Here is a 54924-nt window from a genome sequence, read left to right as displayed (position 1 = left end):
TGCCGAGGCATACGAAAATGCGAGAATTTACAAGGAAAAGACAAAAAGATATCATGATCAGCACATTGCAATGAAAGAATTTTCTCCTGGTCAAAAGGTACTTTTGTTTAACTCTCGTCTCAAACTTTTTCCAGGAAAGTTACGTTCAAAATGGTATGGTCCATTTCAAGTTGTTCGAGTATATCCCCATGGAGCTGTTGACATTAAAAACTTGGAGACGGGAAATGAGTTCAAGGTTAATGGTCATCGCCTAAAACCTTATTTGGAAGCTAATTATGACAGAATTGTGTCAAACATTACTCTCCAAGATCCAGGTACTTGAGTGTTGGGAATACTCCGTCTTGCCCAGACGATAAATACAGCACTTATGGGAGGCAACCCATATTTCTTTTTCATCTATTTTTTTTTTTCTTTATGTTATTTTATTTTATTTTTATTTTTATAATTATTTTTTTATATATATTATCTGATTTTAAAAAAAAAACAAAAAAAAAACAAAAGAAAAAAAAAAGAAAAATAAGTCATCCTCGAGTGTGATAATGAGCCGCAAAGCGTGACAGTAAAGTGAGTACTGATGTGACAAGCACCACGAATTTCTTAATATATGTACGTTTTTCTTTATTATCTCGATCAGTTTTCATCTTCATCTCACTCATTTTCTGGCAAGAGTGTGTTTTCTCACTAACAGAGATGAAAAACCATGCCGAGACGACCACGCACCATCGAATCACAATTGCAGTCCAGGCTTGCGTTGTTCAATAAAGCTGAAATCATTCCGGAGTGTCAAATTGACAAAACGATACAACGAGAAGCCATCAACAGATGGGCAATGAACTACTTGAGGGAGCATTCTTTGTTGTTTCTCGTAGATCCAGATCCAGAAAATAACTTACTGGTGTATCCTCAGATCATTCGCTCTTTCTATCACACTCTCATCGAGTTACCACGAAGTGAGTGGACTAGGGATCAACTGGTTTATCAGGTTATCATTGTTGGTGTGAAAGTTCAATTCACAACAGCAGATCTGTGTTGCTGCTTAGGGTATCCACCAACAGATGATGAGCCCACTGGATCTCGACAACCAATCTATGCATCAAAGCAAAAAATGATTGATGATATGTGCGGTGGAAAGAGGAATAAACATAATAACGCTGGACGCCGCGCCTACTTGCCATCAAAGATGTGGTTGTTGGATGATGCTATTAGGAAAAATCTTTGTCCTATAGGCCATGAGCAAGAACGACGGGGAAAATTCTTGTCTGTTTTATACTATATGTATAAAGGGTGTTGGTTTGATATTGGAAATATCTATCTGGCCATGATCTGCAAAGCCAAATATTTTGTTGAGAAGAAGCCAAAAAAGGTGGGGAAGTTATTTTTCCCACGGCTTATCACAAGGTTGCTTTTGTTCAAAAGCATTCGACCTCCTCGGCCTCAAGCATCTTTGGGTTATCAAGTCACCATGCTGGAAAAATGGACATGGCGTCAGAGCATCAGCCATTTGAAAACAACTTCTGCTAGACAAAAGCATACCCAAGAAGATCCTTCCACATCACCACCTGGAGATTCCTCATCAGGAGTTGTAGTGTCTCCCCCATCAGATCACATGAGTGCAGCGATAGCCCGGCTAGAGATGGGGCTACAAACACTAGAGGATGGACAACACAGACTGGAGCACATGATGGCCGCACTCATGGATATGATACGAAAGTGAAAACATAGCCATCCAACGGTCAGAATTGTTTTTGTGTCAGGTTGTATTACTCTGAACCATAGCTTTGCATATGTACTTTTCAAATTTTCCTATTTTTATTTTTTATTTGCTTTATTTTTATTTTTATTTTTCTTTTCCCATTGAGGACAATGCAAGATTTTAAGAGGGGGAGGAACTGGTTTGATATTAAAAAAAAAAAAAATAGCTAGAGGAGGCAAGTGCTGTGCTACCTTAGGTGCAAGCTTGAAACACTTGTAGTTGATCTCTTAGAGGTCTCTTAGAGGGATGCCAACTCAACCAGCTAAGTAATTAGTAGTTTGTCCAGGAAACAACCACCGATAAGGTATTTGGGAGTCTTAAGCATGGACTGGACGAAATGTCCATAATTGTAAAGCCCCAAAGTGGAGATACAAAGGACTGTTGACCTTGGCTTGGGTTCTATTGAGCCGACCAGAAACTCTTAGAAAATGACAACCTATTGTAAGGCCTTGTTAGCCTTTTGCCCTTGCTACGGGGTACATCTCTTTAGTTAGGTTGATAGTAACCTACCATCCAGTCTCAAGGATCCTGGTATTGAGACAAATTCCGTTTGTTTAAGGTGCTTTGGGAATATTGAGTCTTAGAACCGTTTGTTTGTTAAATATCTATTCTGTTTAATGATTGCTGAAAAAAAAAAAATAAATAAATAAATTTTGATTTGGAAGTCATGTTCTTATCATATTTCTAAATTGGTTTGAATATCTCTGAAGTGTGGATAACAATTTGAGTTGAATACCCATAATCACTTGTGGATTTTTTTTTTCTGACTTTAAGTTTTGTCTCACCTATTCTATTTAATAATTGGATCAATTGCACAGAATTACATATTTGTGAGGTATGATATTTAAGATTAATTATGAATACTGTGATTTTCTTGAGTTGAATTAGAATTTTTTGAATATTAATATCTTGGGATACATGTATATATTCATATTTATGTTAAAAAAAAAAGTACATTATGAATAAATGGGAGTGTTTGTAAGTTTTTCTGCTGAGTAACCGGGCCTCTTGCCTCAGTAAGCAATGAGTGTTCGCGTAAAAAGGTAGAAAAATCAAGACATCAACCCATGTGACAAGCAAAGTTTTGTAGCCTTTTTGACTCGAGTTATTAAACCCGTTGGGGTGTCTTTACACCTAATGCCCTGAGCCAACTGGATTGGGAGTCATTGGTTGAACGCTTGTTACAAGGGTCATTTAGAAAGCTTAATAAAACTGAGCATTGCACAAGTCACATAAAAAAATAAATAAAAAAAAAAAAAGTCCACAAATAAAATCCCTTGATATTAATTATTCATTGAATCTGATGATTCTTGTGATATTACAGTGTTTGTGTTAATATTAAATTAAAGCCACGTATTTATGTTAAATTCGCTACGCACTACACATCACCTAAGATAGAATGGGTGATATGAGATTTAGTCAGAATAATTTGTTCTAGTGATAGTGGCTGGTGAATTCTTGAATACATTCATACTAATGAGATAATTGGATTATTTACATATATGACATGAATTTTCCGATCGCTTGCATTACTAGAGACTAGCAATAAGCTGGTTGGGGGTTGTGATAAACGTACAAAAATCTATATATAAGTAGTGTTAAATAGATATATGTTTATATAAATAGTTATATATATAGATATATATGTGTGTGTATATATATATGCCCAAGTCCAACGTAATAGTAATATATATATATGTGTGTGTGTGTTTATATAAAATATATATACATATTACGTTTAAGTCAAAAAGTGAATAGTGTTATATATATATATATATATATGTATAATTGTCTAACATCTGTATTGATTTTCATGTAGGCAGCACAACTTTTATCCGAAAGTCTTCAAAACACAGCGCTAAAGAAATCATGTGAAGACTTTCCTCAGTATTTTCAATCTCACCAGTATATTTTCACTACTATAAAGGAGGAAGAGGGATCACGGATAAAAAGACATCACAAAAAAAAACCAGAGAAGAAATCAGAGACAAAACCAGAGAAGAAATCAAGGAGGAAGAGGAGAAAGAAATCAAGGAGTGAGTTCTTGAGTTTTATTTTCTCTTTTACAACAATTTGCTCACATATTCTTTCTAGAATTTTGTGAGATCAATTGTTGGTTGTATAAACCTAGTATGAGGAACTAATCCTCTTACTAGGGTGATGATGGATCCACTCTATTGTATGTAAATAAATTTGGTTTGATTATTAGTTTATTTATGCTAAGTCAAGTGTTAATTAACTATTCTTTATTGATAATTAAATCTTGATGCTTAGCTACCATCTAGGTTCGATTACCATGATGCAAATTGAGACAAATGCCCATGTCCAATTTGAGACAAGCTTCTTGCAATTAATACCGGAGTTACCTAGACATAAATGCCATATGCTAGGATCTTTGTGATCGCTACATAAGTTATCATAAATCCTAATGCATTCTTGATTGTCCTAGCCAATCCAAATGCCCATGGATGGTTGCAATTGAGAATAGACGTGGTAAGTCAGATGCCCATGACTATTACATAAATTAGGGGACTTGATCTTTGACATGCATGAATAAAATGATAATTGTCGGCTAAATAATTTAAATACAATAGAGTTGGTGAAATCGGATCCCTAGTGTTTGTTTATTTGTATTAATCCTTGTTTACTTTGTTTCCATTGATAATTACAAGAGTTTGAATTGCAGATATTTAATATTCAGTCCCTGTGGGTACGACACTCGTATTTGCCACTTCTATACTACATTTGATTCGTGCACTTGCGAGTATAATTTGGGTTTATAATCGCTATACTTTTAGCGGGTACTAAACCCCACATCAGTAATGATCTCCATTCTAACAGAAGAAACACAAATGGTTGAGAGAATGGGGTTTCAAAAGACAAATCTCACAAAATAAGCTCCTCCTGTATATCTCTTTGGCGTTTTTTATGTTTTTGAAATTTCACAGTCTACACTATATTATGCTCAAGGCAATGGTCAAGCAGAGTCTACTAACAAAGTGTTGAAGAACATTATAGAGAGTGATAGAGATTAGGGCAAGGGCTTGGCATGCAGCTCTTTCAAAAGCTCTTTGGGCCTACGAGACATCAAAAAGGATAGAAACAGGAGCTACACCATTTATGCTGACTTATGGGCAGGATGCAGTTCTTCATATGGAGATGTGGAGAGACCAAACTCTTGCCACCACCTGGGCAACTTTACTTACTCAAAGAGCTAAGCATAGAGGGTTTGAAGCCGGTGAAAACCAATAGGTGTTGAGTTCCGTGGGAATGTTGCTGTGCTATTTCCATCTCTAGAGAGGTTGGTAGCCAATGATATATCAGAGTGGATAGAATGACCCATGGAAATATGGGTGGTGAAGGATTCCCTAATCTTCAGGAGCTTAGCCTGTATAAATGTCCTAATTGACTCGGAGTTTGCCAAGTGGATTGAAGAACTACAAATTGAAGGTTATCCTTCTCTCAAGTACTTCGAAACAAACTTCAAGTTGCCTACCTCATTAAGGAGGTTGACAATCAAGGGTTGATGGTGCAAGATGACAACACAAACCAATCTCGGTCTCATCTCGAGCATTTGAAGATTGAGGGATGTCAGTGGCTTACCTCCCTTCCAACCGGCAAATTTCCTGTTGCTCTTAAAACCCTTGAAATTGGGGGCTGTATTCATATGCAATTGGAATCAGCAATTTCAGAGAATAACACGGCACTTGAAAGAAATGAAATTGTAAGAAATTGAAGGTTCACTAACCTATAAATTAACAAGAAATCTCGTTCAACAACATTTCAAATTCGAAAATGCTTTCTACCCCTAATAAATTCGTCCATGACCGTCCATAATCACGTGGCTATTATATTACATTATTTGTGATTAATATAGTTTTTTATTACATTGTTTCTAACTAACTCAGTCTCTTATTGCACTTTTCTGTACATAATTACATTGTTAAAGTGTTGTAGATTTTTATGCCTGAATTCTAAAATAATGTAATAAAACATTGTAATTAAGAATGCCAAGGTTAAACCTATCAACAATGAGTATTTATGGAAAGAGTTTTACATGTTGAATCCGAATATGTAATTTTTTGAAATCTAACATGTATTTTGAGGGACAAAATATTTTTAAGTTTCGTTTAAGAAAAGAAAATGTAAAAAAATTATGATGTCATCTTGCTTACATAGATTATGGATCCTTATGTATGGTTTCCTTATGGAGATGTAGCGTTACCGTATTTCTAATACTATTAGGAGACTTCCTTATGTATGGTCTCATTATGGATACGTAGCGCTACCGTATTTCTAATACTATTAGGAGACTTTGGGATTACGGGCATATTAGGGGTGTTGGGGACCTGCTGTGATAAAATTACAGTAGGTCCCACTGTAATGCTACTTTGGGGTAACAAAAAAAAATTTAATTTTTAAAAATTATAAATATGTAGTATTCATCATAATGAATCCAATGATATATCTTTTGTTTAAAACAAAAATCAAATTCATCTCGATCAAACACACCGAATATTTTGAGTTTATATCCGACGATCTAGAATTGATATGTCTTTTTAATGTTGAATTTGATTTTTGTTTCGAATAAAAAATATACCGTTGGATTCGTAACGATAAATACTATCTATTTATAATTTTTAAAAATTAAAACAGACAATAATAAAATATAAAATTAAATTTTAAAAAAAAAAACTAAAATAAGCCAAAAAGACCACATAAAAGAGATTTCGGATAATGTCAACATAAGAGCATTGCCCTCCATTAACCGTTTGCAAAGTCTCAGGGAACTGATCCTATCATCCTATGGCGTTGTCCTAATGTGGTGTCCTTAATAGAAGACGGTGGTAATTCTTCGAAACCTTACTCAACTGACTATGCAGTACAAACGACAATCTCAGGCAGCCAATAGCAGAATTGTATTTGGGCATTCTATCCTCTCTTCAAAGACTTGCTTTTACAATCTAGATGTCGTGCGACTGAAGATGCGGTATCATTTCCGAAGTTTCGTCGAAAAAAAATGAACAAATAGTCAAACCAATATTGGATGCAATACCGGAGTTTCATCGTAGTGGGAGGATCTTGTGACCGCCTGACAAGTTCATGTACTTTGGAGACACATTTATGGTAGTCTCTGAGGAACTTGAGTCAGATCCTACTAGTTATGAAGAATCAGCTTTCAATGTTGATGTGGATCATTAGGGCATGGACGCTTACAAAGGGATATTTTGACGGGGCATGGAGGAATGGGTTGATACGACGATATTTTGATGGATTTTTTTTTGTTGTAATGTGGTATAGAGAGAGGAGCGGATCGACTTTTGTTTACTTACATGTTGGTCTCTTGTCTTGATTGGACCCCACTTAACACTACAATCAACAACAAATCTCTCATTCTCTATACTATATTACTATTTCTCTCTACCATTGTAACATGTCACATATCGCTTCCCGCCCATACTATTTTCATATCAGCATATCACAATTCCCAATGATTTCTATTATCCCAACAACATATCACAATTGTGAAGACAAAATGATACTTTTTATCCCTCAATTATAGGTCAGGTTTCATTTTCGTCCCTTAGTTTTTTTTCTCCCCTTTTCGTCCCCCAACTATGGGAAAGTAACCAGTTTGTCTATCGAATAAATTCGACGACGGAAAAATCTAACGTGACATCCTATTATTCGTCAGATCAGATTTCTCCAACGTGCCATATAGCTGTCACGTAAGCATTTTCCAACTTCAATCTCACTTAAAAGACAAAAATGATACTTTCCAATAGTTGAGGAACGAAGATGAGAAAAAAAAAAAGCTTAGAAACAAAAATGAAACTCGCCCCATGATTAAGGGACGAAAAGTTCCTTTTTGTCCAATTGCGAATGATCTTTGAGAATCTATCAAGAAATACCAAAGTAGATTCCCCTTGAAATAAATAAATAATAGGTGAAACAAACCATTGCCAGTTCAAGAAATACAACATTATCGCATGTAAAAAAAAAAAAAAAAAAAAAAACTGCAATTTGTTCCTGGCAAAAGAAAAGAAAAAAGAAAAATATGATCAATGTCTTGTTGGGGCAATTCAAACTTTCAAAGTATTAAGAGGAATATACAGTTACACTATGAGTCTCTATTTGCTAAACCATCAACCAAACCATTACGACTCTAATAACTTATTCCACTCGACACAAGCCACTGGCTCAGAGTTGCATCATGCTCAAAAAACTGTAACATAGCTGCCATTGACGTTCCGTTTCCTTGTACCGCGAGATTGGCTCCTCGACTTGATGACAAAATTGTGAATTTGTGCACAAGCTGTGATATTTCTTTCGTGAATCATTCACACCGCTGCTTATTATTAAGTAAAGAAGTATTGATTCTAGTCAGAACTTGCCGTCGTAACATAATAATGGCAGGATGACCAAAATAAGGTAAAGAATCATTCATGTACATATTGAACTTACTTGATGACTGGATTTTGTCGAAAAGTTTCTTCACCATGATTCTCTGTTGGGCTGCACTTAAAAACTCGGAGTTCATTATGGCTTTAGCAACAATGACAATTGATGATGGAGAGTCAGCATTCACCTAGAAGTCAAGGAAATCAGAAGGAAAAAGATTGTTACTTGTCATATTTCATGTCGACCAGATGTCCAAGGTTTTGAAGTTGGCACATTGCCCAAAGCAGAGGATGCAGCTGTGCTAAATAAAACTGATATAATGTACTGAAGAGAAGCCTCAGAAAATCATACCCAAACCCGGCCATTTAAGCCAACTGCTATCTCAAAGGACAGCTTCTTTCCAAGATCCTCAAGAACCGGACATGTTGGTGAGCTCAACAGCCTAAAAATAAATTGAAGAGTCTATCATTAAAGCAAAGCAAAGCCTAGATGACAACACCACTGCACTATATAGAAACTATGAAATCATGATTGATCCATGTTTAGGAGATGATATCTCACATTCTTGAAAGACCAGTTGAAGACTCAAACATGTAGCCATCTTTGAGGAGACCGAATTCTGCCGCTTTTCCACTGGCTATAAATCGCAAATCAAAATAGAAAGTCATAACAAAAACCAGGGCTAAAAAATAAACCCTGACAAATAATACAAAATATAAAACAAGTAATAATGATATACAAATACAAGCAATGTTCATCAACCAACCATCAGTGCATGACAGCTCCGGATTCATGCTAGGATTTGCCTTCACAACCCTAACATAGAGCAAAGCGCCTACCTGCACAAGAAGCATTTGCCAAAGGATGGCAGATAAATACCATAAGTGCCAACCAAAGTGTAGTTGTAGTAATGACAATAATTATGATCACAAAAATATAACGATTTCAATTTTGTGTTCATACTTCAGTGCTTGACCCACCTTTTTTGTTCCCCCTTTTCCAGAAGGACGTAATTGAGAAATATAGAACAAAAAAATAAAGTACAGAAAGATGATACAGCACTTCCAGAGGAAGGTCTTAAAACAGAATCATAATTTCGAGCTGCTTAGCACTTTAGCTTTAGCCTGCCATCTAAGGCTTTAATTCTGCAGGACATGCATAAAAAAATATGACCATAAATACTTCACTCTAATGCTATAATTTAGATTGGCGGGACCAACAGCTACTCTCATCTCCAAGAGAATTATTGATGAGTTTATCTTCACCCAAGATGGTTATTTCATTTTCTGATCTACAAAGTAGACCTCAAATCCTTTGTAAATTAAGAGTTTTGCTGATAAACTAAAATGATAAGATATTCAACACGTCACAAACATCAGGTTTATCGCAATCAAGTGTGCACAGGAGTTGTTGAACCTTTATTAACATCCGGAAAAAACAGAAGATGCACCATATTTACTCTAAACTTTAGGATTTGACATTCTACAAACCTGAAATTTGGGTATGTTCCTCCTGGTACCTCCTTCAAAAGCAAGGACTGGCAAAAAGGCCAAGGAAGGTCCTTTTATGTCCACAAGAAAGTTCTGCAAAGAAAATACATGAAACGCATTGAAAACAGTTACGACAATTACTCAGAAATTATAATTATGCACCACAGAGCACAAATGAGAAATAAAAGTACACACAGTGTCTCACGGCTGGCACCATCACCGATTCAACAGCAGTCCTTGGGATCATTAAGATTAAACTCTTATAAACATTGTAAACACTGTATTCCTATAAACATCATAAGAGTGTATTCTTCAAAATTATCCAAGCAATAGTGTTGTCACGAGTGAAGGCACAGGCACATTCAAGGCATAAAGACCCTCTTAGGGCCTTAGGTGCAAGGCACAATTAAGGCGAGGACCTTTTTGCACAAGGCAAAAAATTATGAAATAAATACAATAATCCAAGTCACACATAAAAATAAGTTCCATACCACAATTAAAATCACAAATTAGATAGTCAATTGAACACAAATCATAAAACAAAGAAAGTAACCAAAAAATTCATTCAATTAAGGTACTAACAAAAAAGTCATACAATTGATGAAATTCAAAGTGAAAGTCATTTAATCTTTGGCATCATTGACCACCATATTCCTCAATCTTCATCATTATTGACCACCATTTAATCTTTGGCATCAACACTTGTTTATTTTTTTGCTAAGAAATTAAAACTATACAAGAAAGAGTCCTAAAACAATTAAAACAATTACTTAAAGCAAGTAACTAAAACCAATCAACCACCATGGCTGATCAGCAAAGTGGAATGAGAAGTAGTTTCTAGGGCTTCTTTTCCTTTTAGGATTAATAGATAAGGCCTTATAATGACTTCTTGAACCATACCCAACAAATAACGCCCATACAAAACATGTGCAAAAAAGTGCAAACCCAAAAAAATGTCCAATCAAACGTAATTAAGCAAAGGCCCATAAAGGCTCTCGACTAAGGCAAGGAAAAGGCCCACGCTTAGTCCCCAAAGGCACTCGAGTTTGAAATTTGCTCGCCTAGCAGGTAAAAAGGCCCCACACCCCACGGTCATGTGATGCCTCGCATTTGCATCTAGGCGCGCCTAAGGGAGTGCCTTGACAACACAACTAGCATGTGCTATGTCCTATTGAATGTCTCACATAGGTTATTTCACAAAGCTGAAACAAATAAGTGTTTCCTTTTGGGTAGAGTAAATGAGCAACGCCCAATAAGAGCAAACAAGACAGTGCGGCTGACAAAGCAAAGCGTTAGACCAACAGGAAGGTTAAAAAAGAAACGCCAGAGTGAAGTCGCTTAGAAGGGGTGCTAACCAATCATCATTCATCAGTATTCAGTAATGTTAGCCTTTCCACGGACAAAGCAGAGAACACAATTCCATTACATACTCATCAAAACAGAGCAAAATACTTTAAGGGAAACAAAGAAAAGAATCTATCACCAATTGAGTACTTACATCTGCTTTACAGTCGACCACAATTCCAAGAACATGATCTTCCACAGAAGGAACATACTGTAAAGGGAAAATCAAACCGTCATATCAAAAATACATATAATAAATTAATAACAGTACCAAAAAGTTCAAAGTCAGAAATTAAAATGAGAGGGCACACGCCTAGCCTAATATTATTTTCTATAACTTAGACATAGCCCATTAAAGAAACCAAAAAAATCAAAAAGTTCCATATTCATATTAGTACTTTGCCTACTTTAAAAATTTTCTCTTAGAATAAACTCTACATATCAAGGTTCTCTTTGCTCAAAAAGAATTTGCAAGAAGATTCAGCAGCACACAACACAAGTAATGGTTGAACCGAATGTAGCAATTGCAATTTGAACAGCATTAAGAAATATGCATCAGAAAACACAAAATACTGAGGAGTTCTAAAGCATTGACCAAGAAGGCAACAATTGTTCATACTCAATCCAGTTATTCTAGCACCACTCCCCCCCCACCCCCCCAAAAAAAAAAAAAATCTCCTTTGGCTACAAAAGAAATACATGATTATAACACTACTCACTCTTTTATGAGAGCTTTCCACCCAATATTTGTTTGGCTTTGAGAACCTAAGTTTCCCAGCCTTGATGACAGATATAACATCACCATCCTGAAAATAATACAAATAAATATTCAATATCCTTTTTTAGAAAAGTAAAAAAGAAGATTGGTATTAAGAGGCACCAACGAGAAGGTCCCCATGTACAAGGGTAGACATTACAAAAGCTCTATCACAAATAGAATCGATCAAATTCAAAATCAAAGCCATCAATCAAAGCTCAGTTGCCCATCCACAAAAATAAAGGATAAATAAGAATAACAACATTTGGAGATATAATATTCAACTCCTTCGAATGTTTTTTTCTTCCAAACACATGAACGAATGGCCAAACACATGGAAGCTACACAACCATGCAATCCCTTCCACCATGAATGTACTTGCAAGCCAACAATGGCCCTAACCACAAAAAGAGCAACCCAAAGTGTGAAATGTAATCTCGCAAAGCTTTCTTTCTAGTCCACATGTAATGGAAAAGGAGGTGTTGACTTGTAGGCACACAAAACAGCACAACTTAATAATTCTTTATTACACAACTTCACAAACAACACTTATACAACACAACATTACATATATAAAAGTGCCACTCATACTTAGACACACTATTATTCAAGTTTGGTCTCTCCTCTTGTCTACCACTGTCACTTCAATTTTTCTCACATACACCTACATGCTTCACAAGACCATACCATACACACTAACATATATACACAACTACACCGACACACTTAATACAATTGTATATTATTTTGGTTTTGGTTAAGATGATCTCCACCACAAATTCAAGTTGGTATATTACATGAACTATCTTCTAACATTTTAATCAACTTTTCAAGACTCTTCTTACATGTCGGGGACTCAGCATAATCTTGAGTGTCTCTAAAACACTAGGTGTTGATATCTTCAGCAGGAGGTGATTTGCTGATTCTTCCTTAACCAAGGAAACGAAAATAACCTACTAGCTAAGCAAAACCTCTCTGTTACAACTTATCAATAGTAAGAATCCTTTGTCATGTAACCTTCCATTTAAAAACTACTCACTTTCACAGGAGCTTTCAGCGCGCATATAGCTTTCCCAAGAAAATATAATAGAAATGATCTAATTGTCTAACACAGCAATTATCTTCATAAGAGAGAAACAATATAGTTCATATCATTTTAATTGAGATTACAAGTTCAATAAACGAAAATTGGATTGAAAATAAACTAAAATGACAAACACTACTAGAATAACTAACTAAAATAATTACTTCCATGTGTACTAGTAGGGACTGTAACTACCAAGGTCGTTGCTTCGGTTACCAATGAGAAAAGTTTTGTGACAGAAAAAAAAAAAAAAAAACTCGAATTAGTAGAACATGGGACACGAGCAGTCACTAGAAACTATAGTAAACAAACAAGAGAGTAAAAATCCAAGTGAGAGGAGGAGACCTGACGGAGGCCGCCCCCGAGTTTGATGGTTTGGTTCGCCATACTTGATAGATCAAGAATCACATCTCCTGGAACCTTATAACCCAAAAGGAACATAAAAAACATAAATAATTTGAACTCGACGAGGTATATAATCGAAGATGTCGATTGAATAAATAAACAGAGTACTCACTACTAGCTGATCGACGAGGCTTGCAGGTGAAACGGACAGCTTTTCCTCCATTAGACCAGAAATAGGCGTTCACTGCTTCTCTCCGCCAATAGCCGCCGATTAGAATCTCCGTGCTCGGCACAATCTGCGCACAATTGTTTTGCGAGGGAGAGGACCGAGAGGACTGCAATCACGAAAGAGTGGGTACGTGCCGTTTTGATATGAGGCCTAAGACCACAGGCCGTTCTGGTAGGTCAGGCCCAACCTTATCGTAGTCATGAATTTGTTGTATCCAGGCCCAATTTGATAGTCCTCGCTGTAGCAAAAGAACAATATCCATGCGAGCAGTTATTTGCACACATATCAATTGGACTTATGGCACACACTTACTTTAACTCGTCCCATAAATTTTTTAGTACACACCTTTAACTTCCCAAATTACCCTTTAAACATATCAATTATATAATTTTTAGTATTCTAAATTGTCATCTCTCCCACCTTGAAGACTTGGAGTTCCTCTTGATAAGGAGCGGTGCAGGCAAGAGCTTGTTTAGATTATCATAATGGCAGAGCTTTCACGATTGTGGAACACTTGGCATTCACTGATTTTGCTCGAACCCTTCAAGCTCATTTACTAGTCAAGGAGGTTGTGTGGCCATATATCTTAGAGAAAAACAAAGCCTCTTGAACCTTATCAATGGAATACATGAAGTGTCAACCTTACATTTAGATTTTGTGGACCTCAAATTTAACTATGGACTATGTTTTTGTAACTGGGCACTTCGTTGATGATGAATGGAATTGCTTAATGTTATAATGGTACCTACGCCTGAGTATGATTATGTCTCAAATCGGACTGTTGTTGTTTAATTAATTGTATTGAAAAAAATATATATATATGTAAAAAGTAAATTGGTTGTCAGGTAATTTCATATAAGGATAATTTTATAAATTTAAATATTTTGAAAAAGTTCATTTGTAGTGAATTCATGTACGTATACAAATAGCGGCTCCCATACCCACCTCTAACATGGTTTGGCCCATTAAATTTGAACTGTATTTGATATTTATTAATGAATATTATTTGCATCCCTTTTTTACTAAGTACATCACATTAACCCTTTAAAAACACACTAGAGTGGGGTGTACTTAATAAAAAATGGGGTGCAAATAATATTTATTATATTTATTGGGAAACATCGTAGCTCTTGCCCAATGATGATCCAGTATGTAATTTCTTAAATCCCACCCCAACAAAAGACGGGATGAAATTCCACTCTTAATAATGTTTTAGGGTTTAAGATTTAGAATTTTCGATTTAAAGTTTAGAGAAAATTTGAGATTTGAGATTTACAGTTTAATATTGGTTTTCAAATCTAACGGTTAGGACAGGGATGGAACTGAATATAGTCTCTATTTTTGGATTTCATTGCTTTCTCTAAATCTAACCGGAAAGGAAAAACAGGCGAAAAAGAAAAGTGACATTGAAGAAGTGGAAGTACGAGTACATTGAAAAAGGAAAGTGACATTGCTAGAGAGTAACACAAATGGAGGTTGGCAAAAAATACAATTATTGGTTTTTTTTTTTGACGATAATGGCACCAATGATGATCCCACCACCAAAATGATAGAAGTTAATAGATACAATTACTTTGCCAATCACCATTTTTATTACTTTCTATAGCTATCAATGAATCTCTTTTGATTTTTTTTTGTCAATGAACGTAGGTTAAGTTCGAGTTTTCATAATGAGCTTTACAGTGTTTGGAGTTACTATGAATAAATTGATATGTACTATTACTCAATTTGTTGTTGGAGTCTTCTATAAGGGTTTTGACACTATACAAACTATCACTTTTGATAAGTAGATCACCTTAAATTACCATTTCATCTCTAAATAGGACAACTTCTTATCTTTTTAATTTCATGGTAATAATGAATCAATGGTACATGTAGCTGCTATTGAAGATGGATTTATGGAAACTTCAAGGGGTTTCAAAACAGTGCAGATGCTCAGGGATATCAGGTTGTGGCTCTTCATGTGCAATCCGGTAAGTGTGTTCTTCAAAGTATAATCGATAGTTACCAAGACACCTTGTACTACCAATCTCACAGACAATTTAACTGAAATTTTGTCATCTGTGACACCATAAGAGATGAAATCAATGGTGCCAGAGATGACACAATTTTGGTTAAATTGTGTGTGAGATTGATGGTACAAGGTATCTTGGTAACTATCAATTATACATTTGAAGAACTCATACCTATCGGATTACACATGAAAAGTCACAACCTGATATCCCTCTGATATCCCTGAGCACCTAAAGTGTTTTGGATAACCATGGACTTTGCCTTAAATCTCTCTCCAACAATAGCTACTACATGTACCATTGATTCATTATTATCATGAAATTAAAAAGATAAGAATCTGTCCTATTGACATAAGAAATGATAATTTAAGACGTTGTACTTATCGAAAGTGATAGTTTTGCATGGTGTCGAAATCCTTAGTAGAATACCCGACTCCAGTAAGAGGTTGAGTAGTAGTACATATCAATTCATTCGTAGCAAAAAAATACAGAGAGATTCATTGATAGCTAACGAGAGAACAATAAAATAGTGGCTGACAAAATAATGGTATATATAACTTCTATCATTTTGGTGGTGGGGATGGCCCTATGAAAAAATGGCAATTCCTGGTTATTTCGTGAGAAACTCATCTTTTTGAACTGCCATTTTTTGGACGACGATGACCCCAATGGCGATCCCCGCCACAAAAATTATAGAAGTTACGGCCACCATTTTATTGTTCTCTCTAGCTATCAATGAACGTATATTAAGTTTGAGTTTTCTTAGTGAGTTTTGCAGTGTCTGGAGTTGCTATGAATGAATTGATATGGACTACTATACTCAATGTTTAGGATGGTAAGCAAATCTGAAGAAGCAGCATGAATTGACATGGGGATTGTATGGTTTGATCAGTTTAGGTCAATGATTACGAATACTCACAAAATTTACCAACCACAAGGGTCCGCAACTAGCTATTACTTACCAACTATAACCTAGTAAACTAGACCTTTCATTGCACCCAGTTTTTGGTCATTGATGGTAACAATAATCAAAACCAAAAGTTGCGTAGACAAGCTAGGAATCATGTAGAAAACAAGGCTCAAATCTAAGTGGGTCATTAGTACTTACGATTAGAAATCAGAGTTGGACTTCCCACAAAAGGATAAACCTTCATCTTAATTTGCAGTATATATAGAGGTGTTCAGAGAGAGCTTATCAGATTCATCAATACTTTTTCCCGAAAAACAGAAAGCCATTATCTGAGCTGGTATTAGTGGTCTTCAATCCATTAGTTTTTGAGTCCACAAGCAGCATTGGAGGATTATGGACCAAAACTTTGGAAACCAAAAAGCTCCAGACTCCAAAACCAGCCTTTCCGCCAATTTTTATCTGCTCAAGAACATCAAGTTTGAGACCGAAGTTGTTTGAATCAGTTAATTACCAGATCATTTTCTATGCTTGAAGAGAAAGAAAGGCTGCCGGCTCGTAAACTCGCTCCTAGGTCTCTATTAAAGGGCATTGAAGAAGAGAAAGAATCTTAAGCCGGACATAGCGATTGGCGAACCACAACTCGTGCTTCAAGCTTCTCCCTTTTCGATGGTTATATTGTGTTTTACCTACTCTCGCAAGTGTTTTACCTACACTAATGCTACTTGTTTTTGTTCCCAGCAACTGTTAGAAGTTAGAACCTCCCCTTGTACATGACTTTGTTGGTTGGAAAAATTATTTTAACGCATGTTCATATGTAGCGGAAGCAAAAATGGATCAAGTTAGTAGCGCACAAATCAAAAAACACAAACGATGACCTATGGCGCGCGCACCCTATGGCTCAGGGCGGATATTTTAAATATATGGTTTGATTGTTCATAAAAAAATTATTTTGTTTCAAGAAATAATTTTTCATGCATGCAATTTAAATCATATGTAAATATGCATGTTTAAATTTGATCTAGTATATATTTCGAATTTAGATACTATAGAGAATCGATATAGAATATATCTATTGCCTAGGTCTGCCCGGAGAAGTAGCTGAGGAGGGGCTATCTCACGCTGAGAGAAGGATAAGGCAACGCCTTGCGATTTCTAATAGGTTTTATCATGTATTTAGTCTTAGCATATATGCTTTCTATGTTTATTCTTATACGTCAATCACATAGTAAACAAATCCTAGCACGCATCTAGATCAATTTCATGCAAGAAATCATCATAAATCTAGGAATCATGTTCACATATAATTTAATAAAATAAAAAATTTACCAACCTCTTCAATATCGAGATTCTTAACTTTCTTCAAGATCACGAACTAGATCACCTCACGAACACACGATCAAGATCTCCTCACAAACTCATGAACTAAGCGTTTGAACGCAGTGATGTTTCAGAGATAATCCCAATAAAAAGAAAGTAAAATCTCCAATTACTTGGTGAAATAAAAATCATTAGAACACAATCTGTCACCACCTTTTCCTTTGTGTCTCACGGGTATCAATGTTGGATTTTTACTCTCTATGGTCTCTCTCTTTTATGTGTACTCTCTTGGCCAAAAGCAATCGGCCGCCACACACAGGTATATTTGTGTCTCTCACGATTAGTGCTACGTACACAGGTCACAGGTGTTGTAGTTCCTATATAATATGAGAGACAATGGAGAGATTTATAGGATAATAAATACTAGACTTTTAATACGATTAAACTTATTAATCCAAAATCCAATTAAGAAACTTGCATGGAAGGAGTTATGCAAAGCACCTAGTTAATATATGAATTTTAACTAGGAAACAACTCTCCACGTTGTGCATAATGCCAAAGTTAAGCAGCTGCCTTGTGGCCCAAACGCCTCCTTACGGGTTTGTTCATGCCTTGCTTACTCCTTTCTGATTTATTTGGGGTGTCTTTAGACATCCTCTAAAATCGATCTCCTTTATTTAACTGTGTAAAAATTAATTTACGATCTAAATTAAATTCCAATGACTAATTTATTTTTCAATATATTAATTACAATGAATTTGTATATCTTTATGAACATAATTTTATTATAACGCTATCATTCGGGTAAGAATCAAAACCCATAACATTACGTCTAAATGTAATACAATATCTATCCTTGTTATATTCTCAATGCGAAAGTGATATGGAGAATCTTGCCGATCTTCCTAAATAGGATAAGAGTCTATTTTTGGGTTATGAAGGGGATTTCGCAGGACATACATGTCGTGACTCCAGAAATACTATTCTTTAACGCAAAATCCTATGACTAGGACTAACATTTCTATCCAATGTTCATATGACACCATCTGAACTATGGATGCACTCCAAGATATGCACGAATCTTACATCGAGACTTTCATTAGAAACCTATCCCTAACCTATGGGATATGTGGGAATACCTCCTACATGCTTCATGGTTTTTCTAGTTTATGTTATTTGAAATTCAAATAGGGGCATGCGTCCCTGAAGTATGTGTCTTCCAACCATGATTGAAGGATGAGCTATATTTTTGTTAAGATTCCTCTTGACGAGTGTAGCCACTTGCCTTTTCACACCAACTGGTGCGTCCCCAAATTCAACAAGTTTTCTAATAGACGTTTCACTCCCCTTGCTTTCCCTCCAGTTTGTTCACCATAAGACTTTACCCGAGCTTCTCAATTGAGAGGGCTGCACGAGGTGAAATGGTTTTATTTCAGAGAATCTTTTCCTTCTTTCTTCTCGGAAATTTTTAACTTTGTTTTAATTTACCTTTTTTAGACATGGCCAACGCTAATGAATACATGGACATGCAGGTGGCTCGTCATCGGGCACCTAAGAGAAAGTCTCATGTTGTCGGTGTCGGAACGAGCAAGAGGGCTCATGGTGGTAAGAAGAATAGTGCTTCCACTCGAGCTACCACTATTGTTGGTACTTCTGAGCCCACTCTTCCCAACCTTCCCGAGGATAGCATACTGTGGTTTTTACAACTGCTTCCCTTTCTCAATGGACTCCCCCACTCCGTTTCTCTGATATTCACATTCCAAAGTGGGGGGCCAGTCCTAGTCTCGGATAAGGGTAACTGTCAAGATGCTCAGCAATATGTCCAACTCCTATAGATTCTCACCGAGCACCTCAATTTCCAATTAAGGCCAATCTTTCTAACAATGGGGTGAGAAGAAGGCATTGCTTGGCAGGTGTGGCATGGAAGAGCTCTACAGGGACATCTAAGCCATACATATTTTAGGCCCATTTTCTAATAGTAAACTTTAGAACTGCCTCGGTTTTTGTGGAGTTAGAAGTTACGACTTGCCTTCATTGCTAAATAAGAATCACAACATTTTATGCTGAACTTAGGCTCAAGCACTGATATATAGCCTCTCTCAACGGCTATCTTTGTTGCTTTATCTGTAATCTGTAAATATCAGTCTGTATAGCTGTCAGTATGTTAGTCGACCGTTGTAGCGTAGCTGTGTATATCTTGTAAACTTCCTTCAGTAGAATGTCAATGAAAGTAATTCGTTCCAATTCCAATTCCAATTCCTTTAGCTCAATGAAATGGGGTTGGTAAATGTATTGAACCGTGTAGATGTCATCAGTTTAATTAATCTTGGTCGAGAACAATATTCCATGAACATAAATAGTATTATCATATATGGTTATTGATCTAGGCAGAGTGGTGGAGGAAGCCATAACATAGTAAATTAGTAATGCAAAACTCAACATTTTAGTTATATCAGCTTCTTTGCATGTACATGGATAAAATGTCAAGAATGACTCAAAAATAAAGTTTTCCTTTGCTTTGAATTGAAATTGATTCATATGAAAATGAGTGAGAACAATTCACCCTCACAAGTTTTTTCAAGTTCAAAAAAATATGAATGCATGTTTCCCCATATGAAACATTCTAAATACTACTACTCAATTTTCTTTTCTTTTGTGGTCCTTTAGATATTCAATGTTTCATGATTTCAGCTTAGGCAACATAGGAACTCTTGATCCTCTAATCCATTGGCTGCCTTGAATGAAAGCATCAACGGTGAACTGGAGTGTTTCATTCCTTGGGATAGCTCCTCAGTAGCCCTTCAACTTGACTCTCCCTGTCGAGCGTGGCACCGGATCCACGGTTGGCATACTCAGCATAGTAGATAGTGTCGAGAGAAAAGTTTCATGCCCATGGGGACCAGCCTTTTGGTTTGATCACATCTTCAATGGTGGACTCCACGATAATGATCCTAGAGTATTGTTTTCATGGCCTGCCCAAGTATGATGAGATCTTGAACTTGTAAGCAACAAGCTTCTTCTCTAGGACAACCCTGTAGTTGTGGATTACAAGTCATGTGGCCAAGCGCCAATGACCTCTGTCGTCTGTATTTGTTGTGTTTATTTGGTTTTTCATTGGCCTTATGAGGAAGATCAATTTCCATTGCCGGCCACCATTTTTATTGCTCTCTCTGGCTATCAATGAATCTCTCTGAATTTTTAACGTATGTTTAAGTTTGAGTTTTCATAGTGAGTTGTACAGTTTTTGGAGTTGCTATGAATGACCTAATATGTACTACTACTCAATGTTTAGGATGATGGTAAGCAAATCTGGAGAAGAAGAATCGTGCAAAAATTGAGATTGTATGTGTTGACACCAAAAATGACTCAAGGTAGTAATGAGTTACAGGTGTGTCCAGACTTATAGTTTCCTACACTAATTTGAATGAAATGCGCCGAATGTAAATAAGACTTTTATCTAGACGATTGAACGAACTATCTTGGGACCTCAATAGTTCTAGGTTCCCCAATTGCACTGTAGTGCGCTGTATTGAGATTGGAATAAAGATGAATAAATAAATACCAAGTACAATTTACACAACGATGGTTGACATTTAAACTTGAGAAGAAATAAATACAAAAGAATTTGGAATGAACAACATGATATTTGTTTGAAATTAACAAGGATTTAGAAAGTAATTAGAATGCTCAGAAGCTTGAAAGTGCCTTTGGGCTTGAGTTTCTTGTTTGTCTGTCTGACTGTTTGTGTCTGTTGTTGATGTTCGTTTGTTGTCCTCTTCCTGTTGTTATTATCCAGCTTTATATGTCTTCTTCTTTGCACGGAAATCTCCATGAAACCATAATCTTACTGCAGTTAACCTTGATTTGCTCCATGTTCTATCAGTTGGAAGTCAATAGCACCTTCTCACAACAACTTCCCTCACTTCTCTCATAGGTTGTCACGTGGACCACCTTGTTGTAACTGCCACAACTTTTTCCACTTTATACGTGCCATTTCCTACACACTTCTTTTTGGGCCATGCTTCTCAGCAATTGTGCTTCTCTTTCTCTCTAATATGGGTTTATAGGCTGTAATATTCCAAATCATAATAGGCTGCACCATGGGCTTTGCACATGTTCTAAGCCTATTGAAGCCAACATATTTTTAGTGCCAACAGTATGATTCATTTTTTGTTGCAAGATATCTTTTTTAGGCCCAAAACTATTTTGTCTAATTATTTTTCTTAAAATTTAATCATATGAAAGATATTAAAAGTAGTAATATCTTTGCCGGACAAAAAAAAAAAAAGAGTAGTAATATCTTTTTTTTGAAAAAATGATTGAAACCCCAACATTTCATGATAACAAATGTTAAATCTAGCGCCACCAAAGCAGTCTACGAGATTACAAACACTAGATTACACCAAACTACAATACAACGGATTATATTGTGATAGAATAAACAAACAAATATAGAAAAAGCAATAGTTCTGGATCAAGATTTTTGACTTCCCTTCATCAAGAGAGACCAATTTTCACAAAATTTAGGAGCCGCATCATTGTACACCAAATATATGTCGTCGAAATACACCAGAAGTAATCAATGATCAAGAAATCTCAACATATGGATGAGATCTAGATTTTGAGTGAAGAAAAACTTGAATCAAAACCTTATTCAACACAAAACAAAGATATTATAATATATCTACATCTGAGGAGGAGGAAGAAAGGGGAGAGAGGCTCGACATTGTCCTCCTCCCCTTTACTTGGAAATTTTTATTTTGAAAGTTTAGACAGAAGCGAGAGAGAAATAAGAGGAGTGAGAGAAAAGTAGTTTTGATATAATACTTTTTTATTAGGATTAATTAACAATTGGTCTTTCAAATCAAATTTTTATTTCAATAGGTCCACTCTAAGGTTTTTCAACTCATAAGGTCTTTAAGTGGATGGGATTTATTATATCAAGGACAAATTATTTAAAAAAATTATTGATCATACTACCATCAACCCTTATTTTACTTATAAATTTTAATAATTAAATATATTTTCTAACATCAGTATGATTGAGCAGCCATAACTCACTCCCTTGAATTTCGATTAAGACAATTTTTATGGAACTCGAAAGAAGACTCAAAAATCCATATAATTGTGTCCAATACATTTTTAGAGTTTCGAATATTTTAAAGGTCAAATCAAGACTCAAAGTTTGTGCACCGGAACATTGTTTTTTATATTAGTGTGTTAAAACAGTCGTAATTCACTAATTTGAGTTTCAATTGCAAGAAGACTAAAAAATTCATAAAATTGTGTCTATCTTCAAGCCAAAGGTCCCGTGTCCTCTTGGTCGATTTCCAGTTGGTTGCCTCAACCTATCGATTGAGTGAGTTGGAGAAGAAAGTCTTACAAGGCTACGACTCTATCTAACAGAGCCAATATCCATTGCTTCGAATTCAAATTTGATCTCCTTCCATACTTCACAAGCAGCAGCTAGTCCTTTTCAAAAGGAAGGAATGCAAAAGGAGGGTCTCAGAGCTTAGTTGAAAGACTCTGGGACTACTATGACTAATAGAATCTGAGGTCTAACATTAGAGATGGGAATGTGAATGAAAGATCCCACTGAATTGAATTGGGTCCATGAATCTAAGAAATTGGTATCAACCCAATGGCATGACGTTCTGCTTAATGGGCTTGTTCTCGCCGATGGACTGAAGAAGCCTAAATAAAGGGTGCCCTCGTTGGAGTAGCAAGGCCCTTGAACCCGTGTTCTCAGAAGGAGGAGCTCCTCCGAACAACTTATCTTTCATTTCGGCCAAGGCAGTAAGATAAGACAAGACATCGACGGTAAGACCAGCAAGTCTAGCAGCAAATCCTGAAAACAGGAAGGCTATAGACTGACTGATTGATACAGCGCTTTACTCTGCTCTGATTAAGTCATTGAAATGTCTTTACCAGGTTAATATGTTCAAGAGTCCCTTCCTTTGCTTCGGGAAGGTGCCACCCGTTCCTATTCTTTGAATCTTTTAATGAGATGCCCTACCTTCGACCCTAGGACTAGCGGAACTAATTCCTGTGAAAGATGCTATGAGAAAACCCCTTTTTCTATCTAGGAGCTTGTCCGGAGTCAGGCAAGAAGACAAGGAGGAACCAGATGCTGGAGATCCGCCTTCTTATATTTCTACATCTAGGATCCAACTTGTATCAGCGATACTAATAGGAATAAGAATTAAACCGTTATGGCAAGGAACGGTTTGATTCAAAGGGAAAAGAAGAGGCAAAAATTGGAACAAAAATATCATTTGATTCGTAGAGCCTCAAGAAAAGAAATAAGCAAAGTTCTGTCATTGAGGGATCAATGGGAAATTCATGGAAAGTTGCAGTCCCCACCGCGGAATAGTGCAGCGACACGTCTTCATCGACGCTGTTTTTCGACTGGAAGACCAAGAGTTAACTATCGAGACTTTGGGTTATCCGGACACATACTTCGTGAAATGGTTCATGCAGGTTTGTTGCCAGGGGCAACAAGATCAAGTTGGTAAGGATTAAAGCATCACTAGCCAAATAAAGCCTTACCCTTTGGAGATTCAAACATTTTAAAGGTCAAATCGAGACTCATAATTTACACATCGGAGTTGTGTTTTTTACATCAGTTTGTTCGACATCAATGCGTTTGGACAGTTATAACGCACTCGTTTGTGTTTTGATTGAGACAATTATTGTGACATTTGAAAGAAAACTCCAAGACCCACAGATTTTTGTCTAATCATGTTTTGAGATTCAAACATTTTAGAGGTCAAAACGAGTCGCCAAGTTTGCACATCGAAACTATGTTTCTGACGTCAAAGTGTTCGACGTTAGTGTGTTAGCTCGCTCGTTTGAGCTTTCCTTGAGAAGATTTTTAAAGCGTTCAAAAAAAGACTCTAAGACTCGAAGAATTGTGTCGAATGGATTTTTGAAGATTTGAACATTTTAGATATCAAATCAAGGCTCAAAATTTACGCATTGGACTATGAATCGTATAGACACAAATTTATATATATTATGTGTCATGGTTTTGTTATGATTAGTATATATTGAAATTTATCTATATTAGTTTGTTATGGTTAATATATATTGAAATTTATCTGCACTAAATTTATAATGCAAATAAATTATATACAATTCAGATAAATAGTTTTTATGCACTGAAGATAAATTACATGCACTACAGATAAATTTATGTGGAAAGTATCACAGAAGCCTCTGTACTTTTTCAAAACAGATCGATTAAGCCCTCTTACTTTTTTTGGATCGTTTGAGCCCCTATACTTTGGATTTTGGATTGAGTTAGCACTTATGGTGGATTCCCGTTAAATATTGCTTACATGACAATAAATATATGATATAATTTATATTTTTAAAAAATTAAAATGGCATGTAATATTTGAATGATCCGAAAAAAAAAGTAAGAGGGCTCAATTGACTTGTTTTGTAAAGTACAGGGGTTTCTGTGATACTTTCCCTTAAATTTATATGTGATATTTTTTCATCTCATAATATATCAATGAGTGATTTTATTTGAAAGAGTTTTTCACATTGATTGAGAATATATAAATTTTTTTTTCAAAATCCATCATATTTTGGGAGAAATCGTTTTGAAATTCATTTAAGAAAAGAAAAACAAAATCAAAACTGATAATGTCATGTACGGAGAAATATGAATAGAAAAAACATGGAATGAGTAGTTTGTAATATTTTAAAATGAAGAGGAACATATAGGTAATTCAATAAATTTTGTCCTTATTAATATACTCATTATTGGAACATGACTTCAATCCCAATTGTGTCTTCATTGATAATGGTCCCTTATATTTAGTCAATTGTTTTTAATTTATTGAATGGCACGTCATTCATATGATAGTCACAAAAGAAATTTGTCAATTTTTCGTTTTCACACTCAAAAAACTAATCAAAATAATAAAGATTTTTTAAAACACTTTTGGTGCAGACAGCTTATAAGTTCTGGGAGTACTATTATAGACTTCTGCATAGTGAGAATGATGCCCAGTGAAATGGAGAACGTTTTCATTACAGGAAGAGAAACCAGTGCGAGAGCATTAAGCACCAGCCACAAAAATATGAGTGAGAACTCATGATACAGACTGGTTTTGTGGCGAGGTTAAGCGACCAACAAGAGCGTGCTCGGATCGTGAATCTTGCTCCACAACTCTCATATTCCTAGCAGCTGGATCCATTTCTCCATTCTCAGCAGACTCCAAAGCAGTGCCTGCACCACCAGGTGCCCCGGCAGTCTCCGCATGCACTGGGCGGAGCAGGCCCTGCAATCTCAACAGATAGCTTTGACTGGAAGGTTGTGTTCTCACATATCGGTTGGTTGTCACAGCAGTGGCAGATGGCCGTTCAGAATCAGCACGAATACCAGATAAGGCACTAAGGTCAAGATTGGGAAACACCGAGCAACGACATCGGGGACATTTAACATTCAGTCGAAGCCACTGATCAATGCATTCTACGTGGAAATTGTGTGCACAAGGTAGGCCACGGACCTGCACCACTTGACATGAAAAACTTGAGTGCTATCAGATGTTATGCATAACACACGTAACACAACAAAAGTAATACATTGTCGTGTTTGCAATTAACTAGTTTCCCTAAAACTAGAGAGTTCATATATGTAGGGACGTGTGACACCTTCCTTCTCATTTCTCAAGTGGACTGTTGGTTATGGGTTACTAGCATTTTAGAATGCTATTTACAGGCCAATAGCATCGATACTGTGAAACAGGATGCATAAGGTTGAATACACGCACAAACTAGAGGGTCTTCATTATACAACACATTTAGGTAGGGAATAAAGTTCAAGAATGACTAGCTGACCCAAGAAGTCAGAACAAAAAGTCCTCTAGAGTTTGACATGTTTCCCTTTATAAATAAAGTAAACTGGTATAACAGGCCAACACCATCGATACTGTCAAACAGGATGCATACGGTTGAATACATGCAGGAAACAGCTGGGGAAAAGTGTCTTCGTTATACGACACATTTAGGTAAGAAATGAAATCCTACAATGACTGGCTGACCCAAAAAGGTAAACAACACTCATGCATAAGGCTCCTGTGATTTTGGAGGAGGGGGATTGTTCAGGGACGCACAAGATGTACACAAACCTTACCTCCACAAAATATGTGGACAGGCTGTTTCACCTTTCAAGGTGGGAGGGGTGTAACACGAGGACTTTTCAAGAGGTTACCCATCCTAGTAGTACTACTACTCTCGCCCAAGCACGGAATTCTGATGGGATTTGGTGCATTAGTGATCGCACTCAGAACTAAGACTAAAAATTCCTTTAAGAGTTTGACAAGTTACCCTTTCTAATTATGGTAAAATTCTCAAGAACATTCAAACTATTCAAGGCTAGCATGAAATTGAGAACAAAAATGGAAGAAACCAAAAAGTTAGGAACTTTTACCTCATTCCCTACATGGAACTCTTCTAAGCAAATAGGACATTCACTGCAATCAGTTGGCACAGCCTTCAATCGGAACTTTGGGAGTTCCTGGATGAGTGCCTCAACTGCTTCTCTCTTTGCAACATCAAAACAAAAACTCCAACCATAAGATTGATAATGCAATGAAGATATGCAGAAGTGGCCAAATAGATATTTTTCTAGGAGAAATCAAAAAGTATAGACACTGAATAATATAATAATGAAAACAACAATACATTTTTAAAAGAAGCAAGTATTTATGATGTTCAAGTAAAATACACAGATTCACAGGTGAGCATCAGCATGCAAATATTAGTCTTCATTCTCATTGAAAATAGAACCACTTCAAAGGCCAGCCCCTTTTTTTTGGAATGCAAAAGAATTTTTATTCAGGGCCACCAAGGAGGTGAAACCCAAAGAGAAATGTAGAATAAGAAATTACAAAAGCCTCAAAAGGAAAATTCACAGGTGAATCAGTTTTTATTGTGACCACGACCAAATAATAGCTATCCATCCAATATGGTGGCAATTCAGAGCCAACTAATACCCAATCCTTATCAAAAATTATGCTCTGAACTGATCATACAGCATCTATATCCCTTTTTATTACTTTCATCCACGTCGGATTCAGCCTTCCTCTTCCTTTTTTAGCATCTCCAACTAAGATTTACTCAACTTTCCGATAGGAACATCAAATTCTCTACATTGTACATGTCCCAAACATCTTCAACAACCTTCTCTCATCTTATCTTCGATAAAAGCTATCTCCACCTAGCTCTTATAAAGCCCGTTTAACTATAAATGTGTTTCCTCGTTAGCACATGTGAGTATTTTTTGTCAAACGAAATCGCCCACTACCCCATATGGTAACAAAAAGGATACATGAGAAGTCATGTCTTTTAAAACTTTCAATGGAAGCAAACTGGGGTTCCCACCATCATTTGTAGCAGAAATCTTAAGAGAATCTTTAACCTCAAGATAAACCATAAGAGATTATCATTATAGGTTATCTCACTTAATATCCGTTCATAAGGTTTTTTCTCCTTTCATCAATAATTTGGGTATTTTTCATCCTTTCAGACTTTAATTTAACACAATGAAGTAATACAGATTTATGTGAGCAGCAAATAATCACAAAAATTAAACAATAAAACTGGAAGAACCATTACTGAAATTTACACCAGCCATTACTCACATGGAAATTATTTTAAATATAGAACAAATAAAAGATAGTGTATTAAAATGATGACATAAACTCCCAAACTTACACAGCAATTATATTTTCAAAAAGAAAAAAAAAATGCATTTGGACCAAACATTTGTCCACTAACTCCAGTTCTATAAATGAGGGCTTAAAATTTGGAATAAAAAGGCTTCTTCGCTGTTGGCCAAACCCCACCTGTTCAAAGTTTAAAAAGGGTATGAGTTCTCGGTTTTCCACATGTTTTTGTAGGTCTCTCTCTCACAGACAAACCTCTTCTTGTTTCTTCTTCCCCATTCATTTACTTCGATTAACTTTAATTCATATCACTTTTGTCTCAATTTTTCCACCTTCCCACCTTCATTCCAGATCTTTTTTTTTGTTCAATTTTCTATTTTAAAAAAGGAAAAGAAATACTATGACAACAGTGACACAAAGACTGATTATTAGTTTTTGCATTACTTCATAGCAGAGACCTACTTATGCTCAGGCCATGCCAAGGGATGTTTTAGGTGAAGAGCTCACGGGACAGGAGTAGTTGTTATATTGCTACATTTCTCTCCTGGTTGGTAGTCATATTATTACAGGTTTGGCTGTTGTGGGTTTGAGTGCCCAATTTTGGTGTGGCCTGTTGGTCTGTTTTTTGAGGGCAGATTGATTTCAAGTAAGGGATTTCTGATGGGATCAAGATTATGAAGGAAAGTGAGATTTCTGGAGCTAAAGATTAACATTTTTTCCGCCGTAAGTTATACTATGTTACTATGTTCTCCCTATGATGGTTCCATATTACTTTTCTGTCATTTTTGCTATATGCTCAAGTGTTGTGCTATTTATAAAGTGATTGAAACTGGTAGAATTTAGCAAGGAATGGGCAGTTCCAGCGGTTCATGCAGAGGTGAGGTTGCAACCAGCCAGTAATTCATCATTGTTCTTATGGTATTTTATTACATCTTTTTTTTTGTATTTATTTGTGTTACTTGTGAATAGTCAGGTATGATCTGAGCCTTTAACCTTGAGGGTATTTCATGTTTGGTGTGGTTTGTGTGTTTCCTTCTTATCTGCTGGTTCAGGCTTCAGGCTTGTGGACCTTGTGAGCCATGGGATTTCATCATTTCACGTATTGGACTTGAATATTGTTTGTGCCCGACAAGAAAATAAAAAATAACGGAACAGAATTCTGCCGATGTGAGTTTTTTTATTCTTATGCCTTAGATAATGATTTAATAATGATCCATGGTTTTCCCTATTATGATTTAATAATGATCTGTGGTTTTCTCTCCTTTTTACACTTTTCATTTTTTATGCAAGAAAATTGGTCAAATGTGGTCTATAATATCTACAAAATATTGAACTGAGACTCAAATAATACCAATATCCTTTATTTCTAAGACCCTGTGTCTATAACAACAGTAAGCACATTCATTTCTTCATCAAAACTGATTGGAAATGGCTACAAAAGCTACAATTGCAATCTAGAATTACCTGAGTGGGAGTCAAATAAAGTCCTGGATGGTAAATAGCAGCATCTTGACCAATGCCTCTCATCTCTTGACCTGCAGCTTCAAACGTCCAATCGGGTACCCGGATCATATCAACCAGCACCTGGATCAACATAAGTGGCTCATATCATACCCAAATAGAAATTTGAATCAGAAACAGCAACCACGATAGGATTTGAGTGAGCATGTGGCACAGATTATTAAATTTAGTCTCTCAAGGATAAACAAACTAAATTGGTTAAGCTATGTTACATGAAAGGAATGAAAGAATACTAAACAAGACATGGAGAGAACAATATAAAGCTATACAAGACATGCAATTGAGAATCAAGTCATTGCTGAAACAACAATGGGTATCAGTAACTTTCTCTCTCCTATGTGCAGGACAATAACCTAAACAAGGTTCTGCAAAGGTTTAAAGATTTCAAACTTCCAGGATATAATGTTTATCAATATTATATTCATATAAAAATGAGCTAAAACAAGATAAAAGATTGATGTTCATACTCCATATTCTGAAACAGGAATCCCCTGTTGAGCATGTAATAGGTGGTGTGCTTGTCTTCTCGTCAACCACTGCAAGGAAAGATGAGCACAGCACATGTGAAAATAGAGAAGCATTGAGGGATTTAGAAACGAAATAAACAGTCAAGGCATTAAGATCCTTTCATTTCTGAATAACGTGCATGGTTTAACAACTACAAGAGGCATATATCTAACCTTTCCTATTGACATGAAAGCTATGCAAAGGAGTCCACAGAAGCTGAATAGCAACCATATGAAGAAACCCCACTTTTGTCCTTCTTCGGGCAACTGCAAGCCTTGAAATACATTATCAACTGCAGTGAAATTGTTTGCATACAACAACGCCATCATGGAATCGGGACTAAAAAAACTTACACAGTTTCTCGCACGAGAGAACCATATGGTACCAATTATGGTCCAAGCCCAGAGAAATGGATACAGAAGCAAAGAAAGGATTGAAAGGACCACTACTCTTCCACAAAATCGAGCATACCTCTGCTGCCATCCAAAATCCCTTAAAGCATGTAAAAAAAAAAACAAAGGAGCATTTATTACTACGTAATAAGCAGATCTAGGAAGCATTATCACTCACATAGACACACCCAAAAAACAGAAAAGAAAAAGCTTCAGAATTACAAGCATGGAAGAAGTTATACTTATACCCCTAAAACCACCAAAAAAAAAGGGAGACCATCATTTGCAACTTGAATACGATGTTTAAAAAAAAAGAAGGTAAACAACTTCCATCCATAAGAGTTATGCAGTGGGCGAGGTCGGGGACTTGCAGAATGTACGCGGACCTTATCTCCACATATTATGTGGAGTGACTGTTTCTAGGAATTGAAAACTTGTGACCTCTATAACTCTACAACTAGGCCACATGTTCGGCTATAACTTGAATATGACGTATATCAAAAAAAAGTGTAAAAGAATTTTAACAATGGGATTCGCATAAGTGAAACAAATATTGACAAGTAGGCAAAATAAATGAAAGTGGCAGAACGGAAGGTATGACAGCTAAATGAAAGCAGAATATCAACGAAAAAATATTTGAGAAGAAAGACCACATGATGGTGCCATGTTGTAAGGTCTTCAACACTAAATTCCTTTTAAACATGGGGATTTTTTTATCCATGTCAGCAAAACATAATGTTAACTAAACATGACAAGGTACGAGGCCTTACAAACCCATCCCGGCGGCTAGTCCATTATCAATAAACATCAACAGGCGAAAAACAAACACAGTAGTGTAATCAACCTGATGCACGAAAAGAACAATCCAGACACAGATTAGAACAAAAAAAAATGTATCAAAGCATTCAAAATAAAAACAGCAATTTGAGCAATTGAGCTATAATCTATATGAAATTACAAATTGTTTAAAAGTCAGATAGATACCCACCACAATCCATATGTGCAACGGATAAGTACAGAGATGGTAGCGCTTCCAATTGATTGCAATGATTATGCTAATGGTGAATTTGTTAAAGAAAAAAAAAACCTGATACTAATATTCATCTTTAAAAGATATAGCTATGGTTTCTTGAAAATGAAATGCGATAATCCAAACATAGAAAATCTCATACACTCTGTAAACGGAGAAGAAATACCATCAAAGTTAAACCTATCTCATCCTACATTTGCAAGGAACTAAAGATCCGAAACCAAATCATGATTAGCTCTATATACTGAATACAAAGAACAACCAAGAAAGCTTAATCAAGTCATATTGTGTTCAAAGGATACACACTTGTTGCGAGCATAGACAAGAAGAACCCATCGTACCTACAAGAACCAATTTTCCATCTGAAAATTCTACTACAATCAAGTAAAACAGGAATATATGCACAGTTTAAACGAAATATCGGGGGCAGACCATTTGAAATCGACGCCTCTGATAGCCATAATCGGAAACCTAGAGTGACAACGGAGACTGAATCAACATTTCACGAGATAAACCTTTTATGAATCCAATCCCAATCTTTGATGCATAGGCTCTGCTGAATGCAAACATCAACCGCGATTTAAATTGGAGAGATGAGAGATAGAAGAAGCGGTTTCGGAAAGAACGAAGTTTGCTTATGCTGAGAGGAGAGTTTGACAGAGAAACGGGGGGGACTTGTAGGAGACGAAATGTTGACGGGAGGTTGAGGCCATTAAGTGACGGCGTTAAGTGAAGAGGTTAGAGAAACAGTCACTGTGGCGGGTCATGCCCACTTGTCAGTTTATCTCAAGAGCAAGTGCAATGGTCTAATTTGGTTGTTGGGTCATGAGGGTGCGGGCACAACAATGTTCCCATATTGGCTTGCTTGATGAAAAACATGGCCCAGTCTTTGAGAAAATAAGATGAAGATCAGGCTTGTAGCGCGAGTTCTCCTTCATTCGCTCCTACACAATTGATTCGACATCGACAGAGTTTGCATCAATGAAGGCGGCCCACCTCAAATCCACTTTCTCGTCGATTTCGACTGCAAAATAGGTACTATTACCTACTGTTGCTTTAAACATAAACTGTCGATGCAATTTTTATACTGAAGGGAAAAAACAATGTAGAAAGAAAGAAACAATAAGAAAAACACAAAAATGTACGTGGTTCGACAACTTATCTAGTCCACAGATGTTTGATATTTTATTCAAGAAGTGAGTGTGTGTTAGATGTCTGAATTATACATGTATTTATAATGCTCTGGAGGTTATATGCGGTTAGGCAAGTTAGGCGCGGTTGCGCTAGTTGATTTGCATAACCTCCTGCAATAGCTACTGTATGAATAGCTACTTCCTTCACAGTTGGATCAAAGTAGTTGGAACTTGTATAACTGTCTTATCCCTTTAACTCAAACGGAAAAATAAAATAAAAATAATGTTATGTACGTATCATCAATATTTTCCTCTACAAATACCCCCAGTCTTTTAATTTATTCTAAGAATGTTGGCATAAATCCAAAGGCTTTTTGTTCTTATCCAAAAACATTCTCCCTAGTAGCATTAGAAGTCTTTGCATCCACTATAAATATTATTCATTCGGACGGCTGTAGCCCCCTTTGGCATACCCCTTCGGACGTCGCAGTACATTTGGGGCGTAACCCCCTTCAGACTAGCCCCCTTCGGTATACCCCTTCAGACCCCCTCGGGCGTACCCCCTTGGGATGGTCGTAGCCTTCTTTGGTTCTTGGGCCCTTGGGTATACCCCCTTCAGTCGTAGCCCCTTTCGGCATACCCCCTTCTGACCCCCTCAAGCGTACCCCTTTGGACGGTTGTAGCCTCCTTCGGTTCAAGGGCTCTCGGACATACCCCCTCGGGCGTACCCCCTTGGACGACCGTAGCTTCTTTGAAATTTTTTTAAATTGTCCTTCGGTGCTTGAAGGAACTCCTCTAACCCTTACAGAGTTTGATTTGTACCTTTTTTGATTTCGTAGGTTCAGAATGAGCTTTCCAAAGTGCAAGACCAAATGTCAAAAGCCAAGGAAGAGAAGATGACGGCCATCGGGGCAAGCATAGCAGAATGCAACAAAAAATATACGGATACTCTTTCCATCGAATCCAACCAACACTTTGGACTTGGGTGGGGTTATACCCTTATGGCTCTTGGGATTCCTACGGAACATGTTGCTTGGCCAAAGGACTTTTTCCAATGGCCTTCACCTGCTTATCCTTGCCAAATCCAAGAACTATATGCGGAGAGACCGACAGCCGAAATTCCCCAGCTCTAGGCAATACTTCGGCTGAGGACCCCCTAGTTAGTAGGGGTTTGCTTCTTTTCAAGTACTTTTTCTTGTCTTCATATAGTATTTGTAGGATTTAGCCTCTTCGACGTTTTGTACTAGTCTATTTAACTAGTAGTAGAATTTAGCCTCTTCGCCATTTTGTACTAGTCTCTTTAACTAGTAGCAGAATTTAGCCTCTTCGACATTTTGTACTAGTCTCTTTAACTAGTAGCAGAACTTAACCTCTTCCGCATTTCGTATTAGTCTCTTTAACAAGTAGCAGAACTTAGCCTCTTCCGCATTCTGTACTAATTTCTTTTACTAGTAGTAGAACTTAGTCTCTTCGGCTAAGAACTAAGACTCATTTAGTCTTTTTCCTTCACTAAAATCGTTAATTAGTAAATTGAAGCCTCTTTGGCAATCAAAGAAAGACTAACATAGTCATATGAAGAAAAAAATTATTATTTTATTGAAAATAAGTAACCCAAAGGCATCATATTGCCATACTAGACATTACACATGGAATTTTCTCAGGTTGGAGATATTCCAAGTTCCATGGATATTTTTGTCAGATTCATATGAATCAGGCTTTGGAGCCTTGGATGACTCCTTCTCTCGTCCGCTTTTGTTAGGTTTTATGTTATCATTTCTCTGGGTTTCTTCCCGAGGGTAGGCGAACTAATGATCTCCCTGCTTATCTTCCTTAAGCTTGAAATACTATTTTATCCTATCTTACAATGCAATCATATTCCTTAGTGGTGCCATAGTCAAGCTCTCCCGCAGTTTATGATCCCGTGGTAGCCCCAGTTGGAAGGTAATCACGGCAATCTACTCATCGCAATCTTCAATATCTACATAGGTATCTGAATACCCGGATGCATAGGCTCTGAAAGATTCTACTTTCCTCAAGTGCATAGTAAACAAGGTATCCAAAGTTATTGGATCTCTACTGTTCGCTATGAACCTAGCCACGATGATTCGTGCCAACTCCTTCCAGGATGAAACTAAGTTCTCTGGAAGCTGATGGAACCACTTCATTGTTGTGGTGCCGAGACTTGATCGGAATATTTTACACATAAGTCCATCTCGGCCTGACCACAAAGCCATCTTGTGGGAGTAAGCCGATATATGTACAATAAGATCCGTCTTCTCGTCGTATGTTACAAATGTAGGATGAGAGAATTTACTTGGTGGATCATCCAGACAGAGTGCCCGTACAAATGGAGTAGAGATCATCTTCTTAAGAGTCCGCTCAGCCATCTTCTGAGCACTCTATAGGGCATCCCCAACATCTTTCTTTAAATAAACTCTCGACCTTTCTTGGGAAGGACTTTGGCCCTTGTCTTTCTTGGCGGCAATGGGGATCTATCTCTTGCGCTCCATGGGGATGGAGTGTGCATTCTTCTTTCCCCCTCCTCCTCCTGCGAGATCTTTCGATACTCTCACTCTCTTGCTCCCGAACTCGTTTGGGATTGAAATTATCGCCTTCCTAAGCAACACTTTGGATTACACTTACCATGCGTTTACCCTTCCTTCTTATGGATTGAACTTCTCTCCCTGTTTGTCATGTTGATTCCTCTAGACTTCTACATCATCAGGATGAGGAGGTCATTCTTTCCGTCTAGATCCTGTCGGTACTTGTGACATGGTCCTGTCGATGTAATTTTTACACCAAAGGAAAAAGCAATGTAAAGAGAAAGAAACAATAAGAAAAACACAAAAATGTACGTGATTCGGCAACTTGCCTAGTCCATAGATGTCTGATATTTTATTCAAGAAGTGAGTGTGTGTCAGATGTCTGAATGATACATGTATTTATAATGCTCCGGAGGTTATATGCGAGTAGGCAAGTTAGGCGCGATTGTGTTGGTTGATCTGCATAACCTCCTGCAATAACTGTTGTTTGAACCGCTACTTCCTTCACAGTCGGACCAGAGTAGTTGGAACTTATAGAACTACTTTATTCCTTTAACTCATACGGAAAAATTAACCTTCTATACGTATCTTCAATGTTTTTTTCCGCATAAACCACTGTTTTCAATTAGGTTGAAATGTGTGGTTTTTTCTTGACCTAGATTTGATTCTCATTCCATTGACAAAACATGAACAACAATCACGAAGCCAATTCCCAAGCACCTCCAAGCGTATTTGCGAACAACTCATCCATGGTTCAACATTGGCTTACCAATCAACAACAAAATCAAAATTCCCCTGTTGTAGCATAGTTATCCCCAACACCTACCCAAGTTTCAATCAAACCCAGTCGACACTCAACCATTCTGAAGTTCAATCGACCCATAATTCAATCCCAAATGACCTAGGCACCTAAAAATTGACGAAGCAGAAGTAACAAACTGAATCGTACTATGACGAATTCAGGAAAGAATGTGGAATTTCCCACAAATTGAGAACAAATCTGTTTTGATTGATAATAATAATTATAATCAAGTCTCTCTCAAATTAAAACTTAGAGAAGTATTTATACTGGAAAAGAAACCCTAAAACCATTAGAAAAAGGAAACAAAACTAAATAAGGAAATAACATAAATTATGCGCAATAATATGAAAATGTCACGTAGACCCCTTAAACGTGCAAATTTTGACCCGAACCCTGCCATTACAAAGGACAAATTACAATAATTGGTGTAGGGCACAAAATTCCCTTCCGAAAACATATTATGGGCCCCATAACTCCATCTGGATTGACAGTTATGGGTCTTCAAAGCTCTACCATTAAACATTGCCCCTACATCAGTCACCCCTGCTTGAAAAGAACTTGACCTCGAGTTCAACACTGGCATTGGCACGGCTACATGATAGTCAGACAAATCTTGTACATTAAAGATACGAGAGATGCCCATATCTTCCAGAGTTTCAACAACCTAGGCATTATCATTAATCTTCCGCGTGATAAGGAAAGGGCCAATCTTCTTGGCACTAAGCTTGTGATGCGGACCAGCAGGCAGTCGTTCTTTCCATAACTAGATCTTCGACTTCAAAGACTTTGCATCGACGATGTTTATCAGTCGTGGCTTTATACTTGGTGTTTGATTCCTCCAATTTATGCCTCATATCATCATGCACATCCCACAATTTGTCCACCATATGATCAACAACAATATTCATACCTGGCAGCGTTGGTAAAGGAGCCAAATCCAAGGTATGTAAAGGATGACGAATATAAACAACCTCAAAAGGAGATTTACCAGTAGATCGATTGGGAACATTGTTATAAGCAAACTCCGCCTACGAAAGAACCATATCCCATTGTCGGGAATGTTCCTGACAAAGAGCCCACAAAATATTTCCCAATGTCTGATTAACAACCTCAGTTTGGTCGTCCGTCTGTGGATGCGTCATGCTACTAAATTGCAAGGTAGTACCCAACCGCTCCCACGGAGTACGCCAAAAGTGGCTAAGGAATTTGGTATCATGGTCAGAGGTAATCCTCTTTGGAACCCCATGTAGGCGAACCACTTCACGGAAAAACAGTCGCGCCACATGACTTGCATCCGAAGTCTTCCAACAAGAAATAAAGTGTGCCATCTTAGAAAACCTATTCACAACCACAAAGATAGAGTTTACCCTGTGTTGGGTACGGGGAAGTCCCAAAATAAAATCCATCGAACAGTCCTCCCTTGGCTGTTTGGCAAGCATAACACCATTTTGCAAATCTTTCCACATCTCTCTTCAGTTATGGCCAATAATAACGCTCCTCCACCAAAGTTATTGTCTTATCTCTACCCAAGTGACCACCAAGGCCATCACCATGTAAATCATGTATAATCTGCTCTCATAGAGACCCCCTAGGAATACAGAGTTGATTACCTCGAAATAAGAGCGTGCATACGGTTTGGGGCCGTAGCGTTGTTTAAATACTTTTAGGCTTCATGGTCTATATTGAGGATGACTTCTCTCTATATGAGATATTGCTGCCAATGCTGGAGTGCCCTAACCACAGCATAAAGCTCTAATTCATATGTAGACCACTTCTTCCGCGCATCGTTGAGTTTCTCACTAAAGAAGGCAACGGGCCACCCTTCTTGGGAGAGAAATGCTCCCATTCCAGTGCAAAAGGCATCATAATCCACCTCAAATAATTTTTCAAAGCTTGGAAGATCCAAAATAGGTGTCGTACTAAGCTTTTCCTTCAATAACCAAAAACTCCGTTCAGCTTCGCTAATCCACTGGAGATTTTTTGTTTCAAACAGTCAATTAAAGGTGCAGCCAAAGTGTTGAAATTGCGCACGAAACGACGGTATAACGTCGCCAGACCATGAAAACTCTGTACCTTAGAGATGTTCTTCGGTGTTGGCCAGTCACAAATGGCTTGGACCTTCTCCTCGTCAACAACTATTCCATCACCACTGGCCACATAACCCAAAAAAACTAAACTTTTTGTCATGAATCTGCACTTCTTGACGTTAGCATACAAATTGTGTTCTTTCAACGTCTCAAAAATAGTTCCAAGATGGTAAAGATGATCAGATTTTGTGCGACTGTATATCAAAATATCATCAAAATATAATACAACAAGCCGCAAAATAAAAGGTTTGAATACCTGGTTCATGATGCACATAAATGTACTTGGTGCATTCGAAAGACCGAACGACATCACCAACCACTCGTACAAACCCTTCCTTCGTCTTGAAAGCAGTTTTCCATTTATCACTAGGCCTGATGCAAATATGGTGATAGCCACTTTTCAGATCAATTTTTTGAAAATATTTTCAACCCCTCCAACATATCAAGCATGTCATCCAATTGTGGGATTGGAAATCTATATTTGATGGTGATTTTATTATAATTTGGTTTACTTGCTTGAGGATAATTAGTTACAATCAATGTTAAGTGTAGTTTTCGATTGTTATTTGAACATTTTAGTTGACATATGTGGTTTTTGACTATTGTTTGAACAGTTTAGTTGACATATGTGAGCAATTTCAGTTGTGTTTTAGATTGTTTAGTAGCTCAATCATAAATATGAATTTGTTTACTTCTTTCATTGATTTATTTGTCTTCCTTCAATATCTTTTAGTATCGGAGCTTCATGAGAAACCTCTTTTTTTTTTCTCTTGTTAAATCCATTTGAAACCTACCTCTTTTGGGGTCCTAGTTATATTATTTTATTGGATAGTTACAAATATTTTTTGATAGTAGTAGACGTCTACTCTAGGATGATATGAAATTTTCTAATGCACTCAAAGGATGAAACAAGGAAATTTGTCACAGGTTTTGTTAATCAAGGCACTTGCAACGGTGGGCTTTTAGGCAAGCATGGATGGTTTAAATGGATCTCTAATGAGAAATGGAGAGGTGCAATTCATACAATGGCGGGCTTTTTGGCAATTAAAATTATTGGACCAAGTTGGAGACCAAGGACTTCTAATGGGACATCAAATGCCTGATTGGTGTGGGCCTATTCTCAACACCAACTACAAAGGAGATATTCACCTCTGAAAGAAAAAACCCTATCTCACCTCAGTTTCAACAATCCCCATCTGTAAAATTGACGTCAACACTGTGAGAGTGTTCCAACTGCGGGTTCTCGCCCGTTGCTCGTCGAAGAAGAAGAAGATCAGTTTCAAGTCTTCCGACTTCAAATCGTTTTGCAGTAAACATAGCCATGAACCCCAGCCATCCTCCAAATTCCCAACATCCACCAATTCATCAACAAATGATTCCCACTGACAATTCTACTTTTTGGAATTCCTTCATCCAAATTGTGCAATCTGGATGTTAATGCGTGTTTTTGGTTGGACAGGACCAGGTGATACCATCATGGTAAGCATTTTGCATTTTCAGTTGCTCAAAAGCATACAAGTCTTCATCTGAATCATCACTCGACTCCTCCTCAACAATGTTGGCTCTTTGACAAAAAAAAATCACCTTCTCTAAAAAGAATCTCCAGACATTGTTATCTATTGATAACTTTAATAAATGAAATTTTGTTGAAGTAGAATGGGGATTTGATTTGGCTCTGCTCAAAATGTTGAGTGTTTAGGATATTTATAGGCAAAGAAGACACGTTTACAAGAAAAACAATTGCATATGTGACCATGATATATTTTCTTCCATCATTTATAATTTTTTTTTTAAACATTGTATTTACTTTGTGTAAAATTTTATTAATTAAAATAAGTTGTATGTTATTCAAATATTTGCCACCAAAATTAACTAACTCAAGCCAACATCTATTAACACCATTATACAATGACAAGAGAAAATAGATTTTCATTCCTATCCACATCAGCAAAACATGTTTTCCAATACATATTATTATCCTCATTACACAATAACCATTGCCAGTGCTCTTAATCATGTAAAGACTTAATTCATTAAGAGAATTAAAACAATAAGAACAGACAATGAGAAAGAATTCATAATGCAAGATTACATCATTTTAGAAGAAATTGTTCACCAAAGAAGTTCCTACGCACCCCAATAGAATGGAGTTATAGAGAGAAAGCACCAATATTTGCTAAATGTTGACAGAATATTTAGATTACAGAGTAACCTACATAAAAATTTTTGGAGCCATTGTATTCAAGCTGCAATCTATCTGATAAATATATTGCCAACTAGGATTTTGGATAATAAAACTCCTTATGAATTTTTATATAAAAGGGCAATTGATTATGCAAATTACGAGTCTTTGGTTGCTTCTATCTAGTCAAAAAGAGTAAACCATAAGGATCAAAATTTGATACTAGAGCTATACTGATGCAAGCTACTAGACCAGAAATGCAATAATCACACAAGGTTTAGAGAATCATTCTCTGGTATTTATTTGAACAATCACACCTTAACAAGAAGAACTTTCTTAATATCAAGACATGATTATCTCTGATGAAAATACAAGACTAATTTAAATAGGATTCCCAAGTTAGCTTATTGTAATCTTTGCTAACTTAGGGCCACAAAGTACTCCACTAATAAAGCAGTTGAAATCACATTGATTTCTCAAATCATTCCTCTGTTGATTCCTTAAGTCATTACCCCACCTTTGTTGAACTAATTCGATAGGTGGATTCTTATGTTCTTCATGGACCTAGGCTTCAACTTCAATTAAGTTGCTGCAATCATGCATATAATCAAGCTTGCCTCTTGCATCATATACCTGACATATTCTTAGGTTATCCAATGGAGACCAAATGGTAACTAACTGAATATGGAAACACATGAAATCTTTGTCTCTATATCGATGTTCACTTCCAGAAAAAGAGCTACCTTGCATATTCTTAGGTTATTCAATAGGGACCAAATGGTATAAATTACTGAATATAGAAACACATGAAATCTTTGTCTCTAGATCGATGTTCACTTCTGGAAAATGAATTTCCTTTCAAGCAACATAATGACACAACATAATGAGCAAAGTAACACAACAATAAAGACAATGATGATAGATGATAGACCCATAAACAATGTCACTGAACACAATGAAAATTTACCTACAAGAACTAGGAACAAAACCAACATACCTAGCAGATTATATTTGTGATATAGCATCAACATCATTTTACTACATCTTATTTGCATGTCCTCACTGCCATAATCATGCTCAGCTTGCGGGGGTGACAAGATATCTTATTGGGTTTGCTTAGCTTTAATAGTGACTATCTTCTTATATTGCCCTAAAGTGTTTTACCATGTTGTTGTTACGAAATCCCTATGATGATCTATTTTAATCATGGTCAAGAGACCATAACCGTTGTTACTTTTTATCTCAAGTCAAAGAGTTATTTAGTCAACTCTACAAATAGAGTGTTTCATTGATGTTCAAAACGCTGTGGATTACATACAATTATTTATCAAAATCATTATAATTATTTATTTTACTTTTAATGGTCACATCTTATAGACCGTTTGTACTGGACTTGTATAAAACCTTAGCTCAGTTTAATAGTTGTCGTTTTGCCCGTTACAATAACTTTTGATGCACATGAATAAGAAATTTTATTTGCACACTACTAAAGTACTAACTTTACATCATTTTAATTTTACATAAATATTCTTCTTTAGAATGACATATTAATCCCTAAACTAAAAATAAATAATAAATTTATATTTACATATTAAATTAGAAAGTATTAAGTTTAAACCACAATTCTCCAAAAAAAGAGTAGAGTTTACACACCAAGAAATTTTGCAAAGAAAGATCGATTTCATTGAAAAATCATAAAAGATGGAAGATGACAAGGCACACAAGAATTATACGAATAAATATCAGTTACAACATCTCGAAAACAACATTGTCGACAATGAAAAGAATGGTCATAGTGAAGAGGTAAGTTTTTTTGAATTTTTTTTTAGTTTTCTGTACGATCCACGAACACCCACCATTTTTTCAGAAGAAAACAACACAAACTATCATTTTTCTGGACGAAAGACAACACGACCCTTTCGATTTCTGGAGAGAAAATCGAACCTGGTTTGTCGATTTTCGTTTCAATAGTTTTAAAAACAAAATCATCACATGGAGTACACACCCACTAATGCTATGTAACTATTCCTTGGTCGAAGTTTCAAGTCGACGCTGGTGGGTATAAACGGTGGGAGCTACTGTCTGGTAATGGTGAAATCGGTAAGGGAGGGGAATGGACATTTGTGGGTTATGGTTACAATGTGTGTAAACTTGACAATATTCTTTCGAATATTTTACAAAACAATGGTATTTTGGTCTATTCATCAAAATTTTGTGTGTAAACCTATAAATTTTTGATGCAAACTTATAATGTTTAAAAGTGGTGTAAAATTAATATTTTAGTAGTGTGTAAATAAAATTTCTCTACATAAATATACAATTCTTCTCTCTTCTTATTCTTCTTCCTTTCATTCTTCTTTGTGATTTATGATCTGCAAGATCCGAATTCCATTCTGAATCAAATATACATTTTTATATCAAAAAGACAAAAACAATAATAAATTAATCAAGGGTAAGTAATATAACACAGACAACATCTATTCTAAATGGGTTTCTTGAAATATAATTTGTAGTAATGATATTATGTGCCGCTGTTCATAGTTTTTGGTAAATGAATCATACCCAAAAATCTAGTAAATTGTAAAATTCGATAAAAGTAAATAAAAATGATAAATTATTGGGATAATAGTATTTTTGGGTACTGAATAATTTGACCCAGTTTAACTCGAGAACCCATTTTTCAAACATTTCAAATTAGGTATCTTAAATTTAAAATTGTTCCAATTTCGTCATTTGGTAAGCTTTATGACTTTTTCGACAGTTAAATTACTTATGTGGCATAATAATAATTACTTAATTGATTTTGACTTTATTTTGTCACCTAGGATTGTTGATTGCCTGAAAAGGCAGAAATCTGCCCGAATGAGTAAACTAGAATAAATTTGAAAATTAGATACTCAACCTGAAACGTTTGAAAAATAGGTTTCCGAGTTAAATTGAGTCAAATTATTCAGTATCCAAAAGTGCTATTACCTCATAAATTATTATCATAAAATTGTCTCATTTTATGCTTCGTGTTATTTGCGATTCTGGTTAGTTCCAATTAAAGACAGTCTCTATCCTCTACTTTATTGCTAGTTTGATTCTTACCATCATCATTCGTGTCGTTTCATTATTTTTTTCCTTCAAGGTCATAGATTTAATTGTAATTTTTAAAAAATATTATAAACCTGATTATATTAAGTTGTCCAATAAATATAGATCGGCGCTCGTGCCCTCATAATGATAAAGTACAATCAAGAGGATTAAAAAAAATTGTAAAATACAAACATAAAGACATTACTAGACGATCGTGGAATGATTCTGTTTACACCAAGTAACAAATACTGGATATAAAAATAACCCACATATTATAATTTGGATATATAACAAAAATCTTAGCATCCCCTCAACAAGAGATCTCTCTCAGATCTAAAAATCTCATTACTAAAAAACTGAATATATGTCGTCGGAACACACTAAAAACGTCAATGATTGAAGATGTGCGGACAAATAGAGGAGATAAATATAGCTGAAGAAAAGAAATCTTACAAAATCCTTATTCAACATAAAAATTATATATAAAAAATTAAACAGATTTAGACTAAAAAAGAGCATATCAAACCCATGGGAGAAAGAGGAAGAGGAGAAGAATCACATCTCTTTATTCCCCAATCGGGGTTTGAGGGTGAGGTGAGAGTTTAGAGGTTTTTTAGAGATCGGGAGAGATGGTAGAGAGAAGCGATTCTTAAAAATGCCTTGGTCAAAACATAAATAAAGGAAAAAACACAACTTGAGGACAACAGTTACAGTGGGTCAGATTAGAACCCAACGTAGAAGTACTAGTAGTGGTGTTGAGGAGGCAATTCCATGTGACCACATGCCATGCCTGATTGAAAGACAACTCCTTTCCTTGCACACGCCATTGACGAAGAACCCTCATTTTGGTTTTGGGTTTTCTGATCTGTGACTAAATCAATCTGTTCACGGAGACAATCCCCAAAACTTTTGAGAGAAAAAAAATGAAGGAGAGCAGTGATGGGTTTGTGAGGGCGGATCAGATTGATCTGAAGAGATTGGATGAGCAACTAGAGAGGCACCTCAACCGGGTGTTGACTATGGAGGGGAACACGAAGAGAGAGGGTGATGATTGCGTCACAAGCACCACAATCAATAACACTTCTTCCAAGAAGGAGAGGGAGGACTGGGAGATTGACCCTTCCAAGCTAGTCATCAAGTCTGTCCTTGCTCGGGGCACCTTCGGTACCGTCCACCGCGGCGTCTATGATGCCCAGGATGTCGCTGGTCTGTCACTTCCAGCTCATGTTCCCTTTTACCTTCTTATTTGAAATTTAACTTCTGCTTAGCTTATGAAATTATATTGGATGCTGAATTGGTCTGCGCTAGTGAATTCCACAATTTTTGGTTTTCTTTCTATTTGTGAGTAAATTAAAACTAATGAGAATGTGATTGGTATTTTACTAACGTGAACACTTAACTTTGATAGGCTAACTGTCAGATTAAGTTTTGCACTTTGAGTCTGAACTATATCTTTGTGGTTTAGGTCATCTTCCAATTTAATGACATGGAATAATGCCTTTTCCTTTCCATACTCTGGGTTCTTTTTCCTTTTTCTTTTTGTCGCGTGGATTAAAAGTTATAAATCTCTTCCCATTGACGATGATGATTACGACAATGTATTGCTGAATTTTCAATGGGTTGTAATTTATTTACTGTTAATTTTATCTCATGTTTGGATGCACTGGCATGTCAATGTAGCAATAACAACAACAGGAATGACCATTAGTGTCTTGATTTGGCAAAATTGTTATCTTTTGGTGAATAACATATCATATTTTCATTTTTAAATGTGCTTAGTATGATATATGCTTTGCATTCTGAGCAATTAATAATTTTATGTTTCGTTTATTTCACTAAGAGTAGTTCCTTGGTCCCCCTATTGATCCTCAGTTAAGCTGCTTGACTGGGGTGAAGAGGGAAACAGGACAGATGCTGAAATTGCTTCTCTGAGATCAGCTTTTGTTCAAGAAGTTGCTGTGTGGCATAAGCTTGATCACCCCAATGTCACTAAGGTAACTCTCAACCTTGGCTGAAATTTTCATTTTATCACTTATTTTTATTGTTCGTATTTTTCTTAGCTTGAAGCAATATTTGAATGACTGGAATATGTCAGTACACTTGGAGTACCTTTTTTGTCTAGTCTGTGAAGTAATTGATTAGACCTAACCTAATTGTTTTGTTTTGTCTTATTCTATGCTTTTAGCATAGCTGTTTTAAATGAGTAAACTACATCCACAGTGACGGATTTGGTTTACGATTCAGTAGTGATTTCAGATCAGGTTACTACCTCAAGACATAAATATTGTTATCTAAGAGCATTTAAAAGATAATCCTTCATGACTTAATTGATTATTTTGTACCTGAGAAGTTATGTCTCGTAATTTAAGTTATGGCTCTACAAGTGTTTTTTTTTTGTTCCTGAATGTTTATATTGGAATGAAAGTAAAATGTTTATATTGGAATGACAGTAATTTATCTTGATATCTAATTTTTGGCATTTAACCTATTCTTCTCATCTTTTGTACGCACCATTGTTTCTTTTGTGTGTGGGGGCTTTCTTGTGTGTTGGATTTTGTTAAAGATTACTTTAACTCTTGCTTGGTCAGTTTGATCTATGGCTTGTTATAGCATCACTAGAAGATCTACGCTTCTGATCTGTTTCAAGTTTCAACCTTTTTTTTAATCCAAAGGAAATCAAACTTTATTCAGAAATCATTCTGGGGTAGCTACCCCAACAAAATCAGCCCTAATGAGGGCAATACAAGCATGAGGAGGAGTTATAAAATAGTGAGTACCCTAGGTAAACTAAACGCAAGAGAAGCTAGATTATCAGCATATTGATCGCCTCATGAAAAACATGACCGATTACTACCCGCCAATCAGACTTATGCAACAGCGCCTGGATACAACCCGCAAGATGCAGTAAGGCATTCACTGAACAATAAGGACTAGTAAGCATATTAGACATCAGCTTGAAATCCACGTCAACAACTACCCTCCTATAACCCAAATCCCAAGCCTGCCTCAATCCGAACAAAACACCCCACAATTCAGCACAAGGCACAAAACACAACCCTATATTCATAGCGAACCCCACTAACCAATTTCCAGCACTATCACGAATAATGCTCCAGCAGAGGCGCAATTCAGAGTAGCTCGGAAAGCACCATCAGTATTAACTTTCACCCAACCATCCTCCGGGGGAATCCACCTAGCCAACTTCTCAACCTTAAGCTTCTTTTTGCCGGCCAATCTGCCCACCACCTCATCCATAAGCATGAAACTCTTCACGTGGTGCATGATAATATGCAGGGGATGTAAAGGCACAACAAAACCTTCCTCAAAAAGGGACCTGTTCCTCCATTGCCCTAAAAGCCAGCAAGTCACACCAGAGACAATGGCCCAAGGAACACTACAGGGAGTAAACAAAAGAGAGGAAATATTAGTAAGAACCCAAGCCTTAGTGTTGCTAGCTAGGAAGCACCGACTCGGAAATTTCGGTGCCAAATCTGTGTCCGACACGCACTCAGTTTGAACTCGTGCTCTTCTCGCAGGAGTTCGCGTCGGACTCGGTCAAAAGGAATCCCACACGTTCAACATATGATCGACTCGTCACGACTCGCATAAACCAAGTAAATCGAATGAGAGGAACCAACCAGAGACCAAAAATCTAACACCAAAAATCAATTATAAAGAAAATAGCTAAGAGAGAGAGAGAACAACGAAGGAGATGAAAAGAACTGATCATGAAACATGATTGTTAGTCCTGCGCAAGTATTACACATATGAAGAAATATGGGAAAAAGGAGATGAAATTTAGGGGGGATAGAGGATTTGAATATTTAAAAGTTCTTTCGACTCCAATAATCATCTAATGTCCCTCCATAGGCCAAGTGTTGTCTTTAATAGGCAACCCAAAAGCTGGAAAGCATAAAGGAAACTAGTTCAAAATTCAAATGCGAAATACATTAATCTATCAAATTTTCTTTTAAAGTAAAGATCTAATTTCTAGCCCCTTGAGGGACCGATAAAAATACTCAGGACCTCAATGCTATTAAGAGCATCAGTTAATGAGAATGAAAACTATTTCTATCTCTTTCTAATGCTCTTGCAAAGGAATTTTTGGTTTGGGCTCTTGCAATTAGTGAAATTCCTCTTCCATATGGGCTATTGTCTGCTGTGCTTGCAAGTGCCTTGGATAGGTGGGTGTTTTGAAAATTCACCCTGCTCTCCACTCCACGTCCTGCTTGACGCTACGTCAATCTAATCGCAACTGGCCTTGGGTTGCATCAGCTTGGTGCCCATCTGAATCAAGTTCTTTTTGCATAATTAAGAAGAGAATAAAAAAGGCAATCGGGCAATGACCATTTTTTTTTCTTTTGCCTTTTCGTATCCCCCCTCCCCCCCAGTTTTGGGTTCGGTGGCTCGAAAGTCGAAACTCATGGTTGTTCAAGGATGAAAGTCAATGTCTCCTGACTAGACCAAAGTATGATCTGGTAGAGAATCTCTAGTCGCAAGATTGTTTATCATTTGTGATTGTGCAACATTCAATTTAGTATCTAGACTCTAGGGATATTGAACGATTCATTCAATGGCCACCCCATTGTTTCCGTAATAGCATGCCTATATCCGTTTGCCTAGTGTGGCAACAAAAGTTGCCTAAAAGGGTAAAACATTTTGGGGAAAATAGAGATAGAGTTGCTTATTAGTTTGAGTTTGGTCTGTAAATAGGCTCATCTCACCTCAGATATAGAGCGAACTTAGTTTCAAATCCTTTGTTGTCTTTCTTGTTTTAATTGGTTGAGAGATATTTTAGTGCAATGTCTATATGTACCATGATAAGGTAAAAGTCTGAGGGCATATTTTGCTGGTTTTTCAAAAACTATATTTGAAAATGGTTTTGCGTCTAGAAATAGTTTGGAGGAGGAAAAAAAACCATATATTGTGTTTGGCATAAATTTTTTTTTTTGGTAACAATTTCCAAATTAAATATGTTCTCAGGTTTTTGTTCTCCAAGAACAAAGCAATTTCCCTTTTCACCCACCCCTCCAGAATGGAAAAGGGAAACAGCTTTTACATCATTGGCATTTCATATTCCAGTGACTCCAGTGTAAGGAGAAAGAATATAAGAGTCCATTCCAATTATATATATATATATATGAAATGTGTCTGTGTTTCTCCTTTCTTGAGCCCCCACCTCCGCCCTCTTTTGTCACTTAATTACATTGGAGCGACATTTTGTCAGTAACCTTCGCTTTGGTTTCTCGCCGTCCACGTTCATCTTTTTATTCTCTCATACTCTACTGTTGTATGGCTCTCATATGAAATAGTCAATTTTGAATTTTCTGAAGTTTTTAGGTTTAGGTATTAGAAAATTTTACTGATTCAGAGCATGCACGTAAAATTTTTATGAGATTTGATGTGCAAGTATTAACCAGTTTTAGTAAACAAGCTTTGATAACTGGAGTGGGTATAATGCATAGAAGGGCAATCATTGATTAGACCTATATTTTGCTGTTTTGTGTTGAATCTATGCTTTTAGGCTTTAGCATAGCTGATACTGATTTAGCTTAATAACCTACATCCACGGTCACGGCTTTGATGTTCTGTGAAGCTGTAATTTTAGTGTATGGATAATGAAATTAAGATCAGATCAGTTCCACGAAGCCATAATTATTGTTAGGTAATAGCATTTAAAAATTAAAATATAATCCTTGATGACATTATTGATTATTTTTTGTTTTATTGCTCTACAATTTTTATTTCCAACATCAAGTGTTTAAATTGATGATCAAAATGTAGCACGGAGTCACAGACACTCTGTTTTGGACAGAGTGTCAGTGTCCGACACGTATCCGACACGGATACGCTTCTAATACGTCTGGGATACGCTAAATTGAGTATCCGAATTATTTATTTATTTTTTAAATATTGGACACATTTTTGACATGTGCAAATACGTTATGGACACGCTTTGTTGTTTGATTTTTTAATTTATTATAGGAAATTTTGATTTATTATAGGATTTTTGTTTTCTTATATTTGTAAGCATTAGACGACATCCCTTTCTATCGTTTTGAAACTCGACTCTCTTCGACATCGACATCGACATCATGCAAAACTAAAGACGATGATCACAGAGATTGTCGACCATAGAGATCAACAACCACAGGGACAACAAAGGATTGTTGTTCTATAAAAATCGACGACCACAGAACAAGGATGATTTGATTTACAAAGACTGATCAACCCATTAAAGGTAAGGTTTTGCCTATTTTCGAAAAAAAAAGTGAAGAACTTTTAGCAGAGATCAGAAATGGAGTGAGAAAAGAAGAAGCTGGCGTTTGAAGAACAAGTGAAGGGAGAAGAACTTTAATCCCATTCACTTGATCATAACATAACGTTTTGATAGAAGGAGAATGAAGTCTCTTCGGTCTGGAGATCTACGCTCTAGAGCCTTCTCTCTCTTTTCACTCATTGTTTTTGATTTTTTTCCCCACATAGGACTCCTCTTCTACAGTCGTGGGGCTGGGCTTTTCTTGGAATGGGTTGAACAAATCTGACTTGGGCTGAACCTAATCATGTTTAACAGTATTGTTATATATATTTTTTTCGTTATATATATATATATATATTTATTTGTTCAACGTGTCCTTAATGTATCCGTATCCTACTTTTTTGAAAAATCATGTGTCCTGTGTCCGTATCCGTGCTACTCATTCATCATCAACCGAGCATTTATACCAAAAGTTTGGTTAGGGATGGCAATTTGTGCTTGATCCGCCCGGACCCATGAGGATTTTCCTCGATCCGAGGCTTGTGCGGGCCGGGGACGGGGCAAAGAATCTCAATCCGTGTGCGGGGCGGGTATGGGTTTGCCTCCCGCCCCCGCCCCGCACCCGACCCCGCCCCCGCCCCGCTATACATGTATATATTAATATATATATAGAAAATAATTATATATGTATATATATACACACTCCACATGCATAAGATAGTTTTATTTTTAGATCTCATTTTAATAGTAATGGTTTTTTTAATACAATATATTGAATTATTATGTTTCTTCAATTAAAAAAACATTAAGTAGCTTAGTTGGTATGAATACTAGTCATATATGTGAGAGGTCTCAAGTTCTATTCTTGATAAAAACACGCCTCCTACTCTCTCTTATACAAAGCATATCCAACAAAGCATACCATCTTAAATGATTTTCTTGCAACTTATCTTCAATGGGTGTTACTCCTACCTTAGATCTAATAATCCCATTTCTTATTCTATCTTTCCTACTCTAGTGTGACCACACATCCAACAAAGCATTCGCATTTAAACTACATGCATTTTTTAAATTGATATGAAATTAATTTGGATCAGTATCGACATTCTTTGCATTTAATATTTTTTTTCTCTCTTCTTGTGTATATACATTTCTTTTTTTATGTGTTAGTGAATTTGGGGCTGGATTTTGTTAAAAAGACTCTTGCTTGGTTCGATATGGCTTGCTGTCGCATCACCTGAAAGATCTACATTTGTGATCCGTTTCCAGCTATAAATACTGTGTTGTTAGTATTAAGCAATTGTTACACATGAAGAAATTTGAGGAATAGGAGATGAAGTTTAGTAGAGTGAGGATTTGAATATTTTTGTCAAATCCATTAATCATCCAGCATTCCTTGATAGTCCAAGTATTGTTTTCATATAGGAACCCAAAACCCTAGACAAAAGCATAAAGTAAATTATTACATGTTTAGAAATGAAGCAATCAAAAAATTTCCTTAAAAATAAGAGATTATTTCTAGTTCTATATCTGATATTAGGACACTTAAAGCTTTAGGCATGCCGCCCCTTCTGGTGGCCTGGTTCTCTAATATTTGTGATTGCGCAACATTCAGTGTAGTCCCTCTGGATATTGGATGATTCATGGAATGGTCATCCCATTGTTTTTATATGATAGCATGCCGTTATTACTTTTCTTAGTGTAGCGACAAAAGTTGCCTAAAACATTCTAGAGAGAACATAGATGGGATTGCATATTAGTTTGAGCTTGGCCTGTAAAACATCCTCCAGTAAAATATGCTCATCTCAACGTAAGATACCAAACAAATGTAGTTTCGAATCCTTTACAGTCTTTCTTTCTTTTTTTTTTCAATTGGTTTGGAGATATTAGTATGCATTGCACCTGGAATGTCTATATTTACAGTACTAAGGTAGAAGAAGCCTAAGTTTTTTGTTTGTGTTATGGACCACTCAGCAGGCTGAAATCTATATTACTTGTATGCCTGATGGCAGAAGGAATATTGCATCATTTATTAGAAAATTTGTAGACTTTTTGAAGTCATCTCATTCCCATTGGGTCTACCTTCATTCTTCATTGTAGAAGTAGAAATTAAATAAGAAATGTTAAGCTACTCTATAGCTTGTCAAGGTCTTTACAAGATGTTTAGCATGTATCTTAAGAAAGGTTTGGTATTTCATCATATCTATAATATTACATCAACATTTAACATATGAATGATTTATATCAGGAAAGAGAAAGGGAAAAGGAAAATTGCTTTTACATTTCTGGAATTCCATAATGCAGAGCAAGGTTAAAGAATATATTCGAGTCATTTGAAAACAATTTAAATAAATAAAAATGTCTATTTCTCTTTCTTGGTCTCCCCTCTTTTATTGGGTCAGTTCAATGGAGTGCCATTATCAGTTACCTTACCACTGCTATGGCTTCTTGCTGATAATATTAGTCTTTCTATTCTCTCACACCCAACTGTTTAATGGCTTCTGTGTGATTAGTAGACCTGTTGGAGCTCTTAGGATTCAGGTATTCGAATATTACTGGTTCGGTCGGTAAACTTAAAATGCTTATAGATTGGATGTGCAAGCATTCACCAGGGTTAGTAAGCAAACTTTGAAAACTAGGGTTAGTAAGCAAACTTTGAAAACTAGAGTGAATAGATATGGAAAGGATCTCTAGATTGTTTCTAAAAGCTTGTCTTTTAAGAAATTTCTTAAGTATTTGTTATTTTCTCATATTTAATGTTCAATATTGTTGTAGTCTCTCTTATATTAATTTTTGAGCATCAATTCCAGTTTATAGGGGCCACAATGGGCTCATCTGAGTTACGCATCCAGACTGAGAATGGCCAAATTGGCATGCCAAGCAGCGTTTGTTGTGTTGTTGTGGAATATCTTCCAGGCGGCGCCCTAAAATCTTATCTCATAAAGAACAGGAGAAGAAAGCTACCATTCAAGGTGGTGATCCAGCTGGCACTTGATCTTGCAAGAGGGTACCCATGTCATATTTCCATTTATTTATTTTTATATGTTTCTTTCCTGCGTTACATGCGAACATGCGGCCCAGTGATGCAATCTAGATATCACATGTTCAATTCCAGGTTTAGGGTCTCCACATATTATGTGGGGGTAAGGTCTGTGACTCCATATATCCTGCCTGTACCTGATCCCGCTCACTGCGGGAGCCCTGTGCATGAGTGTTTACCTTTTTTATGTTTCTTTCCAGCATTGTCTTTTGGCAATTTAACAATGACCTGTTTACGAATAATTAAACTATGACTTGACCCTTCCATTTTTTTGCTGGTTAAGCACTTGGAATCTAATTCAGTTTTTGTTTTCAGGTTGAGTTACCTTCACATGCAGAAGATTGTCCATAGAGATGTAAAGACAGAGAACATGTTATTGGACAAGAGTCGTACCGTAAAAATAGCTGATTTTGGGGTTGCTCGTGTTGAGGCGTCAAATCCTAATGATATGACTGGTGAAACTGGGACACTTGGTTACATGGCTCCTGAGGTATTTGGTTCATTTATTTTCAGTTTAGGTGGGTCTTTGCTACAAATGAAAAATTCTGTTATTAATTTTTTTTAACAAAAAAGAGAGAAATAAGCGCACTACTCTCTAACCCCTTTTTATTGTAGAAAACATAAGCCTGCCATTTGATTGCATACATGTTGTGTATCATGAAGTGGGTGCTATAAAAACAAAGTGGTCCTAGGCAGAGTCACAATCCTGCTCTCTAACCCCTTTTTATTCAGAGTAGTGATCGATGACTCAATACGTGTTTCATAGGTTCTCAACGGCAACCCATACAATAGGAAATGTGATGTATACAGTTTTGGAATCTGTTTATGGGAGATATATTGCTGTGAGATGCCATATCCTGACCTTACTTTTTCGGAAGTGACTTCAGCTGTGGTCCGTCAGGTATAATATTTGTTTTTATCTTTATATATATATATATATGTATTGTAGAGGAGATAGCTTGGAGAACCTTATTTCAGTGGGCAGCGTAATATGTTTTGCATGATTTATCATGCTCATCATTTCTTGTTTTAAAACTGCAGAATTTGAGACCAGAGATACCAAGATGGTGCCCAAGTGCTCTAGCTAATGTAATGAAGCGATGCTGGGATGCTAACCCTGACAAGCGACCTGAGATGGATGAAGTCGTTTCTATGATTGAGGCCATTGACACATCGAAAGGTGGTGGCATGATCCCTTCCGATCAGCAACAAGGTTGCTTTTGCTTTCGTAGGCACCGCGGCCCTTAGAAGGACGACACCATTATATAGATGTACATTTGATGTATGGTTGTTTCAAAGGGACATCAAATATCCAATTTGTATCTGGGATGAAGGTGAGACCTGCGTTCCCAGCAGGGATGGTGTGTAGGTGATGAGTATAGGTTTATGAGGATGTCCTACATCTCCTGTTTGTTGAATGATGTAAAGCTTTTCATACATCTTCTGTTACTCAATTTTTTGTTTCTAAATTTTTCCTGGGTTTTTAGATGTATCATTTGCTTGCCAGTTTGATGGGTCAGCTACAATGTAAAATCTTATTCTTATAGAACAATATCAGGCAGTGTTGTTTAAACTTGAGAGATTTTTGGTGATTCTCAATGCAATTTCTCTTTCTAAGCACTTGTTGATTCAGGTCACAGAAGTGGCGAGAGTGGAGCAAGAGAGACGAGAGGATTCACAGCCATGGATTTGCCATTATGGGTGATTTATCTTAATCAGCCCAATTGAGGTAAACTTGTTTATACCCTAGATGAGGATGTAGTAGTAGATGAAAATGTTCACTGAGGAAACCAAGAAGACAATTGTGATGCTCATGCTCTCATCTCGTTGATCGTGAACTTCACGATCTTCTCCTCCCCGCTAAAATCAATGAGGACTATCGGCTGGCAGTTGATGTTTGCTTCATCAATCCTTAGCTCTTGAGAGCATTGTGAAAGTTCATTGGCCGAGCTTTGATTTTCAATCAATACTAGTTTAATTAAAAATTTAGCCAAAAGTAATTAAATAACAAGTGCATCGTGATGA

The 54924-nt window shown here is 36.5% G+C and overlaps 4 protein-coding genes across 4 annotated transcripts; 2 read left to right on the top strand and 2 right to left on the bottom strand.

Moving 5' to 3' along the window:
- Window positions 1-7697: 7697 nt before the first annotated feature.
- On the bottom strand, window positions 7698-13527 carry LOC119981032 (putative exosome complex component rrp40). The gene is made up of 10 exons (XM_038823986.1): window positions 13348-13527; window positions 13176-13250; window positions 11709-11795; window positions 11144-11200; window positions 9646-9738; window positions 8922-8994; window positions 8717-8792; window positions 8507-8597; window positions 8219-8342; window positions 7698-8102 (listed from the first exon to the last, which is right to left on the bottom strand). Exons 1-10 carry the CDS (start codon window positions 13396-13398, stop codon window positions 8095-8097), a joined length of 735 nt encoding a protein of 244 aa, XP_038679914.1. The 5' UTR covers window positions 13399-13527; the 3' UTR covers window positions 7698-8094.
- A 10328-nt stretch (window positions 13528-23855) lies between these two features.
- On the top strand, window positions 23856-24165 carry LOC119981031 (30S ribosomal protein S14, chloroplastic). Its single transcript, XM_038823985.1, has one exon. The coding sequence runs from the start codon at window positions 23856-23858 to the stop codon at window positions 24156-24158; it is 303 nt and encodes a 100-aa protein (XP_038679913.1). The 3' UTR covers window positions 24159-24165.
- Window positions 24166-25562: 1397 nt separating this feature from the next.
- On the bottom strand, window positions 25563-32469 carry LOC119981030 (E3 ubiquitin-protein ligase SIS3). The gene is made up of 10 exons (XM_038823984.1): window positions 32208-32469; window positions 32078-32116; window positions 31734-31800; window positions 31516-31589; window positions 30707-30845; window positions 30527-30619; window positions 30314-30382; window positions 29790-29909; window positions 27089-27202; window positions 25563-26165 (listed from the first exon to the last, which is right to left on the bottom strand). Exons 1-10 carry the CDS (start codon window positions 32234-32236, stop codon window positions 25749-25751), a joined length of 1161 nt encoding a protein of 386 aa, XP_038679912.1. The 5' UTR covers window positions 32237-32469; the 3' UTR covers window positions 25563-25748.
- An 11706-nt stretch (window positions 32470-44175) lies between these two features.
- On the top strand, window positions 44176-54477 carry LOC119981456 (serine/threonine-protein kinase STY13-like). The gene is made up of 6 exons (XM_038824576.1): window positions 44176-44806; window positions 45473-45594; window positions 52670-52866; window positions 53215-53389; window positions 53666-53800; window positions 53941-54477. The coding sequence occupies exons 1-6, from the start codon at window positions 44524-44526 to the stop codon at window positions 54145-54147; spliced, it is 1119 nt and encodes a 372-aa protein (XP_038680504.1). The 5' UTR covers window positions 44176-44523; the 3' UTR covers window positions 54148-54477.
- The last annotated feature ends 447 nt before the right edge of the window (window positions 54478-54924 follow it).

Source organism: Tripterygium wilfordii, chromosome 16 (assembly GCF_013401445.1).
Source record: "Tripterygium wilfordii isolate XIE 37 chromosome 16, ASM1340144v1, whole genome shotgun sequence".
Lineage (NCBI taxonomy): Eukaryota > Viridiplantae > Streptophyta > Magnoliopsida > Celastrales > Celastraceae > Tripterygium > Tripterygium wilfordii.
Note: the sequence above shows the minus strand (reverse complement) of the source record. Positions and strands in the feature narration are given on the sequence as shown.

Coding starts and splice junctions, on each gene's coding strand:
- LOC119981032 (XM_038823986.1), bottom strand. CDS start 13,398: ATGGAGGAAAAGCTGTCCGTTTCACCTGCAAGCCTCGTCGATCAGCTA. Junction 11,796..13,175: donor TCGGGGGCGGCCTCCGTCAG/GTCTCCTCCTCT, acceptor TATTATTTTCAG/GATGGTGATGTTATATCTGT. Junction 9,739..11,143: donor TGGTCGACTGTAAAGCAGAT/GTAAGTACTCAA, acceptor TTTTCTTTGCAG/AACTTTCTTGTGGACATAAA.
- LOC119981031 (XM_038823985.1), top strand. CDS start 23,856: ATGGCAAGGAACGGTTTGATTCAAAGGGAAAAGAAGAGGCAAAAATTG.
- LOC119981030 (XM_038823984.1), bottom strand. CDS start 32,236: ATGGCTATCAGAGGCGTCGATTTCAAATG. Junction 31,801..32,077: donor TCTATGCTCGCAACAAGTGT/GTATCCTTTGAA, acceptor ATTCACCATTAG/CATAATCATTGCAATCAATT. Junction 30,620..30,706: donor TCTCTCGTGCGAGAAACTGT/GTAAGTTTTTTT, acceptor CAAGGCTTGCAG/TTGCCCGAAGAAGGACAAAA.
- LOC119981456 (XM_038824576.1), top strand. CDS start 44,524: ATGAAGGAGAGCAGTGATGGGTTTGTGAGGGCGGATCAGATTGATCTG. Junction 44,807..45,472: donor TGATGCCCAGGATGTCGCTG/GTCTGTCACTTC, acceptor ATTGATCCTCAG/TTAAGCTGCTTGACTGGGGT. Junction 52,867..53,214: donor GCACTTGATCTTGCAAGAGG/GTACCCATGTCA, acceptor TTTTGTTTTCAG/GTTGAGTTACCTTCACATGC.